The sequence below is a fragment of the Convolutriloba macropyga genome, chromosome 2 (genome assembly GCF_964194025.1).
Source record: "Convolutriloba macropyga chromosome 2, txConMacr16.3, whole genome shotgun sequence".
Taxonomy (NCBI): Eukaryota; Metazoa; Xenacoelomorpha; order Acoela; family Convolutidae; genus Convolutriloba; species Convolutriloba macropyga.
The window spans coordinates 59271412-59343500 of record NC_134469.1 but is presented as its reverse complement, the minus strand read 5'-3'; the positions used below and the strand labels follow the sequence as shown (position 1 = coordinate 59343500).

At 36.9% G+C, this 72089-nt stretch overlaps 3 protein-coding genes across 4 annotated transcripts; 1 reads left to right on the top strand and 2 right to left on the bottom strand.

Annotated features, from left to right (window-relative positions):
• Nucleotides 1–148: 148 nt before the first annotated feature.
• LOC142335379 (Golgi SNAP receptor complex member 1-like) lies at nucleotides 149–6398 on the bottom strand. Its single transcript, XM_075383842.1, has 3 exons — nucleotides 6041–6398; nucleotides 1105–1344; nucleotides 149–787 (listed from the first exon to the last, which is right to left on the bottom strand). The coding sequence occupies exons 1-3, from the start codon at nucleotides 6298–6300 to the stop codon at nucleotides 484–486; spliced, it is 804 nt and encodes a 267-aa protein (XP_075239957.1). The 5' UTR covers nucleotides 6301–6398; the 3' UTR covers nucleotides 149–483.
• Nucleotides 6399–35718: 29320 nt separating this feature from the next.
• LOC142334558 (alpha-mannosidase 2-like) lies at nucleotides 35719–52052 on the bottom strand. Of its 2 annotated transcripts, none has more exons than XM_075382681.1 (3): nucleotides 50789–52052; nucleotides 39087–39217; nucleotides 35719–38925 (listed from the first exon to the last, which is right to left on the bottom strand). In XM_075382681.1, the coding sequence occupies exons 2-3, from the start codon at nucleotides 39164–39166 to the stop codon at nucleotides 35901–35903; spliced, it is 3105 nt and encodes a 1034-aa protein (XP_075238796.1). In that variant the 5' UTR covers nucleotides 39167–39217; nucleotides 50789–52052; the 3' UTR covers nucleotides 35719–35900. The 2 variants fall into 2 exon arrangements, with proteins under 2 accessions (XP_075238796.1, XP_075238797.1); XM_075382682.1 differs by lacking the exon at nucleotides 50789–52052 and adding an exon at nucleotides 49661–49913.
• LOC142334948 (uncharacterized) lies at nucleotides 43766–49659 on the top strand. Its single transcript, XM_075383277.1, has 2 exons — nucleotides 43766–46715; nucleotides 48695–49659. Exons 1-2 carry the CDS (start codon nucleotides 43766–43768, stop codon nucleotides 49657–49659), a joined length of 3915 nt encoding a protein of 1304 aa, XP_075239392.1.
• Nucleotides 52053–72089: the final 20037 nt, after the last annotated feature.

Here is a 72089-nt window from a genome sequence, read left to right as displayed (position 1 = left end):
TCTTTTCTCATTTTCGCATCCATTTATTGCAATCTAACAGTAAGTATAACTGCTGCGATATCTTCATCTGAACATACCTCTCATTTAATAAAATTTTAAAATCTAAATCTAAAAATTGTGAACATCTCGTTCAGCGGATTAAAAACTATTTCCAAGAGATAAACATTAATTGAGCTACTGTTTGAATGAAACCAATGAAATACTCGGCAATATATGAATCCACTAATCTCGTTATGATACGCTTCAAAAACATATGTCTAATGGCCCACTGCTCAACATTTCGTAGCTTAACATTTAATGCGCACAACTGACATTTAGAATATGTTCACTTCAGCTTCGAAAAGTTGGACAGTGAGCCAAACCAGATTGATTCGAACCCTTTCACAAAATGTGCTGAACTGTACAATTTATGTAATTCGATTAGGCTTAAAAGCAACACTATGAACAAATAATATAAAGAGTGAACAAAAGGCTATGTTTGTTCTATCTTATTGCATACCAGATGAGAAATATGGTACAGAGTGAGATAACAGCACCTATTATGATGGAGTCTCTGCGCTTGCGGATGTTGATTTTGACGAGGAGGTTGTTGATGGCTGGGTATTTGCGGGTCATTTCCATCACTTGACTCTGTACTTTCTTGAATGTGGATCTCTGCTGGAACAGGGTGTCTCTCGTGGCAGAGGCCATGTTTATAATCTCGTCCGCCACTCTATCTGCATTGCGTGCGTGCTCTTGCTCTTTGTTCAATAGTTCACTACGCCTGTTCAAACTCCCTCCGCCACTTCTGAAGTGATCAAGGATCCCTTTTAAAACGACTAAATTCTTCATAACTTCCCGTTATACATGGATCATATAAAAAAGATCATAATTAATCAACTAAGCCATTCAGTTCAGAGAAAAATCACTTAAAAAGGTCACTAGCGTTTCATTGTCATATCTTTCGAAGATGTGATACAGCTACTGATGAATATCCTTCTAATAAATTACAGCATCGAGATGAGCATGTCCGTCATTCTCACCCGACATTAGTTCTCTCCACAAGTGCACCATTATTAAACCATTCTTCGTGAAAAAGGGCGGTAGTTGAGAGAAGTAGCAAACCTGAATGATTGCAAGTCCCTCTCGACTGTTCCAAGGAGTTCCTGTCTCTGTCGCATCGACTGGATGTTGGACTTTGTCTTGGAGTAGTCGGCATTGTAGTCCTGGAGGATTTCTCGGTGTCTTTGCAAGGTGTGGTTGAAGGCACCCGATGAGGACACACAGCTGGCCATCTGTTCATTCACATCTGACAGTCGACTCAGCAAACCATCGAGTTCCATCGACAACTTCTCGAAGTTCTCACTATAAGCATATCTAAATGACTTCAAGCTAGCACCCTCCACATTTTCCAATCTCACAACCTTACAGGTAACTCGGAACCGTTTCTTTTCCAACGCTGGAATATAATAATCTATACCTGATAGACAATTATATTCCAGCGTCGGAAAAGAAAAAGATATGCCTGATGGAACATCATGAAATGCTATTACTAAGCAACTGCGGTTATCAAGGATGAGCTCAATTCGATGAGTGTAAAATCGTAACCAATGGCCTAAAACCAGAACTATCAGAATTTTAGGTGTGAAATATTTCTTTAAGTCGAACGAACAATTAAGTAATGCAACTAGAGACAATATAACAGCTGCAAACACCAGACAACCCTTAAGAGAACATTCAGCTCTGTTTTGGGAACAAGCTACCAAGTAGATTAGGTTCAGTAATGACTTTAACAAGAAACGAAAAGTGAAGTAATTTTGTTAGAGCGGTTACCTTGAACTCTCAGAAATTTCGGGTATTCTATTAAAGATTTGGGATCTGTGGTGCACTGATTGAGAGTTGGCAGAACTTTGGCGCTTGCTATCATATGTACTGTTATCACAAAGTGTGGAATCATAATAAATGTCATCATTGAACTGTTACCATGAAAGTCTCTGTAAAGAGGTTAAACCATCTCTTTCAATCTCTTGCGTAATTTATATGTAGGTATCCTAGCTCTCATGAGGTCCAATAAGAGCATATAAAAAGCCACTGCTACGTAGCTGAAGTTCATAAACCGATTATAGCGTATTACTGACCTCAATGCATTTTACGGAGATTTATATGAAATTGCGTTCTATACTGAATACTAGCTTGCTGTAATCCGCGAGTAGCTTGTTGCAACAAAAAAAACCGTTAGTAGTCACTGACATCCGTTATAACTGAAAGAAAATAGAGTTTTACGAAATTCCCAATTCTGGTCAAATATGAAAATTTTTACAAGTTGGGACTCCATATTTGTCCACCCCCCCAATTTTGCGAACCCGATATGGCTGAACCCAGCCAGGATCACCAACACCCTAGGGGCCCCCAAGCTCTTTGTGTACCAGAATTGGTAGCGACAGCTTTACTAGGTGGGGAGCCATTAACACTTATATGGGGAAAAAGTGATAATTTTGGGGTAAAATCCGAAAACGCTGATTTTTGAGTTTCATGAACGCCACCTATTACAGGGTGCAATAAGGCCTGGAGCCCATGCCTAATTAGGCTTGATGCGGACCGTGCCCCCCAAACCGCCTTATGTAAACAAACGACCCGGAAATGTAGGATCGGCCGAGAACTAAGCGTGAACCGATTTGTCGGCCGTTTTGAAATATTTCGCTTATCACGGACGTACGACGCAACCGGGCCGTAAGCCTACAGCGGGTAAGCGGACGTGCGGACGGTACCCTAGGAATTCCCCTATGTAAACAAATTGCACGTGAGAATAGAAAAATCCGGAGTTCGCATATATGTAAATTTGGTAGCCATCTTGACTGATATCTATTAGGTAAGTTCAGTATTCGACACGTTGAAGTTTTGCGGCATTGGTATGACGGAATGTAAACAAAGTAGCCAATAGCATTATGGCAAGTGGAAACGTGGTGCAATAATGACGGTTATTTGGTTTGAGTAAACAAACTGTTTGCTCGGCTCAGTATAAAAGCGGCTTACACTATAAGCGCAGCGCAGAAGTTGCAAATCGTGAACGAGTTAATTATCGATTGTTTGGCATAGTTTGCCGGTATTATTGAGCGTGAGGCTCTGTGAATCGTTATTAAGCGTCGTTGCGTTAACTTTGCCGGAGCGATTGAGCGCGATGCTCTGAATAGTCGCTGTTATAGAATTAGAGTTAATTGGCAGAGTTTGCCTGGTTGATTGAGCGAGAAGCTCTGAGTAGTCTTTGCGATTCGGTTAGATTATCGAGCACAGATTGCTGTTACAAGTGAGCTAGAGGCTCTGGAACTTGCGGTATTTGATTGAGCGAGAAGCTCGGACTTGTTGTTGTTGTTGGACTGTGGTTCATCAGTCTGTTATTAGCTGAGGGATAATTCCAGCTGTTTTGATTGCGTTTGAGTATAAGCGGCAATCGGTATTACTGTAGAGTTGGATTGAGAAATAACTTAGTTAGTTATTGTTCCAAGCTTGTGGTTGCTTGTGTTAGAATTAGTTATAGTAGTAGTTATTTTGATTGTCGTAGCGCATGTTACCTGATGCCTATTGAGTTATTGTAATTAGTGTTACAGTTATTTAATTTAAGTGTTTTTACCATCGACACTTTTGAACAGCCAAGAGCATAACACGGGAAATCTATTGTTGTTAAGAAGAAGACGAACCACCAAACTTAAACCTTTCGAATTGTGAGATCTGGGCGCTATTGTTTTCCCGTGATAGGCTGCCTAATAAAGTTCAGAATCTTACAATGAGCACAATTCAAAATAAACAAATACGAAATTATTTTGTTTGTGAAAATGAATGAAATAGAAAATTCAAAAAAATAACTTTAAAAATAACTTAATTAAAAAACCAAAACTTAACAGGAAACGGTCAGCATTTGGAACCACAAGGAAGAACCAAACCCTCTCTTTTTTGAAAACATGTAAAATCAAAATTAAACAAGAAAACACATTGTTATCACTTTTTTGGGAACTTTATTAAGTCCAGCAACACTAGGAATTTTGGCATTTTTACAGCAGATATGAACCCTCGGCATTTGAAAGTTAGATTTCATTCAAAGAGAATTTGTTGGGGAAAATATCATTAGCTACTAAAATTTAACGTTTAGCACCTCATCCAGCAAATTTTTTGACGTTGATCTGTAGATGAGCTAGCCATATTCAATCAGTGGCTTAATATTTGTTTGATAATGACGTAGAGGAAAAGCTTCCTAGGAATAAAAGTCTCCACTTACCTACTGTTCCACCTGGAACTCGCAACTTTTTCCGAACAGACGCACATGCTCATCGAACTGAAACCTATTGTCTATATTTACACCAAGATACTTAACACAAGATGAAGGTTGCAGATATAAAGCACCAAACTTATCTTAGGGGAACTGGAGGATCTTATCAAGTTAATAAAAAGCTTTTTATCATTACGAGTTAGTTTATTAATCGCCAGCCATTGATTGAACCCAATTAAACTTTCTCAAGCAAAGGCAAGTCACAGTCCATGCCACTTAGATTGGTATCATCAGCAAAAAAGAATACTTCACTGACACTGTAACAGCTAGGTAAATAGTTAATATTGATGAGGAAGAAAAGAGGCCAAAGAAGAGACCCTTGAGGTAACCACATGAAAACCGGTTGAAAGTCGAAAAACTTCAATAATATTAACACACACTGGTCGATTTAATAGGTAACAATGCATAAAATCCAGGCTTTTTGAAGATCTATAAGAGATTCTTGCTGACCACAATTTTAAAAGCTTAAAAGAACATGAAGCTTTCAATTTGAAATAGATAAGAGCGCGAAGTCGATGAGTTTTTCAATCAATTGAGGGAGAACTGAACAACTGCCAGACACCTCCAAAAAAATGTACAAATATCACAACTCAACAGGCTGAGAACAAATTCCGCTATAGCATCGATGGTACTGTTTCTTAAGGAAACCATGATTGACACGAATAAAGCCAAATGTTTTCAGATATTCACAAATTCTATTGGGGGTTATCTTTACACTCCAAACTACAAGTAATGAAACCGAATGATAGTTCAAACAATCAGATCAATCTCGAGACTTGAAAAGAGGGACTACTTTTGATATAGATAAACCATCAAGGAAAACCCCATTATTAATTGACAAATCAATAATGTCAATTTGGGCGCGACTACATGTCGACACACCCGAATCACTTAACTGCTCACATCGTCAAGGCCAAAAGAACACATACTCTTCAGAAAATTAATGACATTGAGCACTTTCAGTTCGTTCGTGTGATATAATCATAAACTCCGATCACAGTTGAGTATAGGCAACCCAAAAAGTTGCAAATTTTTTTGCTGGAGTCTTTTCACTGTCCGCAATGACATGCAGATCGGAGTTTTTACTCCATTTATTTTTTATAGTTACTATAGGATTACTAGTCCTAACCCTACCCAATAATTCGTTTAAAGTTTTTCCAGTCACCAATACAATTTTCAAATTTGTTAAACTAAAAATTTTTCTTTGCTACTTTTATTTAAATTTCGAACTTTTTAAAGTTTGCATCGGTTTTGGAAGTTTTCCAAACCTTATGTGCTTTATTGCGTTTTGATTTAAGATTAACTAACCGCTTTGATACCCAGTGGGCTCTTTTGATGTAACTTTATACTCGAAGAAACGAAATAACTCCGGTAACGTTAGACATTGTTTAGCGCCTTATCGGATTATACGCAATCAGGACCTTGCCAGATTAGCAGGCTACACGTGAATTCAATCGGACTATTGTTTTTGAAATTGAAAAAAAAAGTTAAGATCTCCAATTAATAGGAAGTACAAAGAGAAACAGATAAATACAGGAATGGAGGAACAGACAATGAAGCTGCTTACACTCGATTTTCAGCCTGCCCTCGATATTGATTTGAAAAACAACCAATTTCTTATAAGCAATTTTTACTCTTTTTAGCTCTAATCCATTTGAAGCCTGATTTTCAACATGTGATTATAAAAAAAGTGATCAAACTAAAATCTTGCTACTGCAGTTGCGGTTTCCATAATCTCACCTTTTGTTAGCTGCGCTCATGAGCGGCTGCTTGTCACCCGGGAACGAGTAGGAGTCATCATCCTTAAGAGAAGCTGCCACTTTTGAGAAGTTGATGAGCTTGTAATCGATCTCATTCTCCAAACTCCTCGCTTCCTTTCTCAACTCCTCCCAAGTTGGACCCGAACTAATTGCGGCTTTCTGCTGCATCATACGCTTCGGTCCCGATGAAGGTAGACTGGTCGTCACAGTTGATGACACACTTCGTGTTCCAGACATCATCACTTTCGATCACGGCGTAAAAACTGCCGTCTCAACGATAAAAATCGCGTATCATTTTAAACTAGAACAAATACGATTTAAAGAAGAAACGCAACTCCAATAGCAATGATACAGAGGCCTAAATAAGCCATAGCAACTATATTCAATATAGTCGGCTTAAATTTTAAGAAGGTCTACAACTTGTGTAACAAGTTCATAAAACTATTACCACAGCAGTTAAGTCAAAAGTAGAGATTAGAAAAAAAATCAATATAAAACTGACCGGTAACTGGTCGTCTATTCTTTAGCTTGAAACAGAAAAATAAAGTGGACACAAGTTTGCGCAGGGCTCGTTCAGAGTCAATTGACACTAAGCAAAAAAAATAAATTAAAGTCGCAAAATATTTGAATGTAACCTTCAAAAGGTTTTCAGCCCCTAGTTGAAAATAGTATGTTATTAACATACCCGTCAGATTGCCGCAAAATAGCCGCCATCGATTTCCATAGCCCCGATTTGGATGAAAGAACAGAAAAACTGAAAGAAGGAACAGATAAAGTTCTAACTTTCTTTTTTTTTTTCATTTCGAAGTTAGACATACCTCTGTTTCATAATGAGAGGATACCGCAGCTAGCATAAATAACAAAAAACGGATCTTTTCCGATTGTGCCCCCAGCTTAGTGGGAGCATATTATTTGCACCCCAGACAACGGTGCCATATTTTTACATAATGATTTACTATCTAATGGCACGCGCTCTGTAGCTGAGGGGGGGGGGGGTGCATAACGTATTGGGGGCACAAACATAAAAGATACCAAAAAAGTATTAGAGATGGTAACCAAGACTTGTAAAAAACAAAGTTCAAGTAGCGGGCATCTAAAACTGGGCTTCATGGTTTATCCCGTTCCCATTTTTGATTTCGTTTTTCGATATTGACTCCGTTCATTTTAGATTGCTCTGCAGAGCAACTGCATCTCAAAAGAAGTGTGAAAATGGCCTAGCGAAGTCCGTAAGATTCCACGCAAAATGTTGAAAAAGCTGTGATCTAAGGTTACTCGAAAGAAATAATTATTCGCAAAAACATAGTAGGACCAGTCCTCAAGTAAAATTCAATGAATTGTGGCAAATGAAGTCAATAACAGCCTCCTTAAATGATCAGCCTCCGATTTAAAAAACAAATATCAAGACCTCCGCGCAAGTGCTCTTCAACAAAAGACTGCAAAACTGAAAAAAGTTTTTCGGAGTTCCTATTCCCAACAATTTCAAACTCAAAAGGTTTTTACACAAAGATTAGACCGAAAACAACAACTTTGCCGAAAAATACTGCAGACAAAAAAAAGGAAACACAAACAACCTTTCGCAAAAAAAACTTACGAATGTCGTAGAGAATAAATGTCATCAAAAACACTGAAATAGGCAACTAAAACTTGAATTCTTCAACATCTGATGCAATATTTAACAAAAGAAAGAATATCAACTTTAAAGAAAACAATTGTTGGAACACGCAAAAAAAGTAGCAACAAATGCAAGCAACAACCAAAAATTAAAAATAGTCAGATTTCGTTGAAGCTATTAAATAATTAGCAGTAACTTTTCTATTAAAAATACATCCAATAATACCGAATTGTAGAGCAAATGAGACCTGTTATTAAAGAGACTAACTGATGGGAAAATGAAAAAAATATTACAAAACTACCAATCCAAAAAAATCTAGAAAAATTTTGAAAAACAATCATGTAAAAGTCGTTAAAATTTAAAGAATTAATTTAAAAAACTAGATGAACTCAAATATGCCTAATAAGAAAGCCAGTGATACACATTACAAATGAGATTAAGTGACTTTTAAATTCTCAAAAATGGTATTCATAGGAGAGCCACTTAGAGCTGCCCATAATCAATCTATATGAAAAAACGAAAAAAGAACCAGAACCCAAAAATTCGCTAGTGTTTTTTTGAAAACAGTTGATGTCCTTAAAAAACTTAATTTCAGCTTCAATCAATAAACTTAGAAACGTGTCTCAATAGAGCTATTGAGACCTATAGTAGACGAGACTAAGAAAAAAAAAACAAAAAGAACAACAAACAGAAGAAAAAAATCACATATTTCATGAAGACCAATAGTGGGAGTCCAAAGTCTTGAAAACCATTGGTTGCTTTTTTTGAGAGGCTTAAAAAGTGCAACTAATCATTATTAGAACACACGTATGATATTTTAATTATATACTAATAGTATTCGTAATATTTTAATAGTATTCGTACAGAAAATGAAGAGAAGAACAGCGAAAAGTAATTCATATCTGCCCCACGTGGAATAAATTTTGCTCTCGAAAACCGAAAATCTGTTCAAACACCATTCTCTCACTTCACTTTAAAAACACTTTTAAATAAGTCACGCCCTTTAACTACTCGATTTTCGCTCCTCTTACTACTCCATGGCGACTAAAATCACTACTCCAATTTGAGACTTTAAACTAAAAAAGTGAAAAAAGTGTGAAAAAATACAGCAGACCAATACAATTAAAAACATAGCAGGAAAAGTCATGACCTACACTTTAGAGTTTTCATTGACTAAACAAAAAACTATACCAACAATGGACTATGAACGAAGATAATCCTATGTGTACTCTTTAAATAACTTATTCGGGGCTTCTTAGAAAAGCACGAAAGGCTAACGTAATGATAAATTCGAAGCAGTGAAAAAATTGTGTGACATCCAACATCAAAAATCCAAAAAGTCAAATTGCCACAAATTAACAGAAAACAAGCGAGACACCGTTCTTTCCAGCTCTACTGTAGTACAAGAGTGAAACTAAAATATACGCCTCAGAAGCACTCGCTTTTTCACTTTACATCGGTGTGACCAAAATTATCACTTCAATTTGACTTAAAAAATCAAAAATATGTGAAGTGATCTTAAGAAAACACACGGAAAACTCTGGAATCGACTCGAAGTAGAGCTTATTTAAATTCTAGTTGACCACTAACAGATAAAAATTCACTTTATTATATCATTCAATTTGAAACAACAAATGTGGAAAACTAATTAACAGGGAAAGCAAGTTAAGAAATTATTTTTTGGAGACTTTTTATAAGTTGCGACTCCAAAAGCTTTGTTTATAGAGTGTCAAAGATTTAGTTTTGCTCAACAAATGAATATCAAAAGACAGCGAAACATAACGAACGATACATCACGAAAAGGGAGAAAAACCGAGCAAGAAGAATAGAATTGAAGGACAAATTCTGAAAATGTTAAAATTTAAGAAGTTCCTAAAATGTGTTAATTATTGTCGACACACCATAAATGCTTTCAATTAGTACCAAAAACCTTAAAAACAACCTCAATTTAAAAAATTGAACATGAGAGAAAACTCTTGAAAGTCACAAAAAGAAGACTTAGGAAAAAACTCAAAAATTAAGACGTCCATTCAAAGCTATTAACCAAACAAACGTTAGAACCAAAAAAACTGCCTAAGGCGCAGGTGATAAAAAAATTTGCTCGCTTAGCGATCTTCTCGCTCTCAATAACGCGGCCTGAACATAAACCGACTAACGTCGGCAATTTCTCTCCTTCGACAGGCTGGGATCTATTTAATTTAGGGGTGTAGGTCAAAAACTTTTTTGGCATTAAAACGGACATGATAGGGGTTCGAACCATCGCCCTCAGGTCAGACATCTTATCCACTAGGCTACAACCACATTGTTACTCTGCCGCTAATAATCACTTTTATATTAGCAACAAGTTTAATTTCTGAATGCGCACAATTGAAATCACTTAAAATGAAAAGAAGCTTGATAAAGTAACTTGAGAAGTCACAGAATGTTCTAGATCAAAAGCGCAAAAATGGTCAAGCAAAAATTATGCATAAAAAATACGAACACGTTCACAATAATTTCTTCTAACTTCGTTCGAGAACAATCACACTTGTCTCTGCTCTTCAATTTGATCAGCTGTTTGACCTAAACACTTACACTTAGTTAACATGTGTTCCATTGACTTTTGCATCCTCAAATACGCTCCAAAAAAAACTATTGATAAAAGTCACTCCACCAATACTCCCCTTCGAGTCCTGAAAAGACAGAGTCCCAATACAATTCACATTCTTTGATTTGTAACAAAAATATGCCAGTTATTACAGACGGCTGAGATGAGGGCGGCTATTAATAAGTAAATTATTTATTTTCGCTTCCCGGTCGATCTTTATGTTAAAAGCAGCAGGTCCATCTTTATCTGGCTGTGTAGGAAAAATGACTGAAAATAATCAACGAGACAAAATTTATTTTCAGCTCATCATTTATACTAATTGACGTCCAAAAAAATTAGGCAGTTCTATAACGATAGAAGCTGTTGATGAATACCTTAACTTACAATTGGGAAATTTATTTCTTGACTAACGGTTTGCATAAAATAACTGAATAGAAAGTTATATTAACCCAATCATTAACCCCAACTAATACTGACCAGCAATAGCCTCCAATATGTGCAATCAATAATTGATCCGACCCAGAAAATTAATTGATAAGGATCTCTGTCCAATTGGGTTTTTCTCTTTCCAATTCAGTCAAATTTGGCCTGTACGTATAGTTGACGCAGCAAGATAGCAAGAGTTTCATTAGTCAGCCCCTCGAGATATCGGGGCTTAAATTTTTGTGAATATTTTTTTAAGTAAAACCCATTGAAGTTTCATTCAATTTATCAGAAATGTCCAAATTCTTCAATCTCGTGTTTTTGATTTGATTTGTAAAAAATGTTAAAGGGTTGCTGAACGGCTTGACCCTACTTTCTGCAAATATTTTAGTTGAATTCGATAACAACAGGACTAATATAACTGCTATAAACTTCCTTTCAGAGTAACTAAAACAGGAGCCGAGTCAGCTATTTTCAAACATTCTCTTTAATATTTCTCAAGAGCACATATTGAACTGGCTTTTTGGGGCTTCCACTATCTAGCAGATTGATCTAGAATTGATCTAGAATTAAAATCGGATTTGATTCAATTTACGCAAATTTTCAGCAAAATTGTTGCTGCTCTTTGCTCATTTTCTTTCAATTATCAATATTTCAGCTATTTTTATTGCAGTAGCAAAAATTTTGATGCTTATTGCAATATTTTGCAACATTTATTCAAAAATTATTCAATCTAGTACGTTGATGCAATAATAGTATAAAAAATTGTCGTTTAAATCAAAGTTAGCGCGCATAACTGTGTAAACTATTGTGCTTATTTAAGTAAAAATAGCTTTTGCATTCATGTTTGGCACCGATTAATGGAAAATGCAACAGATCACATTTAGGAGTTATTTTGCAATGTGAGCAGTGTGATTATTGTTTTTGTAATGTTTGACTGATTATTGATTGGCACATGCGTTCAAATAACGTGAACGAAAGGCATGCCAAACAAATTGAGATTTAAAGTCCTCTGAACAATATTATATAATAAAGTAATCATTCATTTTAACACATTTTTGAACTTTGTCTAATAAATTCACCAAACTTTAGCAGACTTCTTCCTGCTGATTTCCCGGTTTTCACTCCGCAAATTTCCATACAAATTCAGAAGACAACAGGAATTGTTAGGAAAAAAACTCCAATCTTTCACAAAATCCATATTACTTTTCAATATCAACTCTATGGCAACTAAGAAGCCCTTTTATAGCTGCAAAGCTGTAAGTTGAGCACAGCTATATATTGTGGTGCACTATTTTAATGCCGCACACCTCAAAACAACTCATCTTTTGTTCATTGTTCCATGCCGCTCTCTAACTTTTTTGGCGTGATATCACTTTTTACTCATTAAAGTTTCTCGGCCGATATCATAATTGGATTTTGACCAATAATTACTAATTAATTTCTAATGATTTGCAACTCTTAAATTAGAGCCACTTGAAATTACCGCCGAGGTCAATACAGGATTGCTATACATGAAGCCAAGCCATGAAGGCCAATGAAATAAACAAAACCCACTAGCGTCGGAAAAATTGCTCTCGAACGACTAGTGGGAGCTCGAATCTATTGCAACCTGCTTCAGTCGGGGGAGGGTGAGTAACTAAATTCACTAAAAGCGGCTTCAAATGACGTCATTTCGACGCAATTTTTGGTTGACTTTTAGTAGCGAACTGCCCCCACTTGATTTCAGCTGCTGCTAATTGTGAATAAGAACGAAATTTAGATCATGCAGAATGAAAAAGTCAAGTGCTGAAAAGCCAAAATGGTCAAGCACGCATTTTGCATAAAAGACTAACACATTCACAATATTAAAATAATTGTTTCAAATTTCGTTCGATAGTTAAAAAATAATCACTGCTCTTTTTTTATAAATTGCATCGGTAACTCTATCCACAAAGCTATTTTGGTATCTTACGTTCAACTATAATAGTAAACATAAGATACAACAACATTAATTATATGGACGAAAGCACTGGAATACATATAAGCAAGCGCGCATAACGGATCCTCATGTTTGCACAACAGCTGCACGAATCAGTGGACCGATCACTGCAATAGTTTAGTAAAGAAAGCAAACAGCAGGTTATTTCAACTATGGAGACTTAGCAATCTAAACATTAACGAAGAAAGTCTCCTTTTGGTATATAAAACTTGGATCCGGCCACTTTTTTTGTATTCTAATGCTTGCTGGATGAACCAATCCCAAGGAATCATAAATAAAATACAATACGTCTAAAATAGAGTCCTTAGGATTTGCCTACGAAAACCAAGATGTTACAGGGTCCAAAAGCTCCATGAAGAGGCAAACATGCAAATGATAAAAAGAACTTCAGATTAAACTAGCCAATGGGTATATTAGTCGGGCAATTAAACACAACATACAGTCTGTAATAGATCTAATACACAAAAAACAACAGTGCCCGCTTAACACTTGCAAAAGTACTCTCGACCACCTTCATTACTAAAAAAAAAGTCGAATCCACAGGAGTTCGAAGCCGCGAAGTATCAACTTGCGAATGTTTTCCAACATTTTATATTTCTGACACATGCGTCTCTTAAACTTATCAGACATGTTACGAGTATATGGCCAGCCGCTCGCTTAGTCAATTCCGGGCCAGATACAACTCACTTTTACTCCATTTCACTCCTTTGTCTCCTGTTCAGCCAGCCGCTCGCTTAGCAAAGTCGGTGATGAACAGATTACCAAAGCCTTCCTCCCATTTTCACAACTCATGTCGCTCTCAGCAGCTTTTATCAACAAATCTTTTAAACTTGAATATTAACGAAACGGTGCAGCGGCTAAAAGCGCGAACGCGAAATGGACAAATTTTACGACGGAAGTTTGAATCCCTGCTTTGCCATTGGCTCTTATTTCGATTTCATTACAGTTCTTAGAACATGTTTTATTAATACTCCACTGATTTAAAAAAAGAAGAACAACATTCCAAGTTGCAATGCACTACGCGCGGTTTGCTTTCAGTGGTTTTACGGTTTAGGTCAGCGTAGCACTTTTTATCACATTATTACTTCTTTTAATTGAAGTTGAAAACACTTGTTTTAGATCTCAATCCTACTATCTTCAATTTAAACGAACTCTCTGGTCCAGTGCGCTAACCGATCAGCAGATGCGCAGAAGGTGGTTCGAGCCCGACCAAAGAACATCGATTCTTTCCTTTTTCTTTATTATTTTACCTTGCAAATTTGTTTTATTTTAATTTTTGTTTTTTTTTGTTTAGTATTGATCAGTTATTTTAAGAGATTACTTACCTGAAGAAATTGAAACTCATCCCTCATACTCTACGAAGCTAGCCAAGAAGTCAAACGACCAATTCAAGTACAATGTCGATATCAGCCAGTAGAAGTCCTTCACGGCACTTGAAATGGCTGAGTCCACCTAACGCTGAAGAAATGTTTTAAATACAGTGATTTCCAAAACTCAATTATAACAAGAACTCAAACTCTTTCTGAATGTACATAAAATTTCTTCACCGAAGGGTTGTACAGAAATTGTGTGTATATCCTCATGTTTGCACAACAGCTTTTAATATTGGGCATAAAAAGTGTGGCCTGAAGGAAGCATGTAAGGCAACTTATCATTCAATAGCATAATGACTGAAGTAAAAAACAAAAACCAATTAACATCGGCAAAATTGCTCTTAAACGACAGGCGGGGCAATTTAATTCAAGGGCTATAGCCTGGATAAATTTTGTTTACGGGAGCCGAAATTCTGACTATGCCAAAAAAATTCCGCTTACCACTTTCCCCGCTAAAATTGATAATACTTAAGCAGCGAACTTTATTTAGGAGTGACACCAATTGAGATTATTCAAAAATGAAGAAGAGGAGAGTGAAAAAGTGACTTCATACCTCAAGGAATGTTCTAGAACAAAATCTAGAAAAAATAGTCATCAGTCGGATGAAACTGTCATCCCTTTTTCTGTTTTATAAGATGCCCACAAAAAAATCAATATGCCCCTTCTCTTGAGGCTCAAAAATCGTGCCAGGCAAAATTTTCTAGAGTAAAATTTACCAAAATATAGCAAGAAATTATAAGCGGTTGTAAAATCTTGTAATTGAGTTTGTCGCTTCAAAAGATTTTAATTTCAGCTTTGTCTCGCTTTATGTTACACGTTATGTGCGTTCTTAGCGCACACAATTCCAGGGAACACCAGGCCTCAAGATTCAAGTTGGCATTGACCGAGCTGAAAAACTCCGAAAAGCCAAAGGAAACAACGGACAGCGATCAGTGATGAAGCATGAAGGAAGTTTGAGGAAGAAAATATTTCATCCTGATAAAACTCAAAGCATCAAGGACATCTATGAACTTCTACAATCGACATATGGTTGACCAAAGATGGTGAATAGCTGGAAGCCGCACATAAACCATAATTGTTTTTATTTCACATCACCTTTACTTTACCCCGCTTAACCAGGTTTTTGACTTAATTGTCCACCAAAAGAGGAAGAGATCGAAAACTTTCAAAAAATCAATTATTATTCAAAAATAAATGGTTTATCCAATTAAAAATGGTTAATCCAAATAAAAATGGTTTATCTCAAAGCATTACTTAAGAACAAACATCAATATATTTTTTCTTTTTAAAAAAGTCGCAATATCATTGGATAAAGTAAACCAGAAAACTTTAATTTCACAAGAAAAGATGTGGCATTTGTCTTCACTAATAAATAACTAGTACAGAGAAAAGAAAATAGGCATAATCAGAAAACACTTTTTGAAAAGAATTAAATTCGAAGTCATGAAAGAAACTAGCTATCAACTGACACCAATCCTTGGCTTCATTTATACCTTCATACAAAATGACTGATTTGTCAATGCGATTTGTCAATGAGATGCCATTAATGAGGTGATTGAACGAGACGGCAAAAAACTTCAGAAAATGGAAAAGATCAAAAATAACAAATATTATAAAAACTTGTAGTATCAACGCCAAACATTATTAAATTAAAACACCAATGACGACTGTATTATAATTGACTCTCAAAAAAAAATGCGATCTCTCTCTGCTGAGACTACACTGCAAAGTTGCAGAAACAATATTGAAATTGGCAAATCAAATAAATAAACTTTTCTTAAAAATTTTCTTAAAAGCTTAAAGCATAACAACCGAATGATTTCAACTTAAAATGTTAATTGGTTCAACTTGTTATTGCTTAAGAAGCCAATTGCGGATTTCATTAGTGAGACTAAGTCAAAAGACTACATATCAACCCTGAATAAAAGCAGAAAAATTTTATGCAAAGTGTTGAAGTCAAAAACCAGATGCTCTGCGCTGAAATTATTATGTATGTTTATTGGCCTCCTTTTTACATAAATTTGAATTGTCAATAATTGAGTCTTGATCTGAAATCATTCTGGTATATACCTAACACAAAACAAAAAGAAAAAGTATTTCAAAAACTATCTACGACGCGCCATTACAATCCAATTAAATTTTGTGCTACAAAATTCAACAACTGGACCAAAACTGCTCCAGCTCTTGCTGCTTCTCCATTACAACAAAAAGATTCTAAATGTTACGGAAATAGCCAATTTGACCAAAAAATCACTATCAAAAATAAAAGATGAGTTTTGGATATTTATTGAGTTATATTACCAAACTATTATATATCTACTGAAAGGACAAGATATTTTTTAAAATAGCTCCATCGATACCGCATTAGACATTTAACTAATTAGACTCAGTCAAGACTAGAGAAAGAACATCAAATGTTGGAAAAACTCAAGGATTTAAGTAAAAATGTAGTAAAAATAAGGTCGGAGCCATAAAAATCATGAGCTTCACTCATAAAACACAATATTGCTTCATTGGACATTATTGGAACAAAATGAGACTCTTGGGAACTGTGCCATCAAATGAAAAATGACATTCCAAATGGGATAAAAGCAAAAAAATATTTCAAATACAACAGACCCAATATACAATCAGAATCATTTTTTATTGCTAAAATCAACGATGAAATCAAAACTGACCTCGCTATCACTGCGCCGCTGTTAAAAGATTTTGTCTGATACTAAGGGAAAAAACGTAATAGCTTCTTTGGCAAAAAAAATTATTACATTAAAAATGGACATATATTTTGTTTAGAAATATCGGTTCAAATTAGCGAAAGGGCGCAAAAATGTTAATTCTAGAGTATTTTATTAGAAACCTGAGATACAATTAGCCCATATCTGAACAAAAGAAGATTGTGTTAGCAGTTTTCATGACTGCACCATCCGTCAAACTGCACAAAGTGGGACAAATTTGCATATTTGATGCCAATTTTTATGAAAAAGAAAAAAGGCCAAAATGTCTAGCTAAAAAATTAGCTAAAAATTTTGCCAAAACAGTTGGTTCAAACTATTCGTCAACACTTTTCTATCTTTAAACGAAAAACTAATGAGACTATCGTTAACAATTTTAACATTTTTTGGCAGAAATTGATCAAAATTTACGAAAAATGCGAACGAACAAACAAAACTGTAACATTGAACAAATTTCTCTCGAACGAAAGGCAGGTGAACATATATCCGTTTCGTTTTCAATCCGCTATATACTTTAGTTTGTCGCTTCCAACCAAAGATTTGAGCTATTAGACTTAACCTTTGTTTAGCTTTATGTTACAGGTTATTTGCATTCTTCGCGCACACATCTCCAGAGAACACCAGGCGTCAAGATTAATGTTGACATCGACCCAATTGAAAAATTTCCGAAAAGCCACAGGAAACGGACACTAATAGTGACGAGGCACGAACTTGAAGGAAGCAAAAATTGTGTCCCGATAAAAATCGAAGAGTGAATGACATCTATGATCTTCTATAATCAAAAAAATGCTGACCAAAGTTGGTTACCATCTGGAAACGGCACAAACTATTTTTGTTTATATTTTACAGTTAAAATAATTTTCCATGTTTTTGAAATTTTTCGGGAAAAAATCTGAAAACTATCTGAAACTTAAAAAAAATAACTCAACTTGAATCAACATCAATTGTGCGAGGTCAACAGTCAAATATAGAAAGTCAAATTTCAAATTGAACGACTAAACAAACTGACTAACGTCGGGCAAATTGCTCTCGGACGACAGGCAGGGCAAATTAAAGAGATGGCTGAAGCCTATATAATTTTTGTGGATGCAAGAAAAAACTGATCAATGAGGGGGATCAAACCGCCCGAACGCGGCCGTAATCTTCGGAAGCATTCACACATACCACAGCGTATATGTAATCATTTTTGAGCTCTGAAAGTGTGCGTAAACATGCTGATGGGACAGATTTTTTGCAAAATTGGAAAAATTTGAACACTGAAAAATTAGAAAATCACTGTGATGAAAACTACAATCACCGGCTTTTCTCAATTATCTCAACTTTGAAATTTTACGGAGCTGTTTTTCGGTGTTGAAACGTTACTTTTACTTCTATAATTCAGCAGCATAGGACACGGGACTCAACTAAAAATACTTAACCGACGTACAAATTGAAATACTAACATCCCAACTGAACTTTCCTCGATATCTAAAGATATTCGTAGTCAACAAAGAGATTTAATGCGCTAATACGAAAGCACCTGAAAGTTGTGTACAAGGCCCGAATTCACTATGATTTATGTTCTATCTCATTTAGAGAATCAAAACGTCAAAAAAGGCATTTTTTTCAACGCTTAAGACAAAAGTTGGATTTTCTCAGGGCGATAGGGCTACATAGTAGCGCAAGCAATTAAGGGAAATTATTGTTAAAAGCACATCATTGAGTATGCGTTTTGTACTGTTGATTTTATGTCTTAGTATATGTTAAAGTATAGTTCTTGGAAGCCTAAGGCAATTAGAGCTCAAGCCGAGGGCGCTTGCGCCCGAGGCTGAGCTCGAATTGCCGAAGGCTTCCCAGAACTATACTCTAACTTATTTAGACCTCAATTTTATGTTCAAAACTCAAAGAGAGAATTCGATAAAAATTTATACAAACATTGCAATTTTCGTGCAGCGAATCAATCCAACAATTGAACAATCGTTCAACCCAAAATTTTTTTTCTGAATTCCTTGATAATATTGTAGCAGCGAATGGATCGCAGAGGTCGTCAGCCAGCTATGTTGTGTCACTCTCATTGTCACTCTTTATGGTTTTTAGAAAAATGAGCAATTTATAAATATATTTATTTTATATTGACTCAATTATAGACCTTAAAAAAGTCCTCTTTGCCGAAGTTGTTATATTTTGTCACTTTTTCCTGTTTTCAATTATCTTCTAAAAGTGTATGCTTTGTCTCATGAGAAAAAAAATTGGGCTTTCAATAAAAATTTTTCAAGAAACATGCCTTAAGGCTTCCAAGAATTTTTTCAAAGAAGTTTGCTCAGTTGATTGCTCATTTTATACCATTTTGTAAGGTTGAACTCTTCGAGACAAGTGTGAAATGCGAGCGAAAAACTGATTAAGTTGAAAGTCTACTGTGATATGAAACGTGAAATCTTGAAAAAAAAGTGGGACGCTTGAAAAAGTATGAAATAATGACTTCTTGCTTGATCAACTTTCAAAATTAGTGATCGAGCTTAACTTTATTGTTGATTTTCTTTAACAGCGAAATTGAGGTCTAATCAGCAGTTTCGGTGAATTGTACGCTTAGAAACTAGTAGAGCTTTAAGAGAGCTGCTCAGTGACTTAGCGCACTCCAGGCTTTACCCGTTTATACGTTTTGGAGGACGAGATGTCTAAGCCTCAAACGAAAAATCGGCCAACCGAAAATTCCATTAAAAGAGACCGTAGGACTAACATAAATGCTACACTTCGTTTGAGTGCAATTAATTAGTAGATAACGGGGTAACTTCGCTCGCGCAAAGAAAAGTTACGTCAGCTATTTCTCAAGGACAGTAAATAAAACACTCTTTTTATAACATCATCTATAGGTAGACCAAAAGGTTCTTGATTGAAGAATCCATGGATATCACAGCCTTTAAGAATGCAATTGCACCATATAACACCCCTCTATAGATAACGAGGGCGCAAACGGCTGAACAACTTTAAAGCTAAACATAAGCATCGAAAACCTTAACTTCTCAGTAGTATATAGATGAGCGGAGCTGCCCGGAGGGGGGGGGGGGGTGGCGACCCACATGTATTAAGATTGGTTATAGCGGTTGTGGCTCGCTTCGGTCGCCCTTGAATTATTTTAGCAATGTATAAAGATAAGGATATGAATAAAATTGTATAAGATTAGTTGTATTAAGACAGATTCTACATGAATTAAGATTAGGTATAGAATCTACATGTGTTAAGATTACGTATAGCTTCTACATGTATTAAGATTAGGTATAGCTTCTACATGTATTAAAATTAGGTATAGTATTACATGTATTAAGATTAGATATAGCTTCTCACAAGCATTAGAATTAGTCTTAGATGCTCAAATGTATTAAGACTGTTCTTGGATGTTCACATAGTGGGATGATTAAGGAAAACCCTAATCAATGTTATTTTTAATTAGTCATTGTAATTTTTTTCATCAAAAGGGAACGAGCTCGATGAGTACGAAATGCATACTATTTATGACGTCACAAAGTACGCTATAAAATGGATTTAAGACGTCACAAAAAACAATAAGGAAAATTGATCAACGCTACTAAAGATTGAATAAATTCCTGACATTCCTTATAAGGAAAGCTAATTGATATAAAGAGGATGACACGATTAAAGAACTCATTCGATTTGTTCATGTTTAGCTTTGAATGAAAAATAAAGCAGCTTTCAATGTTTTTTCCCTAACGATAGTTAATTTATTACAATGAATACCAAGACTAGTTATACAATACTCTATTAAATTACTCAAAACACTTAAAATCTAATCAGAATCCTATCATGTATCAGCGAAAACAAACAAAGATTCACAAAATAAAATATTTGAAAGTAGGGTTTTAATTTCAGAGTTTTAAAATATTTGAAAATAGAGTTTTAATTTCAGATCATCAAAGGTTTTGTATGTATTCCATCTGCCTCCACTATTCGCTTTGGATAGAAATAGGAAAGTCCCTTTTTAGTTTGTTCGTACGTGAGAACTTGATGAATTACTGTTTTGAATCCTCTGTTAGTCGAGGATACATTCACTGCTTCATCCAGTACTTTTCTGTACTTCTGCAATGGTCCATCATTATTTTCTTCTAGAACATTTTTGTTGAGTCCCTTGCTGCTGAACTTAGTTTTCTTCGTTCTAGAGTCCTAACAGCAATAAGTTTTGCTACATAGAGACAACATTTCAGTACATCGAAACTCCTCCTTGAATAATCCAGGTTCCCGCTTATCATGTTTCACATGTTTAGGGCAACAGTTTCTCGGAAAACAATTTTTGTTACAATCAGCGCGAAAATTTTCTACACAGTCATTACTTCGGAGTTCTTTCCAAGTGCTCTTCATTTCGGGACGAATGCATTCGTAGAGAATCTCATGAGCTAGTGCCATATACAGAGAGTCAGTGTCCATCTCAAGCTCTTCAAATTTTTTAACATCACAGAACTTGTCAAAAAAGTTGTAGTAAAGCTCTAACATTCTCAATTTTGCATACTGAAGGATAAAAAATCCAACAATTATTGGTTCACGATGTTCAATTGTGCTTTTCACTAGTTCAACTTCATAGATATCTCTCGAAACGCTATTGAGTCTTCTAAAAAGACGGTTATTTATTGCTTTATGAGTTTTTTCTTCATTAAGATAGAGAGTTTCGGTGTGTCGACTTCGATCCATAATCTGATAACCATACGAGCTGCTCCCAAGTAACTTCATAGTCTCAGCAACAATGCTCGAGTCAAGATTTTCATCTCCCTTTCGTCTCGCATCAACAACAGATTGCACAAAATCATTGAAGCACTTTTGTGGCGTATACTCGACAAATCGGTATATTTTAGTACAACGGAGTCCAAGCTTCAAGTAAAACTTCAGTAATGGCGTTAAAACTATTCCATTATTTAATTTATAACTCGAAATCAACCTTCGTTGTGGTTTCATCAATAGATCGTTCTTTTCAGCATACTCTCTCATGAAATCTCCAATATCTTCTCTTCCAACGTTGCTATTTTTGAAAATTGGAGGAAAGTTTGCGAATCGTTCGTAGAGCTCCTCCGGAACTTCTAAGTAGCATTGTACATAACCGAATAATTTATCCTCATCTATCCGCTTCAGCAGGGTTTCCATGCTTAAGGGTAGTTTTTAGGGAAAAGTTTTTCTAACGTGATTTTTCAGAAAAGAGCTCATCTGAACCTGATCCCACCATTCACACTCCCTCATCTCGATAATTTTGAATCCCTTTTTCTCCAGGTGTTTTTTTCTTACCTTATCAGATTCTCGCTTCTGGAGACCATGTTTAAGTTCTTCCTCGCTAAGAGAGGGTTGAGTTTCTCTACAAGGACAGAAATGGTAGTAACATCCGAGAGCTTCGAAAATTGTATTGCAGTGTCCACAAAAGCCATCAACATTAAACCAATCAATTTTTTTCTGTTTTCCAGTTGTATAGAAGCTCTCAATAGTACAGTCTCGTCTGATTGTTTGATAGTAAGAAACAACCATGTTTTCAAATTTTCTAATCTTGTTCTGACGAGCTTTGAACTTTTGGAGATCAGAATCGAACTCCCACCTAGTGTACAAACCCGTTGGCATCGCTTGACACATGGCGAAGGGATACAATTGGCTGGCGTCTATTCCAACTATCGCCTTACAAATGTTGTTTGATGTTCGGATGAATGTCTTGTCTACAACAGCTTTCCTTGTGAAGACAATAGAAGGCCCACCAGTCATTTCACTTCGAACTTTTTCATGTAAATCTTTGTCGCTATCGATGAACGGATAAAATTTTGAACTTGTTGACTTGTGAAGACAAATATTAGCCAAATTTGGAAGTGTACAACCGCGCTTCAATATATCAATGTTCCGATTATGATAAAACTCAATCATTTTACTCATTGCAGTCAACGTTGGTGCAACGTCTTTGTTATCATACCATCGAAGGAAATCACGAAAAGTTTTCATACCCTCCTTCTTCCACAAGCTAAGAGAGTATAATTTTGTTTTCCTGACAGCGGCTTCTCTTTCAGTCCCATCTCCTTTAGGATTATCTCGTCTTTCCCACACTGTATTAACTTCTCGAACTCAGAAAACTCCTTCTCCAAAGGATTAAAGTTTTTCAGTTTGCTGAAAAATGAGTCATAGGGAGGAAGTTTGTCACAGTCAAGTTTCGTCAACGAATCAAACCATTCATACGGAAAAAATCCTTTTGTCTCCTCGGACTGATATGCTTTCAGAAATAAATCCAGAGATGTAGCTCCACCGAGAAAGTTCGGAATATCGAGAAACTGAACGTCACCAAAGATATAAATTGGTTTGCCTTCTTTATTACCGTAGGTTGAATAGATCGATCAGTTATTAGATGAGGAATGAGATAAGTTTTGATTAGGTTAAGGTCATATTTTCCACTGTTGAATCCAAAAACTGGTAGAGTGTCAACATAACTATCAAAATGACGCTGGAGATCAAGGAGCTGCTTTTGCTGGAATCGTAAAAAATTTTCAGATGCATTGCTATCTTCCGTTTTGTTACTGATATTTGATTGAGTTTCGGAAACAACTTGCAACCTAGAGGAAATATCACTCAACCTAGTTTTGATCTCTGCTTCCACCTCCAAGAACTTGGATCTCACGTCCACCTTGTTTTTTGCTGCTAGTGTTTCAAGTTGAGCTACAAATGATATGATGAGACGATTAGGATCATCTTCGCACAAGAAAATTGGTTCCTCCAACAGATTGGAGAAAACTGAAACAGATACTGGTACATGAGTTGCAATCCATGATGTAGCAGTGCTACTAATTTCCGATGAGTTGTCACATATTGCTTCAAAATCGAAGACGGCAAAATTTTTGAAGAGGGTGCAATCTTCTGGATAAGCGATTGAGAAGTTTTCAAGTTTCTGAAACAATGTTTCCTTTAACGAATAAACACCTCTCGGATAGATGTTTTTCACTCGTTCTTTGCAAGTTCGTAAGTGGCGATTAAAATTTCCAGAGTGATTGAAGAAGACGTCACAGCTGGGACAGCGGAACTTCTTGAAGAATTTGTTGATATCATTTACATAACAGATATGGTTGTTATAGCGAAGTAATTTAATGTTTTCTTCATATCGTTCAATGCTTCGTCGAATAAGTTCGCTAACTATTTCACCATCTTCAATGGTAAAATCATAGATGAAGATATTTTTTTCGACTAAATTTTCAATTATTGGGATTTGATCCAGAGAAACTCCCATGAAGTTTTCAGGATCACAGTCAGTGCCCGAAACAAAATTGTCAAACAGTTGCATTGCATGTGGTTCAACATCTACGGATCCAAATAAATGAATGGAAATTGCGCGGAATAGACATAAGTTATCGTTATAAGGTACATCAAGTCCATTTGAAAGCAGACAATTAACTTCTGGGTTTCTTAACAAAGGTTCCGGAAGAACAGAATCATGGCAACCCAAAGGAAAATTTTTTACGAGAGCTGCAAAGATGGTAACGTTCGTAATTAAAGCGAATCGCCACTTTGAGTTCTGGCGTTCCTGTGTACATGTTTCAATCAAGTCAAACTTTCCAATTTCACTTTGAAGGTTGAGTAAATCGTTTTTATTGCTCAACAAATGCGCCCTATCCAGAAGTAAATTATTTTCGTGCGGATAACAATAACGGTAGTCGTTGTTTTCTACATTCTGCAACAGGAACCCCAAAGCTAGGTTAACTTTTGCAGCACATTTGAGATTTTCAAAAACTTCAAGTTTTTTGTTGATTTTGTTGGTGTCCAATTTCGATAAGCTGAAGTTGAAAACTTATTGTCTCCCATGCTCAGCGTGCACATCTACTAGTAAATGCTGACATGCTGCTAATTCCTCTTTCAATTTTTCACTATCTTCATTCAACTCATCAATTATTTCACGGACACGGGTTGTGTTTAAGCTCCCAACTTTCGTGTTAACTTGATGTATCTTCCTGCGATGAAGCTGCAGCAAGTAGAAACTTGGAAAATCTCTCTGACAAACAACGCACTTGTTTAAAGTGTTACGCTTTTTAGATCCATGCGATTTGGCAATATGATACGATAGTTCTGCCGAATTTTTTGTTGCAAAATTACAGTTTCGTTTCTTGCAGTATAAGGTACCGCTAGAACAGGTCTTTCTATGGCGAGCAATGTGATATTTTACTATAGATTTTCCACATTTTCACAGCTGATCTGTAAATGTCGGTCTTTTGCAGGCATTTCCAAAAAATTAGTAAGTGACTACATATCGGTTTAGGAAAGATAAAATTTTTTAAAAAAGAGTTAACAGTCAACGTTTCTATAGAAAGTCGGTAAACAAGTGGTTCTCCTGTTCCCCAAAAACTTAATGTTTTGTCATGACGATAAACAAATACAATAGTTGAAACAATTGGTCTATTTACTAAAAATGGATTTATCATGACACCAACCAATCATAACAAACATTGCATAACATTGGAAAGTTCCGTCAACCTTTATTTATTTACCTAATGTCTTCGGAAAGTTTGTTTACAAGCCATAAGGTTGGAACGATTAGTTATGTTACTAAAAATAGATTATATCTCAAGTCGTCAACCAATCAGAACAAAGGCTACATAACATCGGAAAGTTCCGTCAGACTCAATTTATTTACCTAATGTCTTCGGAAACTTTGTTTACAAGCCATAAAAATGGAACCATTAGTTATGTTACAAAAAAGGATTTAAATTCAAGTCGTCATCCAATCACAGCAAAGTTTTAAAAACTTCGGGTAATTGCGACAGCCATTATTCGCAAACATAACATCAACAAACCTGATTTGTTTACTTAATGTCTAGACAAAATTTATTTAAAAAGCAATGAAAACAACCCAAACTTTCCTCAGGTTAAAGATTGTGGAACTTCGGGAAAATGCGACAGCTTTGTTTTAATTGGGGAGCTTTGTACAAACCAGACAGCCATAGTTTGTTTACTTAATATCCAGACAGAATTTGTTTACAAGCAATAAAAATAACAACAATGTAAAGAATTTTCGTCTTCAAACGACCATGAAATTTTGTTTACACCATGTTATCAACTCAAACCCAATAATTCATAGAGGTATATCACTATTTACTCACTCAGTTTAGTCTCCTAATATGGTTGAAGCTATATACGAAAACAGTCCTGAATACTTCAAAAAATTTCAAAAACGATTCAAATACACTATTTGCGACACAGAACCAAAACTTCAAGATTCTGGAAAAGAAAATTATGCGTACGGTTATCATTCGTCTTCGACTGTTATCGATGGTTGTTCGTTTGGTTCCAATCATTGGCATCTCATTTTTGAAGATACAGGTCCCAAAGATAAAATTGTTTTTTCTTCGTATGCTCCTGCGACGATACCTTGCCTTGTGACTTGTTTTAAAATCCTTATTTTGCCTACGGAGAAAAATTTTGTTACTCATGGTGCTATTGTCTCTCGCTTTCATGTTGCTGTGGACTACTTGTCAAAATTTAATCATGTTTCAACCAACAAAACTAAAAAACAACTTAATCTGCCTAACCCTGTGAAAACTCTCAACCATTACTACTACCAATTCTCACAAACGTGCTTCTACTATCCCCGATATGATTGTAAAACGTTTTTGTCAACTAATGCTTGATGAACATTCTTCTTCTCTCTATCAGATTATGGATATAATTTTAAGTGGGCAGGGAAGTTTTGTACGTGAGACTTGACTTATTAATAAACTTTCAGTTCTGTAAAAAATCAACTGTCTAAAAAAGTGCTGTGATAGAACAATCAATTCAATTTCATTCCATATGTTTTAAAAATGCCAACAATTGCAATTCATTTACATCAGGTACAAATGGAAACTTATTGCTATAGAAATAATGAGCAATATAGATGCAAAATAAACCACACAGTTGCGAATCTGCTGATTGCAGGGGAGACTGAATATCTCTTCTGTGCTCCATAATATCCATCATCAAATGTAAATCAGTACATTGCTGTAAGCGGGAGAAAATGTCCTTATAGGTAGTCAGAGGTAGTGCTAACGGATCTGCAAAGTATAGTACGGGGTATGCGTAGCGTTTCGCAAGCATCACCCAATGTGAACCAATAGAATCAGCTCGCGATGCAATCACAATTATAAAACTGTTAACTGGTAAATTTAAGGGATAATTGTCAGCCGCATAAACACCTCGAAATTTAAATTTGAGATATTTGCACTTTTGAATATGTATATAAATTTGGTCTTCATCCATTAGTAAGCATTCATAGGTAGAACATTTTTGGATACGTTTCTTGCAGAGTCAATGTACACAGTAGACGATTTTTCTCCAAGGAAAAAAATTTCAATGTTGTTTGGCAAACCAGTATCAAATTTCAGTTCAACCGATAATGACGAGTTTGTTAGTTCGGGATGAATAAAATCGTGTGTCGCCTCTTGCGTGCTAGTTAAGTCAAAGACCATTATAAAGTGATGCGCAAAATCACTTAGGGGTATTCCATGACCGTTTTCAACATAAGCTAGGGCAGTCATTGAATTGTAATACAGGCGCTTGTTATCATTTGTTAACATCGGAGTGCCAGCCGTTGCGAACCCGTTTCGATAGACCGTAATTTCACTCAAATCAAACTTTTGATAGTGGTAGGGATTGATATTGTTAGTTCCAATGAATGCATTGCTCCTGCACAATGCAACAATCAGCCGCCTTATTGGTTCTTTTGTGAAAATATCTTCATGTTTCCAACTGCGTTGACCTGCTAATGCGAGGAATGTTTTTGTTATTACTTCATTGTAGCGATACATTGCTGGAGTTTTTAGGAGTGTTTTTTCAATGGCTCCAACAACGTTGTCTGACACTGTCATCTTTCTAACAAATAAGTTTGCTTCATCGATTTTAACTTTGTAATTTTTGCCGCTGTCTCACTAATGGTAACAAAATCATCTTGCGATCTTCGGAAAGAAAGTGTCAAGGTAACACCACTTACTAGATGTTTTTCACAGGAAAAGAAATCAACAGCGAGCTTTCCATATAAAGTAATTTGTTCCGATTCTCTCACAGCTACCTGCCTTGCATCCCTTGAAGCTGCAGCAATACCAGCGGGGTTCGGTTCGTACTCGTAACCTTGACACTTTAACCAAGTTTTCTTTGCATCGGCTCCATGTGAAAATTCTGTTTCAATAAAACTTTTATGAGCATAGTGTCCATTAGCTTAGGAAATTTTTATTCCATTTGCAGAAACAGTACAGTCGGCGAACAGTGAATGAAGAACATTGTTGACAAAATATGCAGCATCGGTTGCGGTTGCATCGCTGTTGGTATATCGCAAATCAGTTCCATCAGCATTTTGTATTCGACATTTTACTTCCAAATAAATTTTCTGCAAATCTATGAAATTGTTGCGATCGCCTACCACTTCAAATTCGAGCGATGATCCAGAGGGAGAATAAAGTGGTCCAGTTTTTTGCTCAAATGATTGATCAAAGGTGACTAGCAAAGGTGGTTTTTCAAATAAATCCAAGGAACTGTGAGTGGCTTCGGAAGGTATTACAATATTGGTTCGCATTTTTGACTCGAGAGAAAAAATCCAGTCGACTTCTTCTTGGCTGTGGTTTTCGAGAAATGATTTTTTTAGTGCAACGTTTCTTGTAGGTTCGAGGTTTAGCATTTTGTTGTCTTCGACGTTTAATAACTTGCCGGCCTCGTGTTATGCGTGAATGGAGAGACCCACCAAATTGTTTTCGGGCTGTTTTGCAACCGTGCTTTTTCAACGCCTGCTTTGCCGACTTTCGTTTCGTTGCTACTTCAACCAACTCAGGTGCACCCTGCACTAAAAGCTCTCGGCCAATTCTTTTGGCAGGGGGCCATATAATTCTTCTTGCCAATGGTAAAGCATCTCTTCCAATACCTGCTGCGAGGGCTCCAAAGCCACTTCCTCTTTGACGATAATGACCGGAGAAATGTGGCATCGACTGTGATGCTTGGTTGCTGTAGTAAGCTTCCATTTCACTTGATTTTTTGAAACTTTAAGCCTACTATCACTTTTCCTGTACCATTAAATGGAATAAGTTTTCCGGCTTCGTTCCTCAACTCCACTTTAATGTTCTGAATATGGTTAGAAAGTATGGGCTTGTAATCCAGAATTGTAAATGTCTTGTGATGAATAGGTGTAACAGTGTTTATGCTGCCGTTTCTTAAACGCCTTTCGGTCTCAATGATTTTAATTACAGGAGCTCTCACGTCTCCAATAATTTGATATTCTATAACGTCTATGTAGACAAAGATTAATTGTGAGCCACAGGTTATATCAACTGGAAAATCACTTTGGTGTCTATTGAGAGTTTTGTGTGATTTGTATCCAATATGAATGTATCCATCATGCGAGTTGTCTTTTATACCCTTGAAGCCGAGAATACTTGGAACTTCTTCGTTTTCAAATGAAAAACCCTCATTCGCTCCGAATTGTAAAACCAATTTATGAGTAATTTTGTCAAAAGTAAAATCAAATTGTTTAAACTGAGCGATTTCGCCTGAGTTCATCCATTAGTTGATCCAAGCTACTGTAAATGCCTTTGCGAATTTTTCTGAGGTGTCCACTGCGATTATTTGAGGCGTCGAGTTCCACTCCCGAGTTTTTATAAACGACTAACCCGTTTGAATTGACGTTGTTGATGTTTGATGGGAAGGATATTGAAGATAAAGCTACTTGCCATTCTCCATCCAAAATAAGTGGTTGAGATAACTGGTTACGGAATTTTGCCATTGTGTTTTCACCAAAAACTTCCATTGATGCGTTGGATATTAGGTCGATTGTGAATTCTTTGGCGGGATTCATTTTATTCATCTGCAGTAACTAACACGTTTACTTGGACTAATTCCGGTTCATAAAATTTACCTTCAATTATAACGTTGTTCGCATCTATAAGATTGTACGTTGGTGGACTCACGGTAGCAATTTTGAATATCGTAAAAACTTCGTCTGTATAATTTTGTTTATAACCTTTTCTGAACTTTTCGTCGTGCTTTGCAATCCTAACAAGGTCTCCTTTTTCGTATTTTGGTTTGTACTTTGTTGTGTTGATTGCTAATGATATTAAAATTGGTTCATGTTTTTTGAAAACTTTATTAGGTGCTAAATGGGTTACCCGGTTAACACGACTGTTTATAGTATTTACAAACTGGGGTAAATCTTCAATATATGTCCAAGTCCACTTTTCTTCCAAATATTTGTAAATGATGTTTTTAAGCGATAGAATGTTCCTCTCTGCAAATGCCGACTTGGTTTCGCTTTCTGTTGTATATAAATGAATTCCTTTCTTTTTACAAAATTTTTTGAAATCTCCTTTGAACTCTGATCCCTTGTCTGTCCATACTTTTTCTGGTTGTTTCTTCTTGATCATTTTTTTGAACGCTTCAACAGCATCTTTTGCACATAAAGCTTTCATTGGTTGAACTCGTAAGTAACGTGATAAAACATCCACAGCCACTAACAAGTATTTTACCGTTGTTGTGTTGGGCAACTTTATCCATATACGCAACATCGACAGACCAGATTTCATTTATTCTATAAGCAACAGTTTTCAGTCGGGGAAAACTTTTCCTGAATTGTCTGTATTTTGTGTACGGGGCTTTCGACTGAAGATAGCGAACAATTTTGTCTCTGGTGAAACCGCTAGCCTTCTTCAAGTTAGCAATGCTACCAAATGCAGCACTGCCTTTAGTGTACAATTTGTCTAACTGTTTAACTTGATAGGAAGTAGTTCTCCCAGGGGGTGGTTGGTTTGATTTCTTTTTCTGCCTCTTCAAAGTTTCTCTGGTCGTTGTCAGAAGCTTTTGTTTTCTTTCGCTGGGATTTTGAAGCAACTTCTTTGTCCGACTCATATTCCAAAAATTGCCGTCTCTCTTCAGATGATAAATTTAGAAACTTTTTGGCGTATGTGTTACAAGTCAAATGCGAACCAATATCGAGATGCGTTAATACACTGAATTGTTCGAAAGATAGTTTGCAAGTGGTTTGCTGTAGATTGTAAAGAAACGTAGCAGCAAGAACTTCTGTATTTGTACCAATAATAAGCAATCTCTTTGATGAGTCCAAGGAAACAGAATCTGATTCCTCTATTATGTCCAGTATTGTATTCGCTCTTTCAAACTTTATCCCCTTCAAGACTCTAATATCATTCAGCACTCCTTTTTTGATAGTCGATGTGTTGTCTGTCGTAAATGATTTCGCCATAGACTCGTTTATTGTACTTCTATCATCCACTGAAGCGTCAGTTTGTTGTTCTGTATCCTGTTGCGAGGCAGAAGGAGCTGATGGTGACTTGTTTCTCTGGAGAAGTGATATCTGCTTGGCTGGATTGTGAATATTTTTGTTGCTGAGTAATTGAGAGACATGAGGTTGTTCTCTTGTATACATCTGTTTAGGTATTAACACAAACTCTTCAGTATGCATTTTGTTCTAGATATGCAATGCAGGGTAATGCTATGAGTTGCATGAGATTGTTGCCCGAGGGAGATCGAATTATTTTTAACCGTTCAGTTTTCCCTACTTTCCTGTTCGAAAGTTGACGCAGAGTTTTTTCAAATTTTTTTAGTTCTTTTTTATTGACTGGAACAACTCCAGAGAGTACGTTCATCACACAGTCACTCAGAAACCAAATGAAGTCGCCGTCTTTAAGTAACTCGGATTCAATGTTGGAGTTCTTGTTTGTGCTATTTGCCCATTGCTTGAGCATAAGCAAATGTTTCCTTTTCATTCGTAATTGGTGTAACAACGGCTTCCTCCGAAGGAATGTAAAAAATTGAAGGATTAGGTCCAATAATATGTGACGCAAATCGTAAACCCTGACTGGTTTTGGGATCGAGATCAATAATAAAATGTCCAAAGGGCTCCGCAGTTGCTAGTTTGTATGCTTCTTTAATCAGTTGGAGACAATTCAACTGTTTTCCAAGATATTCAATTTGTTGAATGTCACGAAGCGACATGAATAATATTATGTGTGTTGTATTCAGATCAATGGTTCTGGACCATTTGCTTTGATGGAACAAAGTATGCTTGACGTATATAACATGTAATTTGCGATGACGTCCTGAGGTAGCTATTTTTACAAATTCTTTATCGTTGAAGATTTCTTCACATGAATCGTCATAGATAAGCAGACAATGTGATAGATTTTTTGTTATATCAAAGCCTGAGTATTTTAGAAACTCAATCCCTGGTATAACTTGTTGCATATCTTTGAAAAGTGGTTGGAACTCTTTGTAAAAATAATAAATTTTCTCAAAACGTGGATAAAAGGTCGAACTTTTTAGCATCCGAAACAAGAGTTCTGTTTTACCACAACCACTTGGTCCTACAATAGACATGAATACCCTGTCATGTGTAAGAATAACTTTGTTCATAGTTTGGGATTAGGTAAAATGTAACCAACTAAACTCGATAAGAGAGCAATCCAAATTGATTTCTCTTCACAGCTTTCTGATAATAGAAAGAGCATAGAGAAGCAAAGAATGATCATTAAGACAATGATACTAACTTGAACAAAAAATATTACTTCGGACCTTGGCACTGTTGAATTTGAACAACAACGCCATGGGGGCCTCTCCTTGTTGTTCACATCAAAGACTAAATTACTGATACCGGCGTCAGCCTCGTCTCTTTGATTCATTGGAGAAAAATAAGTAATTGAAAAGTGAATTGAAACAAGGATCAAATAAAATGTTAAATTTTTGAATTATTTACTGGGCAACTGTTTCATGTACCAGAACTCAAACAAATTGAAACCTTTAATATGACTTTTTATCTCTAGTTTATAACAAACGGTTGTTGAGTCATTTTCCTCGAACGATGGTTGATTGAAGACTTTTTCAACTTCGGGGTGCTCCAAGACATATAATCACAACTCATTCGGCATCTCATTAAGTGATATCTCACGTTCTGGTGGTGTTTTTTTCAATCTAAATTGAGGAACTTTTTTGTCCGCCCACTGCTTCCAACGTGGGATTCGCTGCTCGTTGGGGGACTGCATAGGCTTCTGATTTGTTTTGTTCATAGCCATAATTGAACTGATTCCGATGTTCTCGAGCTCTCTGTTTATTTTTTACATATAGTTGGAAGTGATAGAAATTATCTATCACGGGCAGGAAAGCCCTAAAGCTGTCTAGCTCGTCGGGAGAAAGAGTAATGGTTGCAAAATAACGTTTTGCTGCTGCGCTATAAAGCGAGTTGTAACGCGGTTGTTGTGCTGTGTTTGGCTTGTTGTTGAGATAGTTCGCTCGGTTCTGTTGATCACTTGAAAAATTATTCTGTATTGGTGGAGAAGGATCCTGAAATCTGTTGAATATTACAATCGACTGATCGTCAAGTGGAGTCAAGCAAGTGAATATCTTCAAGTTGTCTGACAGATAGGTTGTTAAAGTTGCTGTGTCTACTCTGTGCATCACTTTGTGTCCACTGTGAAATGTTCTTGCTTTACGTTCCGCTCAGTGGTTTGATAATTGATCGTTTATTGAACGAAAGTTTGAATGATGATAACAGGAGGGAACTTGTTCTTCTGATATTATCTCTGAGATTCGGGGGCAATTTAGATCTTCCAGATTATAAACAGTTTTTTGTAAAAGCTTACTGAGGAGCTCACACTTTTCAATGCCTTTGGCAAAAAAGTTTTTCCGTGTGAATCGGAAACTGAAACTCAGACAGATTGTTTTCAAATCACAGTAAGGTATATCACCTTCGTCCCAATCAAGACCGTGTAGGTTATTGGTCAGCCAAATAACAGTTTGTCTATCGTGTGCGGGTAAATCAGCGAATTTAAGCGGCGGTTTGAAAAATATTGTATCGTTGTAACTGGAACACAAACTGAGTTCTTTAATTATAAATCCAAGTGACAAGAGGTTGAAACCTTCGAGATCGAGGACAATTATATTTGTGGTTTTGCTGCCAAAATTTTCTAACATTACAATTCACGAAACAATTGTGAATGAAAAAATTTCACTGATAGAATGAATAATATTCCTGTCAGGTGTCCAAAAAGACAAGTGTTTACTGGTCAGTAACGGAAAGCGTTAACATATCCAGGGCCTTTGTTTCGGCAATCTTTTATAAATCCAGCGGCGTCATGCAGTGCAACATGAAGTCGTAGCACTTTGCTCCGTTTCAATAAGGGATCTAGTCTTGAATTATCAATTCCAATGAAACCACCATAGGGTCTAAATTTAAGTGCTATTTCTCCGTCAACTTCTGGATCTAACAATGAACAAGCAGCTACGAAATATAATTGGCGATAAGATATGTGTGTAAAATTTATGTTACCTCTCAGTGATAAAACTTTCTCATGAATGAGCTTGATGTCTTTTGTTCCTATTGTGTTCATTATTTACTGTTTACTGAACGTTAGCGTTTAGAGTTTTTGTTTATGAATCTTTCAATTCTGATTGGTTGTCAACTTGAATAATAAATCAAGTACTCCGATTGGTCAATTTATTTTGGAAAGTTTTGTGACCCTGAACATGTTTGGGTATGATCCGATGACTCTCTACTCAATATATCATTAATGATTTTATACATCTACTAACAGGTTAGTTATTATTTTTTTTGTTTTTGTCCCATTTATGTGTACATTTATGGACATAAGTGATTGTACACATAATTACGTGAAAAATTATTTCCTTGTACAACTCTGGTTTTTTTATCAATGTGTATATTTATGTATGTATGTGTATGAATGTATGTATGTATTTATATATGTATGCGTGTATGTATGTACGTATATATGTATGTATGAATGTATGTATGTATGTATGTATGTATGTATGTATATATGTATGTAAGTATGCATGCATTGTGTGTATGTTTGTGGTAATTGTAATTGGCTAGCGGAGTGTTTGGGGTGTGGTGGTAAGATGAATGTTGGTGTTTATCACACCAAACGTGTTTCACAACTTCTCATATTGATTAAAAGTGAAATAGCGCTGAAAAGTTTTGGACCCCATTTTCATAACATTTGACATTGATTAAAGCCAAAAAATTGACAAAAATTTTTAGACCCCTATTTGCAAAAATTTTTACAAGTTATTTTCCCCCTATGGGACCAAAATTTCGATTTTCGAAAAAAAGTGTTTCAGACAACTTTTTTCACTCACAAAACATGTTTCACAACATTTCAGATTGATTAAAGCCAAAAAATCAAGGAAAATTTTTTAGGCCCCATTTTGCAAAATTTTTTACAAGTTATTGTCCCCCTATGGGACCAAAATTTCATTTTTCGAAAAAAGTGTTTCCGACAACTTTTTTCACTCACAAAACATGTTTCACAATATTCCACATTGATTAAAGCCAAAAAATTGACAAAAATTTTTTAGACCCCATTTTTCAAAAAAAATAACAAGTTATTGTCCACCTATGGAACAAAAATTTCATTTTTCGAAAAAAGTGTTTCCGACATTTTTTTTCACTAACAAAACATGTTTGACAACATTTCACATTGATTAAAGCCAAAAAATCAAGGAAAATTTTTTAGGCCCCATTTTTCAAAAGATTTTATAAGTTATTGTCCCCGATGGGACAAAAAATTCAATTTTCGAAAAAGGTGTTTCCGACTACTTTTTTTTACTCACAGAACATGTTTCAAACTAGTTCACATCTTTTAGAGACAAAAACAACAAATTTTTGTGAAATACAATTTTTTTTCAGAAAAAAAAATAGGAGCTGATCAGAACCACAACCGGGGGGGGGGGACATTATGTATTAAGATAGGGAATGCAGAAATTGTCCCCTAGGGGGGCACTTAGGGGGACATTTACTGCGAATTTGCGTTAAATGTCCCCCTAAGTGTCCCCCCTAGGGGGACAATTTCTGCATTCCCTATCTTAATACATAATGTCCCCCCCCCCCCCCCCGGTGTGGTTCTAGTCAGCTTTTTATACTACTCTTCTCTGTTACTCATAAATGGCATGTTTGATGGAAGCTTCAAAAATAATTAAAACTTGCAAATGAAAGTTAAATTCAGAGCAGTACCCCAATACGGCTGAAAAACTGTTTTAAACAAGTTGGATTTTTTTGCATTGATTTATTGCTATTTTAGCAGATCATTGCTATTTTAATTATCAAAATTATTTTTTGGGGGAAAACTAATTGATCAAAGAAAAATAGAAATCTTATCTTCAGTCATGATTTCACTTTAAGAATTTGTAGTTCATAATCTAATAAGCTTGTTAAATTTACGCCCTCTGTGATGTCAATTGACAGCTCCTGATTAGTAATTGCATTTTCTTTTATCATTAACATGCAAGAATGAGTATCGATAGGGTTTCGCCACTCCGGGCGCTTTTGAAGCACCAGATATGATGACATATTTTGCAAATCAGTCCACGGCTGAATCAACGCATACTTGCACCCACGTGCTTGCACTTCGCTCGGAGTTCCCGCATCAAAAATCTTACTTCCCTCAGCAAAACTTACAGATTGTTTGTTAAACTTGGTCGAAAATTCTGCAAATTTGTTGTCCAGAAAGCTTGATAAAACTACAGGACGACGTCGCAAATAGTGTGCCAGCCAAGAACCATCAGCTTGATTGTCAGATATTGAAATCCAAATCTTCGACTGCACATTAACATTATCCGTGATTCCTTCACTCAAACCACGCCAATCATCATGATAATGTATTCTATCCAGAAACAGAACTATTTCCCCCCTTTTTGTGGAAGTTACTCCATGAGCATAATCTGTTACTATTGTCAGCCATGTACTGCCGTCTGTAATTTGAACATACTGCGATATTGGGTACACATTTCCTGGTAAGCTAAGTTTTTTTCGATACTTTCTTTTCACCGGAAACATTCCATTCGAATCAGTGTAGAACTCAAAATCTGTTTTTAAATTACTTTCGAAAACGATCGCAAACTCAACATCGGAGAAAAAAGGTTTTATGTTACTGTGAATGATCAACTCCGCAGCACGGCCTGACAAAGCTGATTCTGAATGATACAAATTGGCAGACCAAGAAACAAAATCGCACTTTACATCAAACGAATCCAGCAAAGAGCTTTGAAGATGCACTTCATCGTGACATTTCGGTTCGACTTTGCTACGCGATCCATCATATGTGAAAGTATAAGCACCACTAGGATTTGAAATGTAATATATTGGCTTGGTTGTATAAGTTCCAAAAGTTTCGAACTTAAAATTTAACCACACATCGCTATGAGCAAACCGCAGCTTATTAGATTCTTTCGTTAAAGACCAGACAAAGCGCTCACTCGATAATGTAACCAATTTTTGAGCTCTATGAAATAATTTTAAACAAGGTTCCAAAACTTCGTAATATCTAACAAAGACAACAGAAAACGCCTGAATGTCAATAAAAATAACCAAACTTTCTGCAAGTTGTACAAACTCCATATCTGTCCATTGGTTCCCAGAGAATGTCTTGAGCTTGTAACATCTTCCTGGTAACATTGGGATCGGTAATTGAACATATCCCGAGAAGCGCGCATTGTTGTCATTGATCAAAACGAAAACAGGAATGTAATACGAATCCAAGTTTTTCTGGATGTTTAGGTTTATTTTGAGGTGATCGTGAAGTAAAGCTGCGATGAGGATTTTCTCCAGGTCATACTTGACTGTCCTCAGTTTTTGATTGAAATTTTCGGTTACATACTCTCGCGATGTTCCCGTTATTATATCGTGATGAAGAAAATTTAAGATAATATCTCTGTCGTACTCTATTTTCACTAAGTTCTGCTTTACAGATGGGCAGTTAACAAAAACATCTGGTTGGCAGAAAAGTATCAATGCTTCCAAAACTCTGTTTAGCCTACTGACTTCATTGCCCAATTCTTTTAAGAATGGTCGAGTAGTGTAGTAACCACTCCAAAACTCACTCCATCGATCCGTGTAAGGTACAAAATCCCCTCGAAACGTCATTAGCTTGGTAGAATCGATTTCTTTTTGGACTTCGCTGAAGTACTCGGAGAGCGTAGAAAATCGGGCGCTTATTTTGAACTCTGATCGTTTTCGAAATAACTCAATGATTGACCTGTACGCATCTATCTGTTGAGACCAGACAAATGGATCGTAGTATCTAAAGTCGTCACCAAGTAAAACTAAAACATGTGTTGTCCTGAATAGGCTGTTTTTAAGTCGGTATTGCTCTGCTAGAATGTGAATATACGCTTCCAGTGATTTGAGCACATCGGTGGGATTTAAGCGCTTCTCCCAAGGATAATTGAACTCGCAGTCCCCTTTAGTTTCTCTCCAGAAATCAAATGCGCAGCATTTGCGAGGCTCTGGTCCACAAGAATATGGCATAGAATATAATTTAAAGGGACTGATAGATGTCATTATTTCATGATTTGATCTATGACTAGTTTGCCAGTGAAATTCCAATTGCCTATTCTCAGAAAGTAGCTCTTTAACCCTATAATTAACACGCTGAATCAAAATATTGGACACATTAAATAGCGATTGCATGTAAGCACAGCTGCTAGTAGCTCCAAAAGCATCAGCCACGAATGAACTCGTAACTGAATAGTTGAAATTATTCTTGAGCCAAACTGCTCCAGTTAGAAAATTAGTCACCGTCTGTTCCAAACTAGGCAGTGATTCATCTTGCATGACATAACCAGGATAAGTAATTTCAAACCTGCCTTCATTTATTAGATTGAGTAAAAGCGTTCGCCGCGAATTTTTGATATTGCTATACCACCGTTTCAGGAAAATTAACTCTGTCCAAATAAATTTAACATCGCTTGACTTTGATAGCTCATCAACAACAGTATCAAGTATTTTCTTCACATAACCATTGAAGTACGTATCCGTTGATCTCAACCAACCAGGGTCTGTATGTGAAAAAGGCACTAGGTGCACTGTGATTGGTTTTTCAGTTTTCTCCACTTTCGATATTGCAGCAGGAAAATTGTCGATATACAATGTGTACAACGGATGTAAAAAGGGCGGCAGTAAATCATTTATTAATTCAGATGTCACCACATGTTGGATATTAAGAGCTACTGTTCCTTTTGTCCAATAGTTATAAAAGTACGCATTAAGAGCCAGCCCAATAGAAACTAATAGAGAAGTGACCCCTATCCAGTATATACTTCGTTTGCAGGCAGAAAGCACTTGTCGAACTTTTTTCCATTTTCGCAATAATCTCATAACAAACGCTTCATTTCTGTCAATAAACAACACCCTGAAAAAGTATAAAAACATAGGTATCTTCAGTTTCCAACTCAATCGACTAAAAAAGGGGGCATGATCCACCCAACGGACGGAACAGTAAGCCCCCAATATGAAACATTACAGCAGCGTATTTAAATTTATGGCAAGAACACATTCTATTTTGAAACTTACATCAATATGCTAGGGATAGTATCATAGGTGGAATGAGCCTCCCACAAGTCTGTTCGTGGGACAGAGAGGCAACATAACATTCGCGTTTGGTGGACATGGGTCGAATGAATGAACTGAGACACGTTTCAAGGCTAAAAACACACTTAAGCCTTGACTACAAAAACTCAGTCGTAAAAGGCGGGTGTGGCATAAAACTCAGTCATTAAAGGCATTCCACCCAATTGACGGAACAGCGCCCCCCCACTATGATACATCACATCAGTGTATACAAATTTACAGCAAAAACGCCACTTACTTTAAAAGTACAGCAAGATGCTAGGCTCTAGCACTAGCCTCAAAGCGTTGAATTAATACTAAACTAATTGTGTCAAGTCATTCCTCCCGCCCGCAACACAGTACAGGTATTATCACACACGTTGAGAGCCAAGGCTCTAAGACTTATAATTGCTCTGCGTAGGTATTTCCTGCGAATGCATTATTGCGTCTTTACTTTGAGATTTTAGTTATGTCTTTTCTTTCTGAGATTTTAGTTATGTCTTTTCTATGAGAGATTTTAATTGTTAGGTGCCTCATAGTGCGCTTTGCAGACGTCTGTGCGCTCCTATGCAGGAAAGTATGATCGGAAAAATATTTTCTTTTTCCAATTTCTTTGTCGATATTCTTGTTCCGACCCCTCTTGAGGGGGGAGGAACTATGAACTCAAATGGGTTTTTTTTGTTCAGTCAAATTTGACCGATCGATAAATTAATCGAAGAGAGTTGTGAGTGCTATCATAAAAAAAAGCCCCCCAACCAGTGTAAAATATGGAATAAAAAAGATTTTTTCAATTTTCACTTTTTATAGGCAGTTATCGAGATGTAAAGTTTTGTGAATATTAGACGTATTTTATCCGTTTTTATTCACTTTTTCGGTATTTTTGACCTAATTTTCGTCAATTTTGCTAAAATTTGTTCAAATTGTTAACTGTAGTGTTATTAATTTTATCTCTAAAGATAGAGGAGGATTGCTGAATTGTTCGGTCCGAGTTTGTTGGCTAGAATTTATGCTAAATTTTTCAAAATTTTACTTTTTTGGGACCAAAATTGGTTTTCAAGCTGACTTGCTTTAAATTTGCTGGAAGTAAATACCCTAAAACAGCGTCCATATTCTTTTTAAGCTGACAATTGAGCTAGTTGTACACCCACTAGCTTGGAGAGTCTTCTGGATTTATAATTTTGACAGTTTTTTTGCGAATTTAAACTCAATAAATATACAAAATGCATTTTTATTTTTGACAAAATGAAAGATTTTGTAAAAGCTGAAATACACACCCAAAAATCACTAACACAATCTTTGCAAACTCAAAAGGGGGCTACTCTTACTTCCACTTCCATTGAGAGTGCTCTGTAATTAAAATTTTGTCATTTTTTGCTAACTTTACTCGAGGATTATCAAAAACAATTATTTTTTGATTTTTTAACCAACAAACTATCTATAACATTCAAAAATATTGGACTGTTACAATCCAAACAAAAATTCGGATTGTAATCAGTCGGTCTTTTTTTTTAAAAAAAAACGATGTTTTATATTAATCAAAGAACACGACACTTCAAATCAAAGCTCAGTGGTGATAGGTCCATATGGTTTTCTAAGCAGCTCCAAAATAATGTATTTAGTTTTCCTCAATAGAGCTCTTATGGTCGTTTTGACTTCTAAAAACATTAGACGGAAAATGAAATCGTGTTCGTTGCACTTATAATTGCACTTTTACAAACTGCCCGCAAATACGCTAGCGGCTAAAAGCTAATGAAGGTATTTGCATTACGTTTCAATCAAAAAGTTAAGCGTGAGAATGTCATTCCAAAAGACATCACCTGCGGGCATCAAAGTTAGATGCCCCATGAGCTGGTGTTCCCAAACAGAAGAGATCTGGCTAGGCTGATGAGATTCCCTTAGCCCAATTTGTTTTAAAATAATATCAACATAATTCGCAATATTGGCAATCATTGAATAATTGCCAGGTGCATAGGTTTCTTTGGAAAACTTTTATATAAAACTCCATTTAAGATAAATAATTCCCTTTTTCAGTCCAACCTCTCTGAAGTTGATAAGTTATTCTAGGCCATCAGTGATTCGAAAATTATGTTAATCGTAATCTCCATTCTCGCTTTTTCCGCTCGAGTTCTCAGCAATTTAAAGATTTTAATCATTATATATTCTTATTGTAGGCTAAGCAACTGCATACAACTATAAGTTTCATTGATGTTTTCGCGCTCGCCAGCACAACAATGGGGTGCATAAATATTGGCAGGTCAAAATGTTCAGAAGTTAAATTTGGCGGCCATATTAAGGAGAACCATTTCTTGTCATCCGTTTGAAAACTCTCCTCTGCAATTTTTCTAGCAATTGCATCTCTGCGGTATTGCTGTTTAGACCGTACAAAAGCACAAGAAGCATCAATTACTTGTACAGTGTCAAATCGATCAGTTTTCAATATGAGCAAAACCCTTTATCGCTGATTCAATCTTTCCTTAATCTGAGAAATTGATGACAAATCATTCGCATGAAATATCCCCGATACATGACGCCCTTTTTATGTCCTAGATACTGCCCTATTAGTTTCACATTGAGATTTTTCACATAAAATCCCTCACACTAGGGATATCCAATTATCTGCTGCCGACTCTGTTTAGTTCACAGCAACTGAATTTTCAAGTGCAAAAAGAACGTCTTGGACTTTTTAAAAAAAAAGCTTTTTCCTACAGTTGAAATTGTGAGATCAATCACAAAGACGAATGGCTTGGAGCACATCAGATATTTAGGCAAGTTAATTAAGAATATGCAAAACAAACTCCCTATAAAGAACCCTTGTGGAACACCTGGTGTGATTTCTAGCTGCCGATAACAAAGGCTTCCCAATATAGTCAAGTTCTCAAAATAGTTTACTAGTACCTCTAGAAAACAGCTAACCACTCTTATGTTCACAAAAATTCCGATATTCAAGAATTCTGGTATGGGGAACTTCATGGACTGCTCTGTTCTTCGAAAAGTGCGTGTAAAAGCAATGGTATTTCTGAGTGCGGAGCGTTATTAGAAGCTTTGTGTAAGTAACTTTACAAGAAACAGTATAGTTGGTTTAGCGCGATATTAAGCGCATTCAAATAAACTAAAAGCTTTGAGACTAAAATACTAGATCTATGCAAGGGTTATCAATTTAGGTAGAAAAAAAACGATATCGATAGATAGATACACCTAAGATTGAATTTCATCACGTTAGAAAGCCAATCAACTTTCTTCCACTGCTTTTCTAACAATCAATCTACTTTTTCTTCAAACAATCCAAGTAACTTTGACTCAGTAAAATCTGCTCGTTGATTTGTTCCAGCTGGCTTGACTAGTTTTTAAACGATTAAAAGGGCAGCTTCCTAGTTGTTGTAGATTTTCAGCTGGCTGAGAGGAGTTATTTCCCAGACAAATTTGTCTTACAATCTGTTCCAGGTAATTCTGCACATGTTACAAACTCAGGCGTATTGCCTCGTGCAGACGTTCTGAATCGAGAAGCTTTTCAGAAATTTCCACCTTGCTTCTAAGATTCTGCCTTTCAGTCCAGCACCATTCAGGAAGTCGATTTCGGAATTGATTCTGTTTGCAACTTTCACTGTTCGTAGGATGAACTCATTTCTCGCTTTCTCAGATCGTTATTTCTTCAAACACATCTTGCCTTCTTCCTCGGTTTTCAATGAGAGCAGGTATTTCTATGAGTTCTCTATCTTCATGGATTATTAGCTTTGACAGGATCAGTAGGTCAAACGTCTGAATGTTCATAGTTAGATGCAGTATATTCAGAAATTTTAAGCCATTTCGTCACTGGTTTTCATATTGTTCCCTTATCCCTTTGACTGCTCTTTTTTGAAGCTTTAGTAGCAGAGAAGAAATTTCAATAAAAAAATTATTTGAATGAAAAAAAAACGAACGTTCTCGAACATTGCGTTCATCGTTGGGTTTAAAGATCAAATAAAATCAACTAAACAAAGTGTATAAACTTGTCTTAGACTATTGATTTCTAAGAATTGAGCTAAAATCATATTTACAACATTTTTTTTACATTTATCACAGCAAAACTAATTCTATCTTTACTCCGGAGTTTTTGAAAATCCCGTGTATTGCTTCCTTTTCCTGAAAAGGCTTTTTTACTTTCATTTTTATCTGTTGTTATCCTGTGCATGTTCGGGTTGACAAAATTTCGAATTAACGCGTACCAGAACAATTTTTGAAATTCAAAAGTCAAATTTTGTAATTGAACTAATACTTCATTGTCGGTTCCCGCACCCGGTACTCGTCGCGCGTATTTAGTTGCGATTTCAATTTTTTTGATGTAGATCGCTTATATCGTCATTAGTTTTTCAACCCCTCCGAATTGCATCTAGGCTCTCCCATTCAAAATTATGCGCTGTACCAAAACATTCTGTATAAACATATAAATTACTCAACGCATGTAATGACTTTTGATGTTACTCGCTAAGGCTGATTTTGTTCAATTGTGTAAACACACGCAAATTTTCCCGCTTAAAATTCACTCGCTTTGTTTAGCTACTAATTTCTCTTGATTCAAAAGACATTCAATTCAATATTTAATTCAATCCTTTATTTACATAGTAAACAGCTATCGCGAACGTACATTATTCTGGTCCGCCGACAAAATGAGCCAAGCAGCGTCTACAGAGACAAGTTCCAGAAGGAGGCGTGCCAATTCACGACAGCTCAACAAGATCTTTGATGAATGGGATAGACTTAGCCAGCCATTTAACGAAGACGAGCTCAGATTGGCCCTCTCCGAAGCTACTGAATGCTTCAAAATTCAACAGCAACTAGACGAATCCTATTTGGAAACAGTGCAGGACGATCAGTACGATACAGAATTCGATCTGGTTCAAGACAAGCACACAGTAGTCCGCAAGAAACTATTTCAAATGGGAAAAGCCATAGACAAATTTGAGCTGGAAAAGGTGGACGAAAACGTGACTATGAATACGTCTTTCGGAGATGCAACACAGCACCAGCCGCATGTTGCAAAGCTACCACAGATACAGCTACCCAAATTCGATGGCAAATTCACTGACTGGATAGCCTTTATCGATCAATTCGATACAGCCGTGCACCTCAACACGAAATTGTCAAACAGCCAGCGACTTGTTTATCTGAAAAGTTGCTTATCAGGTCCCCCTGAAAAACTAATAAAAAGCCTATCATCAACTGACAGTAACTACGAGACTGCAAGAAATCTACTCGAGCAGCGATACAAAAACGATCGCATAATTCTACGCACATTGCAAGCTAGGGCTGTTGATTTCAAGCCTGTGAGAGGAGAAAGCAAGTACCAACTCCGTCTGCTACACAGTACTTTCAATGAAGTAACTCAGTCGATTCACTCACTTGGCCGACAAGTTGATAACGACATGTGGCACTATCTTCTTTTCACAAAATTGGATATCGACTCTCAGAAAGCATGGGAACTCAAAAATGAAGGCACTGAATGTCCCAAATTTGACGAACTGATGACCTTTCTTGACAACAGGGTAAGATCGATGGAAATGCTAAACGATCCCATTCCCCCCAAACAACTGCACGTCACTGGACGGGATGAGCGATCGAAGCAAGGCTTCAAACATCCGTGTGTCGTGACTCAATGCAAGGAATGCCATGCGCCGTGGGCTTGCTCAAAATTCAAGGGCCTTTCAGCAAAAGATAAGCAGTCTGCCATAGCCGCCAGTAAGTCCTGTCAAAATTGCTTGAGATTCAATCACGAAAGTGACCAATGTTCGTCACAGTCTAGATGCAAAACATGCCAGGGTAAGCATCATACATTTTTACATGAGGCTTTCAATGCTACACCAGGCACACATGCTTGTAATTTGACTCAAAAATCTTCCCAAATGACTATTTTACCAACTGCTCGTGTTCAAGTAATTGGTAGAAACAAACAAGTACACAATCTAAGAGCATTGTTAGACACAGGAGCTCATATCAATGCAGTTACAGTAAAAGCCTGCAAGACACTGGGATTAGAACCAAAACCTTCCAATGAAAGAATCATAGGGGTCAATCAGAAAGACTCAATGTCAGTTGACGGTTCTCTCAAACTTGAAATTATTCCCAAAACAGGGGAAAATATTACTCTCAACTGCGTAGTGCTGAAGACAATTACAGCCAGTGAAAATCCTAATCAGCCCCTTTCAGAGACTGACTACGCAGACTTGGTCAATTATAATTTGGCTGATGATCAATTTTGGCAACCAGGCGAAATAGACATACTACTCGGTATTTCTGCATACACACAGATAAAAAAAGGACGAATACTGAAACAAGGTTCCTTATGCCTCACAGAAACTACGCTAGGCTGGACAGTTTCAGGATTAGCTAACCTAGAATCAGCAAACAAACCTGATGTAAAGTCGAATGCAATATGCCTCCTTGACAACGAAATCAAGTCCTTTGCCAAATTTTGGGAAATCGAAGATGTTCCAGCACTTCCTCCAGCCATGTTCACTCCCAAAGAATTGGTTTGCATTAATCACTATGACACGACAACAACATATGGCCAAAATGGAAGGCCTCAAATTCGACTACCAATTGACCAACATGAAGCCATTTTTGATCCAGACAGTCAGGAATGGTTGCCCGACATTGGAGAATCATCTCGAAAAGCGCTCAGACAATTTTTGGTTAACGAAAACAAGCTTTCACGAAACGCAGATGCCCAAACTCAATACACAGAATTCTTTCAAGAGATGATTGAGACAGGACATTTAGAACCAGTGCCTGAAAGCGACCATAATCTGCCACCCGAGAAACACTTTGTGATGCCACATCACGCAGTATGGAAATCAAGCTCTACGACTACAAAATGCAGAGCAGTTTTCAACGCATCAGCAAAAACAACGAACGGAAGAAGTCTCAACGATTGTCTCCTGGTTGGTCCAAAACAGCAGCCCGACCTTTTTGAGATACTGATTCAATTTCGTCTCCATCGCATTGCTTTATCAGGTGATATCACAAAAATGTACCGCCAAATCGAACTAAACGAAAAGGACCGTAACTTTCATCAGATGTATTGGCGAAGTAGTCAAAAGCAACCAATGAAGAAGTACCGTATGACACGAGTCATATACGGCGTTTCTTCTAGTTCATACCACGCTATCAGGGCACTACGTGATACAGCAAAAGATGCTCCATCAATTCATTGCAAAAATTCATTACTCAACTCATTTTATGTTGATGACCTTCTTGGTGGCGGTGACACAAAAGAGCAAGTCATTGGCCTGTTCAAGGACATTACAACTACTCTAGAACTCATTGGGATGTCTATTCGCAAGTGGGCAAGCAACTCACATGAAGTTATGGAAGCCATTTCCCCGGATCTACAAGAAAATAAAGATCTTTTCATCGGTGAACATGACCACACCATCAAAACTCTCGGTCTCAACTGGCAGCCCAAAACCGACACTTTCTATTTCAATAGACCCAAAATTCAGTGCAGCGTTGTTACAATGAATCTGCCCGAACACGAAGAAACAGTTATTGAGTGTCCATCAGTCGAACTTGACGAGTTTCAAAAATCGGATTTTCCACAATTAGTGGTCAACCTTGACTGTAAAAAACTAAAGGAAATCCATTTATTGGACTCCCACGCTTCTAATCATGCAACTCCCCATGTTTGCCCGATTAATTCAATGCAATTTTTAACAGGGTTTAATCAAGAAAAAACATCAAAAATCCCACAAAAAGGCGAAAAAACGGTCAAAACTGGTGTCGACAAAAATCTGCAAAAAACGCCCATTGGCGATATCCGAGATGTTGCCTCAGATACTGATAGCTGCCCGAAGTCATCCGAACTTTCAGAACCTGAAAATAACTACTCAAACACAGAAAACCAAAAAACCGAAAAACAAAAATTAGTGGTCACGTTTGGGGACAAAATTTTCGCAAAAAATGAAAAATTTGGTAGTGAAAAACAACACCATTCGAAAACTAAACCATGCCCGAAACTTTTCGATCAAAAAGATTCCAGGTCCAACAAACCTATGTTCGACAAAAGAACGCCAAAGCCGCAGCCGAATAAAAAAACTGGTCAAAATAAAGAAGGTAAAAAATCAACTTTTACTTCATCTAACAACAGAATGTTGATAGATTCAGTTAACAGCAACTTGCCCTATCCTGAAAATGTACATATAACCACCAGAAGAGCAATATCTAGCAATATGGGTAAAATATTTGACCCTATCGGTCTCCTAACACCAGTAACGCTTCAATGCAAAATTCTTTTCCAAATGACTTGGGAACATGAAATTGGATGGGATGATGATGTTGGGCCACCATAACTGACCAATTTAAAGCTTGGATGATTGGATTACATCATCTATCTGAGCTACGTATACCACGCTTTGTGGCCAACTTCGCTATTGAAAAAATGCAACTTCACTTATTTTGCGATGCTTCTGAGAAAGCGTGCGGAGCCGCTATATATGCCCGATCACTGGGAGCATCTCAGACCAAGTCTACCTTGCTATGTTCCAAGTCCAGATTAGCGCCCAGAAAAACACTCAGCATACCGAGACTTGAACTGTGCTCAATGGTTCTAGGAGCGCAGATGATACAAACAGTTCAGACAACGGTAAACCAAAATGGATTTACAACTGAAATATATGCTTGGAGTGATTCAACAGTTGCCTTAGCTTGGATTAATTCTACCCCTAGCAGATTCTCAACATTCATAGCAAACCGTGTGGCCAAAGTCCAACAAATAATTCAACCAGAAAAATGGCGATACGTGCCGACAGAAGAAAATCCGGCCGATCATACTACGCGCCCGGGGCCAGCAAAACAGCTTTCATCCCTTAGAATGTGGTGGGAAGGCCCACAATGGCTCTCTGATAGAAAGCTGACTATCCCAAAACAACCAGAAATTCTTCAATCAACAGAAGTAAAGAAGGAAGTAGTGCGGAGCCAAATATTAACAATAGATTCGGGCACTATTCCCGAACCTGTGGGGGAGGAAAACGACCCGCTCAATGATCAAAACATAGAGCAGTCGAATCACCATATCGACCAATTATTCCCTATTGAACGTTACGGAAGTCTCGACAAAGCAATAAGAGTAGCAAAGCAAGTTCTAAAGTTTGCTTATATTTTGCTTAAAAAGCCAATCGAGAGAAAAGAATTCAAGCGACAAGCATTAAATATGCTTGTTAGAGATGTGCAGAAGCAAAACTATATTGATGAAATAGACAAATTGCAGAAAAGCCAAAGCATAAGCCGAAAATCGAGAATCCTTCAACTTTATCCCTTCATAGATGAGGAAAGAGTTTTAAAGGTTGGTGGACGTCTAGTAGCAGCAGATTGCTTGAATGAATCTGCCAAATTTCAATCAATTTTGCCTTACAAAAATCATCTTTCGAGGTTAATCGTACTTGACAGTCATCAGCGAGTGTTACATTCAGGCGTAAACGCAACAGTTGTTCATACGCGTCAGAAGTTCTGGATAATTCGAGTGAAAACGCTGACAAGGTCTATAGTTGGAAACTGCATCACATGTTTTCGGTTTAATGGCCGTAACCTCTCTCAACTCTTAGGCGACCTACCACAAGAACGAGTCAACCCAGCTCCACCATTCAGTAACGTGGGCATAGACTTCGCCGGTCCAATGCCTTACAGATGTGACAAGACTGAAGCCAAATGTTATTTGGTAGTCTTCGTATGCTTCGTTACAAAAGCCATTCATTTGGATGTCACTAAGGCACTGAATACACAGGAATGCATGAAAGCTATCAGACGGTTCATTTCTCGACGAGGATGCCCAGCACGCATATTTTCAGACAATGGTACAAACTTTATAGGATCATTGAATGATCTCATAAAACTCAAAAAGATACTGAGAGAGAAATACGGAACTGATTGTTTACCTCAAGCTGTTTTAGATTTAGGCATCAACTGGTCAACAATTCCAGCCAAAGCTTCACATTTTGGTGGACTATGGGAAGCAGGAGTCAAATCGATGAAGCTTCTGCTGTTCAAAACAATCGGAACAACAGCTAACCTCTATTTGGATGAAGTGTATACAATGCTATGCCAAGTCGAAGCTGTACTTAACTCGAGACCACTCACAGTTGTCTCAGATGATGCAAAAGACAGTTATCCCTTAAACCCTGCTATGCTATTAACCGGCTTTCATAATCATCAATTGCCTTTGGTTGTTTCCCCAATCCCAAAAACAAAAGATGAGGAAGATCCAAATAAGCGCTTTCAATACTTGCAGAAACTCATAGCAGAATTTTGGAAGAAATGGACAACTGAATATTTATCCCAGTTGCAGACCAGGTCAAAAAACATGGCCGAAAAGCAAAACCTGACAAAAGGAGATTTAGTGTACATCACAGATGACAACAGTCCTCCCTTATCATGGCGTCTGGGAATTGTGCATGAAACATATACAGGAAATGACAATTTGGTCAGAGTAGCCAAAATAAAAACAGGAAATGGCAAATTCTCAAACAGACCCATAGTAAAACTCAGAAAGATACCAATCAACACAAGCTAACCTCAATCCAGAAGCTCTGGAAAATGGTCCTGCAGAAAGGAGCCAACTCGATCCCGCCTGCCGTCCTTCCCACGAGCACACTTTCGGTACCTGTGCACCCGGACACGGGAAGACTTTACAACTGGAAGTTGGATTCTTACAAGCCTCACTTCGCAAGGACTAAACTTGGTCCAAATATGATTCTTTTTGTGATACAAGATTGAATAGCGGTTGATGCTATCAAAAACTGACATATGATCTGAAGTAATATTTCATTTATATTATTTTTGATGCCAGACATCAACGGGGGCGGCAATGTATAAACATATAAATTACTCAACGCATGTAATGACTTTTGATGTTACTCGCTAAGGCTGATTTTGTTCAATTGTGTAAACACACGCAAATTTTCCCGCTTAAAATTCACTCGCTTTGTTTAGCTACTAATTTCTCTTGATTCAAAAGACATTCAATTCAATATTTAATTCAATCCTTTATTTACATAGTAAACAGCTATCGCGAACGTACACATTCAATAGGGTGATGTCCCACATGGAAACCTTTTTTTTTGATGCTCCGAAACTCTGTGGTCTAGTTTGGCCAAAATAGATGGAACTGCATCCATTACAAGTAGTTGCTCTAATGAATCTATGAAGCAGGACAGGCAAAATAAGCAATCTATTTTTTAAGCTTGATAGCTTGATCTGCATGTTTACTGTGTAAACAACATTTCGCTTTATAGAGTACATGATCTTGTTGGCTTTCTTGAGACTCAAGGTTATGTGCGCTGACCGGTTCAGATTCTTGATTATGATGATTCTCAAGTCCTTTATTTTTTTGGGTCTGAATAGGATCTCCGTGGAAATAACAGTAATTTTTTTCTCTGAATATAAGTTTAGCACAATTGTTAACAGCCAATTACATTTTGTTTTGCGAGACTCATTAAACTGTCGCAGTTATGTCATTATGTACTTCAATATCTGATCTGCAAATTGCTAAGTTCTTGAGGTAAATTTGAGAACGTCTGGTTGATTTATAATGACGATGAATAATAGCAGTGGATCGAGGAGGGGTCCTTGTGGTACCCCACTAGTTGCATCCAGATTTATAGAACTATTAACATCAAACATCAGATGTCACATACAGCTACCTGTTCTTTGGGTTGTCAACCAGGACACCCAAGAAGCATCCTTCGACTCCATAGCAGCAATTCTGTGAAACCAAATACTGATATGAATTTTGTTGAAGGTTTTGCTGAAATATATGTAGAAGGCTAACACTTCATCAGTGGAGTTCCTATCTACAGCTTCATAGATCCTCTGGAGAATTCATAACATGTTTGTTATGACTGACCTTCGCCGGACAAAATTATGTTGATGCCTCGTGAAGTACTTGTTAAAGCGATTGTAGAGTGCTCGATACAAGCATTTCTCAAATACATTGCTGATTAAATTCAGAAGAAAAATTGGTCGGTAAATTTCAACCAGCCGTTTGTCTCCATTTTTGTGTAACGGAGATAATAACGCTATCTTAAAAAGCTTAGAAATTTTTTGGTGCTCTTTGAGGTTCTTAATTAATTTTTGCGAGTATTTGCTCAAATGTAAAGCGATTTTTCGAAAGAAAATAGGTGAATAGCCATTTGGGCCTTTTGACATTGATGCTTGAGGCAAAGCAGAAGTTCTGATTTCTGGTTTCTGAAAACGTCAAAACTCGCGAGTGTTGTCTCGAATTCTCACTTTTCAGATCTGGTACATCGAAAGATTTTCTTGGTTGAGTACATAGAGTGAAAAACTCGTTTTGTAAGTCAACTTTTTCTTGACGGGTTTAGATTGAGTACCCCTTTTTAATCATAACCGCGGACGGGTTAGGCAAATTCTTCAAGCTTTTAACTTAGAAACTTTACGTGGAGTAATTTTTATCGGTAGTCAATTTTTTAATATCAGCATTTGCCTACTGAAGGCGGGCTGTCAAAGAAAAAGTGCTAATTTGTGTTTTTGCTTAAAATGAAATTTTTATGTTGACTAAATATGTTTTTGCAATTTGCAAGACATTTTGGTATCTTAGATAAGTTGATTCAGTTTTCTTCCAGTCTACTTCAACTTTCAGGCGCTCATTTTAAAGATGCAATATTCAGAGTTTAGCATTTTCTGTGTCATGTTTTAGTAACCAAATCACGTCATTTCTATAGAATTTTATTTTCCTTGATAACGTCCTCATTACTATGATTGGCAGAATGTAACTTCAATGGCGTTCACTTCCCGCGTCAAGGCGTCACCGCTAACAATCGCTAAAAATGTAAGATTTGTAATGAATTTGAATAAAATTTGCGGTCAATGCAATGAATGCGGTGAAAAAAAGCGGTGAAAAATTTTTATTCGCCGCTTATGCGGTGAAAAATAATCCAGGATGCGGCAAAATAAAAATTTACCACTAAATTTTTAAATCTTACAAATATTCACTGCTAAATTCGACGCTTATCTTATATTCACATGAAATATCATTGACGTAAGTCTCAGATAGCCAAGTGGAATGAAATATTGTTGCCATGTAGGAGATCAGAGGTTTGAACTCGTGTAAGGCATTTTCTTTTTCGTTAAAAAATCCGGTGAATGCGTTGAAAAGATATTTTTCAGCGTTAAAAACTACAAAAATTTAACGCATTCATTGCTAATAGAAGTTTCAAACGCTATTCACCGCTAATCTTACATTTTTTTCATCAAAACCTCGAACCGAGAGCGAGAGGAGAGGAGAGGAGAGGAGAGAGCGAGAGGAGAGGAGAGAGCGAGAGGAGAGGAGAGGAGAGAGCGAGAGGAGAGGAGAGAGCGAGAGGAGAGAGCGAGAGGAGAGGAGAGAGCGAGAGGAGAGAGCGAGAGGAGAGGAGAGGAGAGAGCGAGAGGAGAGGAGAGGAGAGAGCGAGAGGGGAGAGCGAGAGGAGAGGAGAGAGCGAGAGGGGAGAGCGAGAGGAGAGGAGAGGAGAGAGCGAGAGGAGAGAGCGAGAGGAGAGGAGAGGAGAGAGCGAGAGGAGAGAGCGAGAGGAGAGAGCGAGAGCGAGAGGAGAGGAGAGAGCGAGAGGAGAGAGCGAGAGGAGAGGAGAGGAGAGAGCGAGAGGAGAGAGCGAGAGGAGAGGAGAGGAGAGAGCGAGAGGAGAGAGCGAGAGGAGAGGAGAGGAGAGAGCGAGAGGAGAGAGCGAGAGGAGAGGAGAGGAGAGAGCGAGAGGAGAGGAGAGGAGAGGAGAGGAGAGAGCGAGAGGAGAGGAGAGGAGAGGAGAGGAGAGAGCGAGAGGAGAGGAGAGAGCGAGAGGAGAGGAGAGGAGAGGAGAGAGCGAGAGGAGAGGAGAGAGCGAGAGGAGAGAGCGAGAGGAGAGGAGAGGAGAGAGCGAGAGGAGAGAGCGAGAGGAGAGGAGAGGAGAGAGCGAGAGGAGAGGAGAGGAGAGAGCGAGAGGGGAGAGCGAGAGGAGAGGAGAGGAGAGAGCGAGAGGGGAGAGCGAGAGGAGAGGAGAGGAGAGAGCGAGAGGAGAGAGCGAGAGGAGAGGAGAGGAGAGAGCGAGAGGAGAGAGCGAGAGGAGAGAGCGAGAGCGAGAGGAGAGGAGAGAGCGAGAGGAGAGAGCGAGAGGAGAGGAGAGGAGAGAGCGAGAGGAGAGAGCGAGAGGAGAGGAGAGGAGAGAGCGAGAGGGGAGAGCGAGAGGAGAGGAGAGGAGAGAGCGAGAGGAGAGAGCGAGAGGAGAGGAGAGGAGAGAGCGAGAGGAGAGGAGAGGAGAGGAGAGGAGAGAGCGAGAGGAGAGGAGAGGAGAGGAGAGGAGAGAGCGAGAGGAGAGGAGAGGAGAGAGCGAGAGGGGAGAGCGAGAGGAGAGGAGAGGAGAGAGCGAGAGGAGAGAGCGAGAGGAGAGGAGAGGAGAGAGCGAGAGGAGAGAGCGAGAGGAGAGAGCGAGAGCGAGAGGAGAGGAGAGAGCGAGAGGAGAGAGCGAGAGGAGAGGAGAGGAGAGAGCGAGAGGAGAGAGCGAGAGGAGAGGAGAGGAGAGAGCGAGAGGAGAGGAGAGGAGAGGAGAGGAGAGAGCGAGAGGAGAGGAGAGGAGAGGAGAGGAGAGAGCGAGAGGGGAGAGCGAGAGGAGAGGAGAGGAGAGAGCGAGAGGGGAGAGCGAGAGGAGAGGAGAGGAGAGAGCGAGAGGAGAGAGCGAGAGGAGAGGAGAGGAGAGAGCGAGAGGAGAGAGCGAGAGGAGAGAGCGAGAGCGAGAGGAGAGGAGAGAGCGAGAGGAGAGAGCGAGAGGAGAGGAGAGGAGAGAGCGAGAGGAGAGAGCGAGAGGAGAGGAGAGGAGAGAGCGAGAGGAGAGAGCGAGAGGAGAGGAGAGGAGAGAGCGAGAGGAGAGAGCGAGAGGAGAGGAGAGGAGAGAGCGAGAGGAGAGGAGAGGAGAGGAGAGGAGAGAGCGAGAGGAGAGGAGAGGAGAGGAGAGGAGAGAGCGAGAGGAGAGGAGAGGAGAGGAGAGGAGAGAGCGAGAGGAGAGGAGAGGAGAGGAGAGAGCGAGAGGAGAGGAGAGGAGAGGAGAGGAGAGGAGAGGAGAGGAGAGGAGAGGAGAGGAGAGAGAGAGAGAGAGAGAGAGAGAGAGAGAGAGAGAGAGAGAGAGAGAGAGAGAGAGAGAGAGAGAGAGAGAGAGGTATCTCTTACCAACTCACAGACAGAGGCATCTCTTTTTGGTTTCTCTGTTTGTTTGGGGGTCCCCTGTACCAGTTTTTTTCACCATGTTCATGACCTTTATTTTAACTTTTTTGTTAAAGCAGCGTATATTTTTTTGTGTTGTTCTACGTATGCTTCATATCTTCCAGGAGCTTTTCATCTACTAGATCAGAGATTTTTTCATGTTCTTTGGTTTTTCATCATCTAGTTTGACCAAGTTTTCAGCAATAATTGTCATGGTTAGATGGTAAATAATTTTGTTCCTTTTGTATAAATTTTGTTCCTTTTGTATAAATGGGCGGTATCTCTCCACTTGACAGATGCATAGTGCATCTGCAAAATCTTCAATTGCAATTAAAGAAGAAAAAAATGAAAAACTCATTATAATATGAATAGACATTCAAATTTTATAGCATATTAATTGATCAATTATGTTTTTTGAGCAAACTGTTTGGAAAAATTGAAAGTTCCAATTCCGTCCTTGCCTTTGTTACCGAGGGAGTTTCTGTTCGCCGTTTACAAGCAAAAACAATTTGTTTTTGAAGAACATTTGTAGTGGATGGGTTGTTCCAAGGTTCATCATTTCGTCAAAAATGCGTTGATCACTGTCTTTGATAGGTTGCTAGATACGATTGAGATCTCCAATCATGCCGACTCTAACTGCCCTTTTCTGACAATCATCAAGTTCTTCGTGGAAATAAAAGGCCACACCACCCCAAACACTACAACAAAAAGTCTGTTCACTTGTAATTAGACTTTGATACAAATACGAATGTTCAATTTTGGAATATCACAGTCTCTTTAGGCGTAAAACAGATAAATACAACTCGTTGTTCGGTGCTTCACCGATTTTCAATAACATCAAAGTTAATTTCTCATCGAATATAACATCAAGAATTTTGACTGCTGTAGTTTCTTTGATTTATGCTCTTCTTAAATTCACATGAAATATCATTGACGTAAGTGACAGATGGCGCAGTGGAATAAAAAGTTGTTGCCATGTAGAGATCAGAGGTTTGAACCCGTGTAAGGCGGTTTCTTTTTGGTTAAAAAATCAGGTGAATGAACTGAAAAAAAAATTTTTTTCACCGTTAAAAACTACAAAAATTAAACTCATTCAACGCTAAAAGATGCAGCCGCTTTGCAGTGAAAGAAGATTTCAAGGCTATTCACCGCTAATTTTTCTTTATTTTCATCCAAACCTCGACCCGGGTTCACAGAATCAGAGAGAGAGAGAGAGAGAGAGAGAGAAAGGTATCTCTTACCGACTCACAGACAGAGGCATCTCTTTTTGGTTTCTCTGGTTGTTTGGGTGTCCCCTATTTCAGGTTTTTTTCATCAAGTGTATGAGCTTTATTTCGATTTTTTTTATAAAGAAGCGTTTTTTTTATGTTGTTCTACATATGCTTCATATCTTCCAGGAGCCTTTAATCTACTAGATCAGAGATTTTTTCATGCTCTTCGGTTTTTCATCATCCAGCTTGCCCAATTTTTAAGCAATAATTCGCATGGTTAGAGGGCAAATAAAGTAGAAAACTTTGTTCCTTTTGTATAAATGGGCGGTATCTTCACTTGACAGATGCATAGTGCATCTGCAAAATCTTCAATTGCAATTAGAGAAGAAGAAAAAAATCCTTATAAAACGAATAGACATTCGTATTTTATAGCATAATAATAGACAAAATACGTTTTTTGAGGAAGCTGTTTGGAAAAATTAAAAGTTTCAATTCCGTCTTTGCCTTTGTTACCGACGGAGTTTTTGGTCGCCATTAACAAGCAAATACAATTTTTTTTGGTAGAAACATTTGTAGTTGATGGGCTGTTCCAATGTTTATAAATTCGTCAAAAATGCGTTGATCACTGTCCTTTATAAGTTGCCCGATACGTTTGAAATCTCCAATAATGCCAACTCTAACTGCCTTTTTCTGACAATCATCCAATTCGTCGTGGAAAAAATTGGCCGCACCGCCCTAAACAATACAACAAAAAATCTTTTCACTAGTAATTAGACTTTGATACAAATACGAATGTTCAATTTTGGAAAATCACACTCTCTTTAGGCGTACTAAAAGATAATTATAACTCGGAGTTCGTTGCTTCACCGATTTTTAATAACCTCAAAGATAATTTCTCATCGAATATAACATCAAGATTTTTGACTGCTGTAGTTCTTCTGATTTATGCTAATCTTAAATTCACATGAAATATCATTGACGTAAGTGACAGATGGCGCAGTGGAATAAAAAGTTGTTGCCATGTAGAGATCAGAGGTTTGAACCCGTGTAAGGCGGTTTCTTTTTGGTTAAAAAATCAGGTGAATGAACTGAAAAAAAAAAATTTTTCACCGCTAAAAACTACAAAAATTAAACTCATTCAACGCTAAAAGATGCAGCCGCTTTGCAGTGAAAGAAGATTTCAAGGCTATTCACCTCTAATTTTTCTTTATTTTCATCCAAACCTCGACCCGGGTTCACAGAATCACAGAGAGAGAGAGAGAAAGGTATCTCTTACCGACTCACAGACAGAGGCATCTCTTTTTGGTTTCTCTGGTTGTTTGGGTGTCCCCGCGTCCCCTGCATCAGGTTTTTTTCATCAAGTGTATGAGCTTTATTTCGATTTTTTTTATAAAGAAGCGTTTTTTTATGTTGTTCTACATATGCTTCATATCTTCCAGGAGCCTTTAATCTACTAGATCAGAGATTTTTTCATGCTCTTCGGTTTTTCATCATCCAGCTTGCCCAATTTTTAAGCAATAATTCGCATGGTTAGAGGGCAAATAAAGTAGAAAACTTTGTTCCTTTTGTATAAATGGGCGGTATCTTCACTTGACAGATGCATAGTGCATCTGCAAAATCTTCAATTGCAATTAGAGAAGAAGAAAAAAATCCTTATAAAACGAATAGACATTCATATTTTATAGCATAAGAATAGACAAATTACGTTTTTTGAGGAGGCTGTTTAAAAAATTAAAAGTTTCAATTCCGTCTTTGCCTTTGTTACCGACGGAGTTTTTGGTCGCCATTCACAAGCAAATACAATTTTTTCGGTAGAAACATTTGTGGTGGATGGGTTGTTCCAATGTTTATAAATTCGTCAAACATGCGTTGATCACTGTCCTTTATAAGTTGCCCGATACGTTTGAAATCTCCAATAATGCCAAATCTAACTGCCTTTTTCTGACAATCATCCAATTCGTCGTGGAAACAATCGGCCGCACCGCCCTCAACAATACAACAAAAAATCTTTTCACTAGTAATTAGTCTTTGATACAAATACGAATGTTCAATTTTGGAATATCACACTCTCTTTAGGCGTACTAAAAGATAAATATAACTCAGAGTTCGTTGCTTCACCGATTTTTAATAACCTCAAAGTTAATTTCTCATCGAATATAACATCAGAAATTTTGACTGCTGTAGTTTCTTTGATTTATGCTCTTCTTAAATTCACCTGAAATATCATTGACGTAAGTGACAGATGGCGCAGTGGAATAAAAAGTTGTTGCCATGTAGAGATCAGAGGTTTGAACCCGTGTAAGGCGGTTTCTTTTTGGTTAAAAAATCAGGTGAATGAACTGAAAAAAAAATTTTCACCGCTAAAAACTACAAAAATTAAACTCATTCAACGCTAAAAGATGCAGCCGCTTTGCAGTGAAAGAAGATTTCAAGGCTATTCACCGCTAATTTTTCTTTATTTTCATCCAAACCTCGACCCGGGTTCACAGAATCACAGAGAGAGAGAGAAAGGTATCTCTTACCGACTCACAGACAGAGGCATCTCTTTTTGGTTTCTCTGGTTGTTTGGGTGTCCCCTGTACCAGGTTTTTTTCATCAAGTGTATGAGCTTTATTTCGATTTTTTTTATAAAGAAGCGTTTTTTTATGTTGTTCTACATATGCTTCATATCTTCCAGGAGCCTTTAATCTACTAGATCAGAGATTTTTTCATGCTCTTCGGTTTTTCATCATCCAGCTTGCCCAGTTTTTAAGCAATAATTCGCATGGTTAGAGGGCAAAAAAAGTAGAAAACTTTGTTCCTTTTGTATAAATGGGCGGTATCTTCACTTGACAGATGCATAGTGCATCTGCAAAAACTTCAATTGCAATTAGAGAAGAAGAAAAAAATCCTTATAAAACGAATAGACATTCATATTTTATAGCATAATAATAGACAAATTACGTTTTTTGAGGAAGCTGTTTGGAAAAATTAAAAGTTTCAATTCCGTCTTTGCCTTTGTTACCGACGGAGTTTTTGATCACCATTTACAAGCAAATACAATTTTTTTTGGTAGAAACATTTGTAGTGGATGGGCTGTTCCAATGTTTATAAATTCGTCAAAAATGCGTTGATCGCTGTCCTTTATAAGTTGCCCGATACGTTTGAAATCTCCAATAATGCCAACTCTAACTGCCTTTTTCTGACAATCATCCAATTCGTCGTGGAAAAAATTGGCCGCACCGCCCTAAACAATACAACAAAAAATCTTTTCACTAGTAATTAGACTTTGATACAAATACGAATGTTCAATTTTGGAATATCACACTCTCTTTAGGCGTACTAAAAGATAATTATAACTCGGAGTTCGTTGCTTCACCGATTTTTAATAACCTCAAAGTTAATTTCTCATCGAATATAACATCAAGAATTTTGACTGCTGTAGTTTCTTTGATTTATGCTCTTCTTAAATTCACATGAAATATCATTGACGTAAGTGACAGATGGCGCAGTGGAATAAAAAGTTGTTGCCATGTAGAGATCAGAGGTTTGAACCCGTGTAAGAGGGTTTCTTTTTGGATAAAAAATCAGGTGAATGAACTGAAAAAAAATTTTTTCACCGCTAAATCTACAAAAATTAAACTCATTCAACGCTAAAAGATGCAGCCGCTTTGCAGTGAAAGAAGATTTCAAGGCTATTCACCGCTAATTTTTCTTTATTTTCATCCAAACCTCGACCCGGGTTCACAGAATCACAGAGAGAGAGAGAGAGAAAGGTATCTCTTACCGACTCACAGACAGAGGCATCTCTTTTTGGTTTCTCTGGTTGTTTGGGTGTCCCCTGTATCAGGTTTTTTTCATCAAGTGTATGAGCTTTATTTCGATTTTTTTAAATAAAGAAGCGTTTTTTTTATGTTGTTCTACATATGCTTCATATCTTCCAGGAGCCTTTAATCTACTAGATCAGAGATTTTTTCATGTTCTTCGGTTTTTCATCATCTAGCTTGCCCAATTTTTAAGCAATAATTCGCATGGTTAGAGGGCAAATAAAGTAGAAAACTTTGTTCCTTTTTGTATAAATGGGCGGTATCTTCACTTGACAGATGCATAGTGCATCTGCAAAATCTTCAATTGCAATTAGAGAAGAAGAAAAAAATCCTTATAAAACGAATAGACATTCATATTTTATAGCATAATAATAGACAAATTACGTTTTTTGAGGAAGCTGTTTGGAAAAATTAAAAGTTTCAATTCCGTCTTTGCCTTTGTTACCGACGGAGTTTTTGATCACCATTTACAAGCAAATACAATTTTTTTTGGTAGAAACATTTGTAGTGGATGGGCTGTTCCAATGTTTATAAATTCGTCAAAAATGCGTTGATCACTGTCCTTTATAAGTTGCCCGATACGTTTGAAATCTCCAATAATGCCAACTCTAATTGCCTTTTTCTGACAATCATCCAATTCGTCGTGGAAAAAATTGGCCGCACAGCCCTAAACAATACAACAAAAAATCTTTTCACTAGTAATTAGACTTTGATACAAATACGAATGTTCAATTTTGGAATATCACACTCTCTTTAGGCGTACTAAAAGATAAATATAACTCGGAGTTCGTTGCTTCACCGATTTTAAAAAACCTCAAAGATAATTTCTCATCGAATATAACATCAAGATTTTTGACTGCTGTAGTTCCTCTGATTTATGCTAATCTTAAATTCTCATGAAATATCATTGACGTAAGTGACAGATGGCGCAGTGGAATATAAAGTTGTTGTCATGTAGAGATCAGAGGTTTGAACCCGTGTAAGGCGGTTTCTTTTTGTTAAAAAATCAGGTGAATGATTTGAAAAAAAAACTATGTTTAACCGCTAAAAACTACAAAAACTTAACGCATTCAACGCTAAAAAATGCAGCCGCAATGTGGTGAAAGAAATTTTCAACGCTATTCACCGCTAATCTTACGTGTTGTTCATCCAAACCTCGACCCGGGTTCACAGAATCACACACACAGAGAGTGAGAGAGAGAGAAAGAGGGAGAGGTATCTCTTACCAACTCACAGACAAAGCATCTCTTTTTGGTTTCTCTGGTTGTTTGGCTTTCCCCTGTATCAGGTTTTTTTCACCATGTTTATGACCTTTATTTTGACTCTTTTTATAAAGCAGCGTATTTTTTTACATTGTTCTACGTATGCTTCGTATCTTCCAGAAGCCTTTCTTCTACTAAATCAGAGGTTTTTTTCATGCTCTTCGGTTTTTCATCATCCAGCTTGCCCAAGTTTTTAGCAATAATTCGCATGGTTAGATGGCAAATAAAGTAGAAAATTTTGTTCCTTTTGTATAAATGGGCGGTATCTTCACTTGACAGATGCATAGTGCATCTGCAAAATCTTCAATTGCAGTTAGAGAAGAAGAAAAAAATCTTTATAAAACGAATAGACATTCATATTTTATAGCATAATAATAGACAAATTACGTTTTTTGAGGAAGCTGTTTGAAAAAATTAAAAGATTCAATTCCGTCTTTGCCCTTGTTACCGACGGAGTTTTTGGTTGCCATTTACAAGCAAAAACAATTTTTTTTGGTAGAAACATTTGTAGTGGATGGGCTGTTCCAATGTTTATAAATTCGTCAAAAATGCGTTGATCACTGTCCTTTATAAGTTGCCCGATACGTTTGAAATCTCCAATAATGCCAACTCTAACTGCCTTTTTCTGACAATCATCCAATTCGTCGTGGAAAAAATTGGCCGCACAGCCCTAAACAATACAACAAAAAATCTTTTCACTAGTAATTAGACTTTGATACAAATACGAATGTTCAATTTTGGAATATCACACTCTCTTTAGGCGTACTAAAAGATAAATATAACTCGGAGTTCGTTGCTTCACCGATTTTAAAAAACCTCAAAGATAATTTCTCATCGAATATAACATCAAGATTTTTGACTGCTGTAGTTCCTCTGATTTATGCTAATCTTAAATTCTCATGAAATATCATTGACGTAAGTGACAGATGGCGCAGTGGAATAAAAAGTTGTTGCCATGTAGAGATTAGAGGTTTGAACCCGTGTAAGGCGGTTTCTTTTTTGTTAAAAAATCAGGTGAATGAGTTGCAAAAAAAAATATTTTTAACCGCTAAAAACTACAAAAACTTAACGCATTCAACGCTAAAAAATGCAGCCGCAATGTGGTGAAAGAAATCTTCAACGCTACTCACCGCTAATCTTACGTGTTGTTCATCCAAACCTCGACCCGGATTCACAGAATCACACACACACACACACAGAGAGAGAGAGAGAGAGAGAGAGAGAGAGAGGGAGAGGTATCTCTTACCAAATCACAGACAAAGCATCTTTTTTTGGTTTCTCTGGTTGTTTGGCTGTCCCCTGTATCATTTTTTTTCACCATGTTTATGGCCTTTATTTTGACTCTTTTTATAAAGCAGCGTATTTTTTTATATTGTTCTACGTATGCTTCGTATCTTCCAGGAGCCTTTCTTCTACTAGATCAGAGGTTTTTTTCATGCTCTTTGGTTTTTCATCATTCAGTTTGCCCAATTTTTCAGCAGTAATTGGCATGGTTAGATGGCAAATAAAGTGGATAATTTCGTTCCTTTTGTATAAATGGGTGGTACTTTCACTTGACAGATGCATAGTGCGTCTGCAAAATCTTCAATTGCAATTAAAGAAGAAGAAATAAAAGACATTCATTATAATACGAACAGACATTCATATCTAATAGCATTTTAATAGACAAACTATGTTTTTTGAGGAAACTATGTTTGGAAAAATTGAAAGTTTTAATTCCGTCTTTGCCTTTGTTACCGACGGAATTTTTGGTCGCCCTTTACAAGCAAAAGCAAATTGTTTTGGAAAAATTATTTGTAGCGGATGGGCTGTTCCAATGTTCATAATTTTGTCAAAAATGCGTTGATCACTGTCCTTTATAAGTTACCTGATACTTTTGAAATCTCCAATAATGCCAACTCTAACTGCTTTTTTCTGACAATCATCCAATTCGTTGTGGAAAAAATTGGCCGCACCGCCCTAAACAATACAACAAAAAATCTTTTCACTTGTAATTAGACTTTGATACAAATACGAATGTTCAATTTTGGAAAATCACACTCTCCTTAGGCGTACTAAAAGATAAGTATAACTCGTAGTTCGTTGCTTCACCGATTTTAAAAAACCTCAAAGATAATTTCTCATCGAGTATAACCTCAAGATTTTTGACTGCTGTAATTCCTCTGACTTATGCTAATCTTAAATTCACATGAAATATCATTGACCTAAGTGACAGATGCGCAGTGGAATAAACAGTTGTTGCCATGTAGGAGATCAAAATTTTGAACCCATGTAAAGCAGTTTCTTTTTTGTTGAAAAATCCGGTGAATGCGTTGAAAAGAAAATTTTTCACCGCTAAAACTACAGAAATTTAACGCATTCAACGCTAAAAGATGCAGCCGTTTTGCGGTGAAATAAGTTTTTCTACGCTGTTCAACGCTAATTTTACGTTTTTTTCATCCAAATTTCGACCCGGGTTCATCGAATCACACAGAGAGAGAGAGAGGTATTTCTTGCTGACTCACAGACAGAGGCATCTCTGTTTGGTTTCTCGGGCTGTTTGAGTGTCCCCTGTATCAGTTTTTTTCACAATGTTCATGTCCTTTATTTTGTGTTTTTTTTATAATGCGGCCTATCTTTTTTTATGTCGTTCTTTGTATGCTTCATATCTTCCAGGAGCCTTTCATCTACTAGATCAGAGATTTTTTCTATGCTCTTCGGTTTTTCATCATCCGGTTTGAACAATTTTTCAGCAATAATTGTCATGGTTAGATGGCAAATAAAGTGGATAATTTTGTTCTTTTTGTATAAATGGGCAGTATCTCCAGTTGACAGATGGATAGTGCATCTGCAAAATCTTCAATTGCATTTAAAGAGGAAAATAAAAAAACATTCATTATAATACGAATAGACATTCATATTGATAGCATATTAATATACAAACTATGTTTTTTGAGCAAGCTGTTTGGAAAAATTGAAAGTTCCAATTCTGTCTATGCTTTTGTTACCGACGGAGTTTTGGATGCCATTTACAAGCAAAAACAGATTGTTCTGAAAGCAAAATTTGTAGGGGATGGGTTGATCCAATGTTCATAATTTCGTCAAAAATGCGTTGATCAATGTCCTTTATAAGTTGCCCGATACTTTTGAAATCTCCAATAATGCCAACTCTATCTGCCTTTTTCTGACAACCATCCAGTTTGTCATGAAAATAATTGGCCGCACCGCCCCAAACACTACAACAAAATGTCTTTTCACTTGTAATTAGTCTTTGATACAAATACGAATGTTCAACTTTGGAATATCAAATTCTCTTTAGGCGTAATAAAAGATAAATACAACTCGTAGTTCGGTGCTTCACCGATTTTTAATAACCTCAAATTTAATTTTTTCATCGAATATAACATCAAGATTTTTGACTGCTGTAGTTCACTGATTTATGCTAATCTTAAATTCACATGAAATATCACTGACGTAAGTGAAATAAATGGTTATCATTGACGTAGATGGCTCAGCGGAATAAAAGGTTGTTGCTTGTTGCCATGTAGGAGATCAGGGGTTTGAACCCGTGTAAGGCAGTCTCTTTTTTGTTAAAAAATCCGGTGAATTGTTGAGAAAAACTACAAAACTTTAACGCGTTCAACGCTAAAAGATTCAGCCGTTTTGCTGTGAAAGTAGTCTTCAACGCTATTCACCGCTAATCTTGCAATTTTTTTCATACAAACCACGACCCGGGTTCGCTGAATCACACAGAGAGAGAGAGAGAGAGAGAGAGAGAGAGAGAGAGAGAGAGAGAGAGAGGTATCTCATACCGACTCACAGACAGAGACATCTTTCTTTGGTTTCTCTGGTTGTTTGGGTGTCCCCTGTATCAATTCTTTTCACCATGTTCATGACCTTTATTTTGATTTTTTTGATGAAGCAGCGTATCTTTATTCTATGTTGTTCTAAGTATGCTTCAAATTTTCCAGTAGCCTTTCATCTACTAGATCAGAGATTTTTTCATGCTCTCCGGTTTTTTAGCTTCCAGTGTGACCAATTTTTCAGCAATAATTGGTATGGTCAGATGGCAAAGAAGTGGATAATTTTGTTCCTTTTGTATAAATGGACGGTATCTTCACTTGACAGATGAATAGTGCGTCTCAAAATCTGCAGTTAAAGAAGGAGAATTAAAAAAAGTTTTTCTTTAGAATACAAATAGACATTCATATTTTATAGCATATTAATAGACAAATTAGGTTTTTTGAGGAAGCTACTTGGAAAAGTTAAAAGTTCCAATTCCGTCTCTGCATTTGTTACCGACGGAGCTTTTGGTCGCCATTTACAAGCAAAAACAGCAAAAACAAATTATTTTGGAAGAATCATTTGTAGTGGATGGGCCGTTCCAATGTTCATAATTTCGTCAAAAATGCGTTGATCACAGTCCTTTATAAGTTGCCTGATACGTTTGAAATCTTCAATAATGTCAGCTCTAACTGCCCTTTTCTGACAACCATCCAGTTTGTCGTCGAAATAATTGGCTGCACCGCACCAAACACTACAACAAAAAGTGTTTTCACTTGTAATTAGACTTTGACACAAATACGAAAGTTCAATTTTGGAATATCACATTCTCTTTAGGGGTAAAAAAAAAGATAATACAACTCGTAGTTCGGTGCTTCACCGATTTTTAATAACCTCAAAGTTAATTTCTCATCGACTATAACATCACGAATTTTGACTGCTGTAGTTCTTCTGATTTATGCTAATTTGGATGGATCACCTTCCATGGTAAACCTGCTCCAAATTGGTTATCCGAGAGCTTGATTTAACGCTTGAATATTGTAACGCATTGTCGATCAACCAAAAAAAATTTAAAGACGTTGATAACACGAATGTCTGTTGAGGGTTCAAATTTTTGCCAATCTATTGATAATCGAAGACCGGTAAACAGTATCATATGCTTTGGACATGTCTACCGTAATCAAGCGAATAAAAACAAAATTGGGCTTGTAATTCATTACATCTTTTAAAATTTACATCAAGGTATTAAACGTGGACCCCATTTTATGAAACCCAAATTGTTGAATACTTAGGTTTTTTTTTGTTTGAGCGAGATACATATTTGGCAAAGAAACTCCTTTCGAATAACCTAGATATTTTAAATGTTAAGGATTTTGGGCGCAGAACTTTGGGTTGCTTCATATTATTGACTTTTGACACAGGACGTATAAATGCAGAATCTGGATAAACACCGCTACCTAAACAAAAACTAAAAGGTTTTTAGCAGGTCGTAAAATTTTTGAGCACCTCGTTCTGGTTATTTAGGAGCAAAAAACAACGCATTCAGCTAAACTCACAAAAATGACAGAAGACGGACCTGATTTTAATTAGAAGTAATACAACGAGTGCGAAGAGCAAAGGCTAAGCCACAGCCATTTTAACAGCAAAAGAGCATCGACAAAGAAAACTTCAATTCTGAAAAGTCGTAAAAAGACAAAAAAGTTATACTTCGGTTGATAAACATAAAACTGCCAGGTGTCAATAATTTATAAACTTAGTATTTTCCAGTTGTTCATTCAACAAGAATATTGGTACAGTGATATATGCCTGAGGATTGCAACAATTTGAAATTGAAGGATGTTTTTACTGTATTTTTATTAGAGCTCAGCTACACTCTGTCAACTTGCACACAGAAATAAAAATGATTCACCTGAACCACGACATCACAGTAGGGGAAGTTATATCAATCTAACGCAACATCCCAACTTAACACAAAAAAAGATACAGGACAACAAAAAACACCAGCTATTTTTGTTATTCTTATTAATATTATTATAGATTTAGGCACCAACAAAATACGCAAAAGTGCTTCATTATAAAACAACCAGCATGAGAAAGTTTTCAGTTTCTTCCTATGAGTAAGTTCATCTGATATTAGCTTCAATTCAAATGGCAGTCTGATCAATTCATGCAGAATTGCATGCCTGAAAGACATTTTTCCAGAGTAAGTTTAAAAGAACGAAATTTTAGGTTGTAAATAAGCTGGGATCTTGTAACTTTATCATTCTGAGACACAAAAGAGCTAAGATCCCTTGAAACTTGTTGAGGCTGGTGAATTAGGCGATAGCTAAAAAGTAAAGTTTTGAACAGCACGCGTTTCTGCAGAGGTAACCGGTGTAGCTGATTGATGAATCTTGATATTGAGATTCAGAGTGAGAGCCTAAAAATCAGCCTGCATGCACAATTTGTTATCCGTTGTTACTTGCCATGAAGTACAGCAGGTAATCCATAACAATGTGAGTTTCAGTAGTCCAGCCGCGAATTAATCATAACTTTTTCCAACTCCATTAGGGAGCCACTATCAACTCAGTCACTGATAGAATAGATATTCGTAGCATTAGTAGCAGGCACAAGCAACTGAGCTGATTTGCTTTGAAAATAAAAGTTTTTCATCCAAAACGAAGTCGAAAATTTTCACAGGATTCAAAAACTTGTAATTCGTAGGGAGTTTTAGATCGGCATTGAGAGATTTTTTTCGCACTACTTTCATAAATTCTCTTTTACCATTATTCAATATAAATTTTGGTGCCAAAAAACCATTTATGTAAGGCGCTAATAATCAAATCAAACTACTCCTAAGTCACCGTTTAATCATAGACAAAATAAATAACTGCATCACACGCATAGAAATGAAGGTTTATTTGCAGTTGTTTAATTGTGAGCTTTAATGGCAGCAAAAGACAAGAGAAAACCAGAGGGCCTAAAACCGATTGTGGTATCCAAATTTTTATTGCCTGCTCCAAAAACAACAATTTTTTTTCAAACCTTTTCAAAGATGGACCACTGAGAGAGTTTTTTGGGAAACAGTGAACAGAACCCCTAGATCCAAGACTAACATCAAGAATTGCTGGAACTATTTAATGATCCAGTGTATCAAAAATTTCCCATGGATAGAGTCCAATGTAAAAACGGACTTTTTTAGCTCTAAATTACGTATCATGTCGTTGGTGAATTTTAGAAGCAAGCTTTCTACAGGCACATTGAAAAGCACAGAACAAGACGTTGCTCTCAGGGTGATCGGTAAGTAGTACAAGAGCGATCTTTCTAATAAACTTAATGTATAACTGACGTTCAATATTGATCTTTAATTTGCAAAATCCTCAGGATCTAGATTAACGGTTTTAAAATGAGGTTTAACAATTGCTCATTTAAGAGCGTGATGGGCAAATTGTTTCCACAGAAAAATGGATGATGTACAATACTACAGAAGAAAATTCAATTTAAAAAGATTTTACAATCCTCTCGGAATCCTATCCAGCGTTGTCGTCCTAGTCGTTGAAGCCAAAAGTAGCTTTTTCAAATCGCTCAAGGATATTAGAGTGAAGGCGCAAAACTGTTTGTTTGTCAACGGGAAGATCGCTGGACTTTCAGCTGCGTAAATTCAAGCATAATTATTCCCTACTTTTGAAACTAAAAGTTTAATGAGACCTGTAGCAGAAACTCCTTTTTTCACACGGCAAAGTGTCCTACATTTTCTTTTTTTCTGTTCAAGAATATCCGTTCAACGTCATAAAACGGGAATTTTTGTTCGAAAATGGTTATAAGCTTAAGCGGTAAGTGATCATTCGAAAAATTTTCATCTGCAGCCAGATAGTCAATCCCGGTTTTGTCAACTCTCGAAGCTTGCTCTATGCTGAAACTACTTAACAGCGAATTAAGATACAAGTAAGACCTAATTAATACCCAGTTCCGGTAAAACATTTGTCGCTGTGGTTGGCTAAGATTCCAATCACTTGAAAACAAAGGAGGGAATGATCAGATTGAGGCAGGTAAAAGTGCTTGATTTTACATTAAAACGAATTTCACAGGACAATATAATAAAATTCAGAAGAACACGTGACTTGTGAGTTTGGATTTTGGTATGCTGGCTTAGAACAATTTCTTCCATAAAATGATTCAAGAGCTATGAAGCCTCATTGTTGAACTTCAGGGAAATATTGAAATCGCCTAAGAGAAGAGTTCTATTAACGCATATCTTTCTATCTTCCAGAAAATTTGTAAAATTATCAATAAACCATTTGACACCTCCTCAAGGCACTCTGTAGGCGGTTATTAGTAGAAAAAAATAGTTGCCTGATTTTTCAAGGTTTCGCAGCAGGTTTAGAAAAGCTCTCACAAATGACTTCCGAAACTCTAGAACTGAAAATTTGATCTGTAAAATAAACAATTTAAAACCAAAGTGGCAACATTGTTGCAAAAGGAATTAACAAACATCTCTAATTCATAATTGGACACATATTCCATTATTGATCGCATTGATTTGCAATGAAGCAATTAGTTATATTGTTTTGTTTTTCACAAAGCGCGCATTATCCAAGAAAAAGTTAAACATTCGCTTTTCATAGTGGTAAAAAATGCTACATTTGCTCATTTGTTCTCAACGTTTTTCAGTCGTTTACGTGCAGGCTTGTTCAGATAGAACTTTGAAACGGTAACATCTTGAGGTCAAGATTACAGTGACTTGACTTTTTCAACTTCAAACTTCAACAGACAATGAAATGACTTAAGCTGTGATTCTTTTGTTGAAATCTGACAAAAATGAAGGAGTTCAAGGCAGTTTGTTGCAGAAAAATCTTCCATGCGTGACAGAAATATGTTGGCTAAGTCGTCCGGCATAGACAAATTGATGCTAGGCAAGTCTTTCGACCAATCATATAACCGATTTGTTTGTGTTGGTACAAGTCTTTAATTATTTAGAAGATAGAAGATCTTTGCCTTCGCTGGGTTGTTTCTATAGTCAAATCCTCGGCTTTTTGTCTTTTGGTACCTGATGCACTTTTATAACATCGTAGTTTTTTCATTTCACAGTAAAGAAACCTTGCGGATAGTAGCATCAACGCAATCTAGTTTTTGCTCATTTGCAGAAATTCTATCAAGTGCCAACAGCTCAGCAGCAGAAGTTGGCAACCAATTACTCTTGGACCAACAAAATCAGTCCAATTTTTGATCTATTTGAAAGGCCGGGAAAAGCAAGGTGGGCATAAACGCTTTAACATTTAAAACAATGGATACCAATTTGGCACTGCATTTCACAAAGCTGTTCAGGGGTTAGTAGCGGTGGTGGGGATGCCATTTCCAAGGGGTATATTGAAAATGGGAATCAAAGGCGTTCGCTCACAAGGGGCTTGTAAGTAGCACGCTACAGTGTGTTTGATGTACACAGAATAATTTTCATAAATAGCTCACTAAATTGAATAACAATTTTTGCGATGTCTGTCAAATTGATCAAACAGGGGCGAAGAAGCTTGATGCAGGTTGGTTGAGCTGAAATCTATTCAAATAAATTAAGCTAAAAAATAATTAAAGCAGACACGGAGAAATTTCAAGCAAAAACTTACAGAAATTCAAATTGAATTGTTTGTCCCAATTACGAATTCTTCCGCCAGAAACTGAAATCCCCAGTAATTGGGGCTATCCAAACAACTTCCAGCCTCTCATGACTTGATAAATTGACTCCTGAGCACTATCCAAAAACAACGTTGCATAACAGGAATTGAGACAATCGCCCACAGAAGAGCCAGGCGCCAAAATCAGAGTCATAATGGACCTCACAAAATAAATTATACCCAGCAGATAACCGGAATATAGCCGCTGTTGATTCCCGTAACCAAGATTGGGATTGAAAGGAGGGAAAAAACTAAAAAATATATAATTTGGTACTTATCCAAGTTTAAATTGTGGACTATTTTGATGTCATTTTGCCGCTGAACATAGTCCTGTTTGCTAATGAGACAACACAAGGGCTTGTATCAAAATCAATAGGCATTAGAAATGGTAAATTTGAACAATGTTCGAATATCGGGCATATAAATTTCAGTTTTGCAGGTTTGTCTTTTTTCTAATTCTGATCTCTTTTGGCAGTGAACTTGTTCAACTTGAATAGCTTTCCTGAGCTCCTAATTTTTACAAAATTTTTTATGCAAAATGAGAGAAGAGTGAAACTAGCCATTAGAAGTCGAAAAACTTAATGCAAAATGTTGAACATACCGTGAACTAATGAAATGTTAAAGAAGTTTAAAACAACGAAGCAAATTATAGCCAGATAAGTTATAAAATACAATCCAAATATTTTAATTTAGAACTACTGCACTTGATCATGAGATCAATTGAAAAAGTCCATTCAAAGCGAAAAACAATCTGAAAGAATGAGAAACGAAAAGAATCCAGCAAACTATACAAAAAAATTATCATTGACAAAACTCCTGAATCTTTTTCCGTGAAGGCCGAACATAATCAATTTTTATATACTCCTTAACACCTGCACAAACCTTGAAAGAGAATCATGAGCCAAAAACGACAACCAAATAGATATTTATTTAAAAAAATTTAAGAAATTGAAAATTGAAAATTTCAAAGAAGAATTCAAAAACAAAATGCATGTACAATCCCATTTTTTGTCTCTGAGATCAATCCGGTAACCCATCCTCAAGAAAGGAAAAAATTTGTTGTCCCGTTAAAATTGGCAAACTAAGAAAATGGTCAAAACCTTCAAAAAAGGAAAATATTTGCAAACTTTACTGAATTGTCATCAGAAATTTTGACATTAATACTTTCAGAACCAATTATCATTCCAGGGGCCGGTCAGTCACCCATTTTGGACCTTAGAAAAGTGCTCCGTTCAAAAATATTGCTAAAATCAAACTTGGAGATAATTTTCAGACACTTTGAAAAAAATCAAGTTTGATTTAAAAATTTGGCAAACATTTGTGAAGTTAAAAAATGGAAACAATTCCTTTGCCCCAACAAGACATGCACTAACATACTGTCAGTTCCTAGCGATAATAAATTGTTGAAAACTTTTTGAATTTCACTACAAATTAATCATTAGCCTATTATTAGACCAAAAAGGATGCTTTGTAGCCCATGAGGCTGGTAAAAGTTTAAAGCAAACAGCAAACATTTTGGAAAAAATTTGTAGAAATAGCTTAATTTAACATAAAGGCAAAAATTGTGACATTAAGATTTTCAAAACTGTTCCATTGCCATTAGAAACTATGCAGTAACTTATTATGTAACCGTATATATTCTGTTTTGCCCCAGTCATTTTTATGCACCCATAGAGGGGAAAAAGATTTAGATCCATAAAAGCCTAGAAGAGATTTCATTGCCCTTGAGTCTGGAGAAACGTAATAAAACTAAACAAAAAACAATTCACGAAACTTGACAATATTCCAAAAATTAGTATTTTTTAAGTTGATGTTAGTTCTAAAACAATTGCCTCAAAAATACCCATCATAAGTAGTTATATCTCGCAACATGTTTTAATGACCTTGACCAACGTCAATTGAAGGCTAATCAAAAAAAGTTCGAAACAAAAATTACAAAACTGCACCATATCGGGTTCAACATCTCCTAAGGAGAAAAAATAACCCTAAATTAGGGCCTTACCAGCATTTGCACTGCTATAATCACTTAGAGACCATTGAAGCCAGATTCGGGCTTTTAACGAAAATAATCCC

Excerpts from the sequence above, each read along its gene's own strand:
- LOC142335379 (XM_075383842.1), bottom strand. The coding sequence starts at position 6,300 with ATGATGTCTGGAACACGAAGTGTGTCATCAACTGTGACGACCAGTCTA. Across the intron at positions 1,345-6,040 it reads ATGAGCGCAGCTAACAAAAG|TGAGAACTTCGAGAAGTTGT; the intron begins GTGAGATTATGG and ends ATATGCTTATAG. Across the intron at positions 788-1,104 it reads AGGGACTTGCAATCATTCAG|AAGTGGCGGAGGGAGTTTGA; the intron begins GTTTGCTACTTC and ends TGATCACTTCAG.
- LOC142334558 (XM_075382681.1), bottom strand. The coding sequence starts at position 39,166 with ATGTTATGTTGCCTCTCTGTCCCACGAACAGACTTGTGGGAGGCTCAT. Across the intron at positions 38,926-39,086 it reads ACTATCCCTAGCATATTGAT|GGTGTTGTTTATTGACAGAA; the intron begins GTAAGTTTCAAA and ends ATACTTTTTCAG.
- LOC142334948 (XM_075383277.1), top strand. The coding sequence starts at position 43,766 with ATGAGCCAAGCAGCGTCTACAGAGACAAGTTCCAGAAGGAGGCGTGCC. Across the intron at positions 46,716-48,694 it reads ATTAGTGGTCAACCTTGACT|GCGACCTACCACAAGAACGA; the intron begins GTAAAAAACTAA and ends CTCAACTCTTAG.